Here is a 72089-nt window from a genome sequence, read left to right as displayed (position 1 = left end):
GAACTCTGAGAAATCTAATAAGTTCTGTCTGTTACCTCTGAATTCTGTTGCACTGTTACAATTCGAATTTGAAATGGGACGAGAATTTTAATTCTGACTGGCCCCCATTGGTGGGTATAAAACAGTGTTCTGTCTGGCCCCCATTGGTGGGTATAAAACCATGTTCTGTTCTGGCCCTCATTGGTGGGTATAAAACCATGTTTTGGCCTCACCCCTTAGAGGACTAACATATTGGGGACAATTTGACCATGGAAATGAGATGAGTAACAGTGTTCTGTCTGTTCTGATATGTTCTGTTCTGAATCGATCTGTTTCTGAATTGTTCTGAATCATATGATGAATTATGTCATTTATTCGATTTGCCTCTGTTCTGATAAGCTAAGAATATTAAGTTTTGAAAGTCTGTTCAAAGAACCTTTTAAAAAAAAACTAAGTGCTATATGTATCTTTGGAATCGATCGACCCCCACTTGTTGAGTGTTTCCCAAAACACTCACCTCTTACAAATTTCAGATAAAAATGAGGAGCAACCGGATGAGGAAGAGCAAGATTCTTTCTGGGGTTGGTGAACTGGGGATCAAGATCAGCATTCAAGATTTTGCTTTCCTTTCGTTTCCGCTATTTGAAACTCTGATGTATTTTATTTCATTGTCATTGTAATACAACACTTTATTTATGAAAAAGACTGGTTTGATTTGATACGAGGCTTTATTGTTTTCAATTTAATTGTTAAACAATGCCGGATGTCACCGACACTTCGGACACGAGGCGTGACAGTTCTCCAATCTATGTTCTTCTTGAATGTTTAGCTCACGAAAATGCATGATCCTAAGTATTTTCTTGGATCCAATCGACAGAGGTGTAATTGCTAGAGTAAGTTCTGGTGCATGACTGGTAGAGGAGGGATCTGCTTGATCAATCATCTAGATTTTCTTAGTCTTACTGGTTGGCTCAACTGACTGTGACGAACCGTTTCTTAAAATATTAATATTTTAATATTTGTTAAAATTATAATATTTTCTTATTAAATAATTTGTTGAGGATATAACTCGTAAAATAAATCACAGTCACCACTCATACTAAAAATAAAATGAATATTAAACCTCCATCATTTGAAAACCACAACCAAAAATCCAAGTAAAAACATCCACCATAATTTGAAAAATCCAACATAATATAAAAAGTCTCAACTTACTAGTCACCAAATACTATGGCATAAAATTAGATAAAATATTTTAAAAATGTGCATAATAAAAAACTTGTGAACTACAAGGTCATCGGGTTTCCACTGTCACTAGCTCGAGCCTACTCACTAGTCACCGCCTCTCGTCTCCTCAACTACATCATCTTCATCGATCAAGTCTAGTAAACCTAATGACTCAGTATGCATAAACCATGAATAACAAGTAATACATAATAAAAATTCATGCAGTTTAAACATATCTCGTACATAGCATAATATAAGCATAAAAATACGTATAACGCGACTTTAATGCATAAACAATTTCATAAAATCATATTTGTGTGCTCATCATCATAATCATAATCGTAAATCATTTTGCGTAGAGTTCTGTTCAATGCAAATGTTTCATAATATAAATTGTTTGATCAAACTAAACCACAGTACTGGGCCGAAAAGGATTACTACAGCCCTTGGACTAGATGTACACTCCCTAACATAACATAATTCCTCTGAAGAGGTTGGAGAGGTCCCCGGACATGGTCTCCGACTTCCAAACCCGTAACTTAATTTGGCCACAAGACAAATCACGTACCTCAAAAATAATTATTTTGCACGTCATACATACTTACGAACATCATGAACCTCGTTGGATCGTCCTCAGACATACAGCCGTAACATACTAAAATTTATATCCAAAACAGCCCCTAAGTTGCATTCGGACGCATACGACTCTAAATTAAATATAACCACTTAGGACGTACCAATCGAGTTCGTACTTGACCCTAAAATACATCCTAACCTACTTCCCAAGGCCCTAAACCAGTTCCGATCCATAACCAAACCTCGTACCATGCACAACAAACCATGAAGACACAAGCTGACCAAAGAGTGATACTATGACACTTATATGTTCCGTACAAATGCATATCGATTCTAACTCGAACCAAGCCCTAGACTCAATCCTTAGATATAACTTAAGACTCTAGTCCAGCCCGAACCAAGCCCTAGTCACGCCCCGCCATATGCGCGCATGGCGCGTTTCCAACTCCAGTCGTTATTCCAACCAACCAGCGCCTTAATTGACCAGTACCAGGCTTTCCCCAGGACCCTAAGATCCTAGGCCCTAGACACAAGCCCTGGTCAGCCTTCACCACCAATCCGATATCAAACCCGTGCACATCTCCCTTATATGTTATACGCTTGTTTTAGTTTCCGTTGCACCAGCGGCATATCAGCCCGTCTCGGACCACCTAACGACATCTGAACACATCCTAAAAATAACCATAGGTAGCAACAAACCATAGGTACTGCCAACGAAGGCAACTTAATTGTTATCTTTCCAGTTAAATAAGTGAGGCCGGACTGGAGATGGAGTATTGAGATAGTTAATAAAGACTTATTTAAGAAGTGGTAATTTAGCATGCTATTAAATATATTTTATAAAGTTGTCATGCATGCAAGTTATTAAATTTCTTTGGTATTTTATTTAATTGTTTTTAAAGCATTAAATGTATGTTTATTTCATTAATTTATGTTTAATTATTTTTATGCATTTTAGGCATAATTAATGCATGATAGGATTTAATCCATGAAATTCATGCATTAGAATTTCTAGATTCATTTCACGTTCAAACGAGGATCGGAGACCGGAAAATTTTCAGGAAAATTATTTTATTATACGATTTATTTTTATAAATTAAGTTAAGGTATTTTTAAGGGTATTTCTCAAAAATGACATTTTATTTGGGTATTTTTACTCGCAATACTTTATTTTTAACGGTACGCAAATTTAATCAAATCAGGAGAAATTTTGAGGTTTCGGCTAATATTTTCAAAAGCTTTCCAACACGAAATATTTTTCGGGAGTGTGTTTGAATTCAATGGGCCTACTTTTAAGTTTATTAGGCTTAATACTCTTTTTAAACTTTAAATTTAAAAATTTTGGCCCATTAATTAATTGTTTACTATATAATTAACACTTAAACTCCAAATACCCTAAACCTAATATTCTAAGCAGCCGACACACCCCTCCCTCAAACATCCTCCCCTCGGTTTCTTCACCAGCAGCTGAAAGCATAGGTTGTTGGCTTGTGTTTGCAAAGAAAACATCTCCCGGCGCTCTTCTCCTTATTCTCCTCGAGTCTTTACATCTTAAGGCACGCCTCGTATCTCTGTTTTGGCATCATTCATGTTCAATATTACTGTTGTGTATGCATTTGTGTATGATATCTCTCGATCCAATCCAGTAGCGTGAAGATGTCTCATGTTTGTTCAAATTCGTGCATGTTTTCTCATCCCACTCACGCTTTGTTTAAACTATTGCAAGGGGGCTGCTGCGTGTGGTGTGGAAGGGCTGTTACACCGAGAGTAGGAGGGCTTGCAAGCTAGATCGGGGTGCGGTGAGTTGGGCGAGAGAGGAGCGTAATCCTTGAAGTCATGGCACTGGGTGAAGGAGATCGCGTGATGGGTTGGGACCAGCGGTGCAAGGGCATACCGAGGCTTGAGCCAGGCTGTGAAGGGCCCGAGTAAAAGCTGATGGTGGCTCGATCCCTGCTGGGACCGTCCCTGCACTTGATCGAGCGGACTTAGGAGAGGAGCCGCGTTTTGAGTGGTTTTGGGTTAAGCTGCGGTTTTGTTTTGGTTTCGGTAGTTTAGATGGAGTCATTAAGTGCCTAATGGTGTGTAATAAAGCTAGGTCCATGTGGTGGGTTTAGAGAGGACCGACGGTGAGGAAATGGGGGACATGTGTTGTATTGAGATAATGACATAGGGTGGAGCCATGTATAGGATGAATGATATTGCAAGTGGGAGTGGCCGAGATTTTTTTCACTTGTTGGACCATCAGCCGTAGGTTTAATGGCATGGGGATAAGATTTTAGAATCATTATAATGTTTTTAAAATATGATAAAAAGTTAAGGAAAAATTCGGGTAAGTTTTGATTCGATTCGGGTTAAAATCGGGACCCCGGTCCAAGTTTTAAAACAAATCGATTAAGTTTTGTTTTGGGCTCTAATTTATGTCTAGCGATGCTTTTATTAATGTTTTTGGAATATTTTAAGGAGTTTGGTAAGCTTCGGGTAAATTTTAGAGGTCCAGGGGTGAAACGATAATGTTTTTTGGTTTTCAGGGGCAAAATGGTCATTTTGCACACGAGACGAGATTTTGGTCCTAGCAGCGCCCTGAGCACAAATCATAATATTTTTAAATGTCCATGCATCACGTTTACGATTTTTACGCTATTATAATAACTATGGTGCATGCTTAATTTAAAGGAATTAAGTGAGAAATTGAAGAGCACTCCGTCTCCGCCGCGCCGCGTCGTTATTTCGTTTGTTTTCTGTCAAAACAAACCAAGGCATGTTTATATCTTCTTTCACTCTTCAATCAAGTCATATAGGTATTTTTAAATATCGCAAGTACATGATTTTAATGCAAGAAGATCGAAATTGTTCCTATTTAATGATGTTATCTAATTATATTACGTGCAAAAATATTCATTTTGAGATTTATGCGATATTGCTTGTGGTCACTTTACTATCTTGATTAAATCCGGTCGCCAGTTACCGGTCCGGTCGTGACAGAAAACAAACGAAATAACGACGCGGCGCGGCGGAGACGGAGTGTTCTTCACTTTCTTACTTTTTCTCTCTCTTAATTCCTTTAAACCAAACATGCATGATAATTATTATAATAGTGTAAAAATCGTAAACGTGATGCATGAACATTTAAAAATATCATGATTTGTGCTCAGGGCGATGCTAGGACTAAAATCTCACCCCGGGTGCAAAATGACCATTTTGCCCTTGGAAACCCAAAAATTATCGTTTCAACCCTGGACCTCTAAAATTGACCCGAAGCTTACCAGACTCATTAAAATAATCCAAAATATTTTTAAAAATATTCCTAGACGTAATCTCAAGCCAAAATCGCAGCTTATCTAATTCGTTTTAAACTTAGACCGATGTCCCGTTTTTTTTTTTTTTTCCGAATCGACTCGAAACTTTACCCAAATTTTTCCGAACTTGCACCATAACTTAAACAACTCATCCTAAAACATTTACTACTTAAATTATGTCCTTAAGCCCAAAGTCTTTAGGCCACCACCTATTTTCTAAATTAAGCATCTTGGCCACCTCCCCCAACAGGACACGTACACCATCATTCACCCCTTTAAATCTTTGTGATGGCCCTTCTCCACCGAAAACATCCCTCAACCAATCAAATCTCGGCAACTCTAAGCTCACCTGGACTAAATAACTCACGCCTACACTTCCATGCAAGACTACACGACAGCCTCAACGCAAATCCCTCAAACCACTCTACTCGAGCCTCCCCTCTTTCTTGCATGCGGACGTCTCTTCAGGTGGTTCCAGCGGTGGCTGGACTCCTCAGGGCCGTGACTCAGACCCACAGGGTCTTGTCCATGCCCTGGTTCAACCAACACACCGCCCGTTCCACCCCTTATCCGAACACAGCCCCATCCGAGCCCCACAATGCAACAGCCCTTCGATCCCTCACCCTACAGCATCGACGATGAATTTCACTCCTCAAACCACATCTTGACACTAACATCAGTCCCTTACCAACACTGAAATCGCAGCCCATTGCACAAGAAATCATAGAATCGTGAATTAACATTAAAGAATGCATACATGTACAAAAACCGAAAAGGGTCTTTCATAGAATTTCTTAGATCGCGGTTCCTTATGCACGAATGAAAACATCAGTATGTAACCCGTGTGTGATATAGAAAAATGGAATAAAGCGTGCCTTAGATGTTTGAATAGCAAGAACGATGCGAGGGAGACCCGGGTGAAGTTTTCTTTGCAAAACAAACCAACAACTTAAGCTTTCGGCTGCTAGGTCTGAAACCGAGGGTGAGAGGTTCTGAATGGGGGTGTCGGCTATGCAAAATAATTAGGTTTAGGTTTAGATGATAATTAGGCAATATTTAAATAGCTAACAACCAACTAATGGGCCTAATTTTGATAATTAAAAGTTTAAAAATGATTCTAAGCCCAACAAGATAAAAATAGGCCCATTAAGTCTAAACTCACTCCCGAAAAATATTTCGAGTTGGAAAGATTTTGAAAATAATAGCCGAACCATTAAAAAGTCCCCCGATGCGATAAAATTAGCGTACCGTTTAAAAATTAAAATCATGCGGGTAAAAATATCCAAAAATTCTCATTTTTGAAAAGTACGCTTAAAAAAATTTTATCTTAATTTATAAAAATAGATCGTGTGATAAAAATAATTTTTCTGAAAATTCTCCGGTCTCCGATCCTCGTTCGAACGTGAAATGCACCTAGAAATCTTAATGCGTGAACTTTTAAAACTTCATGAATTAAATTCTACAATGCATGAATTATGCATAAAATGCATAAAAATAATTAAACATAAATTAATGAAATAAACATGCTAAATTACAACTTCTTAAATGAATCTTTATTAACTTATCTCAATACTCCATCTCCAGTCCGGCCTCACTTATTTAACTGAAAAGATAACAATCAAACTACTGTGTAAAATAAATAAATTTAAAGAAAAGAATTTAAATGCTCATACAATAAAAATCATTTTAATTTTAAATCCTAGAATTATGCATGGCTTATACGCAGTCTAATTTACGGGTTCTACAAATCAAAACTCGAAGAAAACGCAGAAGTTCATGCGTATTTCGTATCGAAACGAATTTTAATAATGTTCTAGCATACATATAATCAAACCAATGTATTTTAATGCATATTTTATATTGAAATATAGTATATAACATGATTGATGCGAAAAAAGAAAGATTTATATATGCCTTTGTATTAAAATGCACGATATATCGACAAACGAACATGGAGAAGAACTTATGCCGAATGGAGATAGTTTGATGCGTTAAATGACTTGAAAATTGGATAAATTTATCAAGAATTTTAGATGATGATGGGCTAAGCTTGCTGATGGAAGAAAATTGAAAAAATTCCAAGTCCTAAACATTGAAATTCTCAGACAACTAGTGTGTGAGAATAATGTGTGATTGTGTGTTTGTATGTCAGTGGCGTGAGTTGTGTTGGGATTAGAGCTAGGACTCTTTTATATATTTCTTAGAATATTATTAGGTGTTTACGTTAATTAATAAATTTTTTAAATTACTAATTAAGCCCTCCAACTTTTAAAATTAAGAGTCCTAAAATTTCTAAATTCTACTCATAATTAAATACCACGTAATTTAATTAATTAAATCATAAAATAATTATTAAAATATTTTATTTTGAGTGGAAGTATTTAAATTCCTTATTTTAGAATTTTGCTAATTAAAATGTTTAACATACTCTTATTTCACTCGATAAATTAAATTTAGCATTTAAATGCTAAAATTCGTAAATCCTTTAAGTTCTTATTTTCTTGTGATAAACCAAGAATTGTGATAAAGTGTCAAATCACTCATGGCATTTATTTTAATCCATATAAAGCTTTATTTAATTAAAACACATAATCAGGTAAGGTATGATCTCAGGTAAGGTATGATTGATAAAGCATGGAGTTTGTTATACATAAACTTCTTTTTGAAGTAGAAAATTCAGGAAAGAACTTTTTACATCCATCTGAAACACTTCAAAAATTTTATAAGTAGTATAAGCAAGAAAAATTCTAATTGTTTCTAGCCTAGCTACTTGTGTAAAGTTTTCATCAAAATGTATGTCTTCTTCTTACCTAAATCCTTGTGCAGCTAGTATTTCTTTATTCCTAATTACAATTCTATCTTTGATTTTTATTTCTATAAACCCACCAAGTTCCTATGACTGACTGATGAGTGGGCCAAGAAAATAAGTGTCATACTTTAATTCTATCGAACTGATTTAATTCTTCATACATAGATTCTATCCAACTGATATCTAAGATATCTTCATCTATATTACTAGGTCCTAATTGGAAAATAAAAGAAGAATGCAAAAAATCATTAAGAATTTGTTGTCTAGTTTTGAAGGGTTCCGAAGGGTTACCGATCACTAGTGAGGGTGGATGAGTCTTACTCAATTTGTATCATGGTCCAAGAGAAATGTTGTTATCAATGTTCGGAGTAGGATCAATTTGGCTCTCTTCAGTCGGGTTCCCATCATCTTGGTTCTCATCAGCTTGGATATCAAGAGTCTGGTTCACATCAGTTTGGTTTAGATCATTCTGGTTTGCATCAAGGTAGTTCTGTTGTTCCTCATTAACTTGTATAGCTAATTGATCTGACATTTTTGTTTCAAGTGACTGATTATTTCTTTTGTTCATATTGATCTCATCTTCGTTGTCATCTTCCAAATCAATATCTCTCATCTGATTAATCAAATAAGTAAGATTAGTTTGATCTTCAATTAGTTCGATTTCATCAAATATGACATGAACAGTTTTTCCGCAACATTTATAGTATTTTATAAACACAAAAAAAAATAACTAACAAAATAATAATAAAGAAATATACCTACATGATACTTGGCAACAAAACCACACAAATGATTTTTACCATTATTATGAATATAGCATTTACACTGAAATACATGAAAATAAGAAAGGTTAGGCTTACTCTCATTCCATATTTCATATGGATTTTTACCAGCCTTCTTGTTAATCGTCATTATATTCTGTGTACATGCAGTATTGATTGTTTCTACCCAAAATCTTTGAGAGACATCAGAATCACCAAGCATTGTCTAAGCAGTTTCCTTCAAGGTTATGTTTCTTCATTCAGAAATTCTATTTTGCTGAGATGTCCTTGATGTGGAATAGTCATATTGAATTCTCTGTTCTGATATTGATCAAGAGATTTTTTTAATGAATTTAGTACCATGATCACTTCTGATCTTGATTACTAAAACCGATTTTTCATTTTGAACACATCTAAGAAATTTGATCAGGTTGGTACATATATGAAATTTACTATTTAAGAATATAAACCAATTAAATCTATAAAAATCATCAGCAATAACAAGATTATATTTCATTCCCCCTAAGATCATTACAATTATAGGTCCAAAAAAAATCCATAAGCAATAGTTCTAAGAATCTAGATGTTAGTCTCCTACTTTTATTTTTTTTAAACTAGATCTGACATGTTTGCGTAATGTATATGTTGAACGTACATGATTCTGACAAATTCTATACTAAGCAATCCATCATCTAGATTAAATTTACACAAATTATTAATTGATCTGAATTAAGATGATTCAAGTGCTTATGTCATAATAATTGTTTATCATGATTTACTCCTACGAAACAGGGTGACGAGACTCGATGATTACTATTCCAATCAAGTTTATATGCATTACCATTTCTAATTTTTGTCAGCAGCTACAACATCTTTAATCAAGCATTTACCCTTATTAAATTCAACTAAATAATCATTAACACAAAGTTGACTGATGTTGATCAAGTCATATATAAATTCTCAACAAGTAGTACATCATTAATAACAACATTTACGTGGATAATCTTACATTTACCCACGGTTTTACCCTTTGAATTGTCACTGAAAGTGATCTTAGTTCCTTTGCATTTGATTATATCAGTTAACAGTTGGGATTGACCAGTCGTGTGTCTCGAACAGCCACTATCCAAGTGCCATATAAAAATTTCAGCCCTTCTTACTTCTGTGCATACAAGCACAGAGAAAATCAACTGGTACCTAATCTTATTTGGGTCCAAATGGGATTAGTCCCTTAGGAACCCACGCTTGGATCACTAACTGGCCAGACATCATGTTTGTTCTGAAAGAGTTGTGCAAAAACATGTGTGCGATTCTCTGTGTATACTTGAAAAAAAAAATGTTATCTCGCCTTACTGGCATCATGGCTTGCCTATGTCTCTTTTAAACAGGCTTAATGATATGGTATCAGTAGGGCTTACCCTTCATAGGTTTGGGCCTTACCAAACTGAATCTATGACCCGGCCAATTGGGCTTGGCATTGGAAATCTCTGGTGTATACACTATATCAAGTTTTTGAACTTCGTTCATTTGTTCCACATGATTTTCAACTTTAGAAGTCGGATGTTCATATATCGCACTGGACTTAACAAAGTGAATAAATTTCCCTTTACACATGTTCAGTTTAGCATTAGTCTCAGAAATTCTTTCATTGCTACTGAATCCGATACCTATCATGTATCCTGATGACTTTTGTAGCTCCTACATTTTCTCGATGCTGATTGACGACTTGTTCTGAATTTTGATAAGCTCGGATAAATTCTTGTTCTCATAAATCAAGTGCTGATACTTAACTTGTAATCTCTCATTCTCATTCCTTAGCTTTGCAACTTTTTCCTTAGACTTGACACTTCATTAGACTGTTCATAGTGAGGCCCAACATCTTTTTTTAGGTAATGTTGATTGCTTAACCTTGACTTCCTCAAATGATTGAGACAATCTCTTATACTCATTAACCATGTAATGAAGTTCAGTGAAGAGGTCATCTCGTGTAAAATCATTTGAGCTAAAATCATATTCATCTTCATTGATCGATTCCAGCTTGGCATCTGCCACGAGGCACTGCACCTCTTATTAATCTCTACTGTTACTGGAACACTTTCTTGTATGAATCAGAGTTAGAATCCACTCACTTGGCCTTACTTTCCTTAGCCACCTGGACCTTCTGATTTTTTCCTTCTTGAAATACTTCTTATCATCCTTGTCTCTCTTATTCTTATCTTGAGATCTTTTATCCTTATCAGTTTTCTTTCTTTCATCTTTATTAGATTTGGGATAGTCGGCTATGAAGTGGCCAACTTTTTCACAAATAAAACATGTGTTTCATTCATCGGTATACTATCTCTTATAATGAGTCATTCGGCTAAAACTTTGAAAATTGACTTGGTACTTCATCAGAAACTTGCCAAATTTCTTCATGATTAATTATATAGCATCATTAATCAACTGCTCGGTTGACTTCTCTTTCACTACTTATTATTTTGTAGATGTAGCACATGCCTTGGTCAGTTTGGAGGTAGATTCACCATCTGTTATTTATTCCACTTCAAATCCATAGGCTTTGAGATATGTGACCAGATCATTTAATTAAAACATGTTTAGATCTTTGAATTATCTCATTGTGATCGTTTTGACATTCCATTCTCTTGAAAGCAGAGACGGATCGACGCTAGGGCTATACTGGGCTGTAGCCCAGCCCAATTTTTTTTATTTAGCGACGGTTTTAGCGACGGTTTTTTGATAACCGTCGCTACTTTTGCGACGGTTGTAGTAAACCGTCGCCGATGTGGATCGACGACGGTTTTATCAAAAGCCGTCGCAAATATTCGCGACGGTTATTGCTAAAACCGTCGCTAAATTATTAAAAAATAAAAAAAGATGGATCGGTGGTTTTAATTAGCGACGGTTTATTCAATAGAACATCATTACCACTTTGATGTTTTTAATGCAGCAATAGATTTCATTTTGATGGAGTTAAATACTCGGTTCAATGAGTCATCGGTGAAACTTCTTTCTCTTAGTATAGCTTTAGATCCTAAAAATTCATTTGACTCATTTAACAGTGATGATATTTGCAAGCTTGCGAAGAAGTTTTATCCTGGAGATTTCACAGATCAAGAAATTGTTGTTTTGAAGTATGCATTGATACATTTATAAACTCGATGTGATGCAGAATTTAAAGGTTTCTACACTTGTTGAGTTGTGTCAGCAATTGACCGAGAGTGGACGGTCAAATGTTTATGTTATGTTGACTAGATTGATTCATCTTGTTTTGACATTATCTGTGTCTACTGCCACTATTGAACGGGCTTTTTCAGCAATGAAGCATGTGAAGATGGCACTTCGCAATAAAATGGAGGATGACTTTCTTGCCGATTGTTTGACACTCTATATTGAACGAGATTTAGCTAAACATATTGATGTAAATTCTATTATTGATGAATTTTATGTTTTAAAATCCCGTAAGGCACAACTTCGTTGAACGATATAATGTATTTTTTTTTAATAATATATAATTTATCATATTGAGTTCAAGCCCACCCCAACTCTTATTCCTGGATCCGTCCCTGCTTGAAAGTGCACCCATTACTTTCAAGGCTATCTCTCGATTGCCATACTATTTTCCCAGAGCAGCTATTTTGATTCTGATGTTGCTAAATCTCTCATCAAAGTCTGATATAGAGTCAACGACCTTTATTTTAATGATGTCAAACTTCAGTATTGCAACAAATAATTTGTTTACTTTAGCTTGGTCATTGCCTCTCATAGTTGGATTAGTTATCCCAGATATCTTTGGCAGTAAAGCACATCTTTATTTTACTAAATGTTTTTTTATCAAGCTTCTTATATAGATGTCCTTAAAAAAATTATCCAAATTTGTTTTTTTTCTTGTGTTCACCTGTATATTCCATTCGTGGCTTCTCGGTCATCTGTAGTGCACCATCTGTAATGGAAATCACTATGCTGGCTTTCAAGATTTTCATCAGTTCGCCTGTTATTACATACCACATGTCATCATCTTGTACAATTTAATGAGCATGCATCCTTATCTTTCAATCGTCAAAATATTTTTTGAAAAACATCGGAATTTAATGAAGAAGGCTATTTTATGTATATTGTTAAGAGATAAGAAATAACTCGTTCTGATACCAATTGTTAGAATTAGGTGATTGCTTTAGAGATGGGTGAATAAACAATCTCAATAAATTTGCAAATTAATTTTGTTGGGTTACCAACACTAAATTGTGATTCTCGTGAATTGTTTATATATAAACAGTAGTTGTGTATTGCGTGGAAAAAGGCTTGCTAAAACGATTTGAACACCAAAAATGGTTAAGTTAAATGATAGTCAGGATAATAAACTGAAACTGTAGAAAGTAAAATAGTTAGGTTATCAACATTCTCTATAAATCACTCGGAAGGATTCCACTAAGATTTTGGTAATTACAAACAATTTTTAACAACCCACTTCAGCAGGACTTATCTCTAACGTACTGAAACTCTTAAAAATCTCACAATTTAAACAAAATGAATATAAGACTCTTACTATCAATTACAAATATTTCTCAAGGAAATACGATAGCACAAATTGATCCTCAATGATTATATAGAATAAATTAAGCATTTGCTAAAAAAATAGTTCGATCAATTAGCTTTTCAAAAACTTGATACTCATAATAATGTGCGCGTAATTAAGAATTGTAGGAGAGATTGAAGGTCCATCCAACCTATCTATTTTTAGGATTCAATTCTAATGGTCGTCCTTTGAATTTGATCGTCATTTCAAAACAGATAGGTCGTTGTGTCAAGTCATCGTCCTTTCTGACAAATATTACTATTCGATAGTGCGAATGGATTCTGAAATTTTAATAGACTAAAAAGTTGTTATGAAGATTTTATCTGAAATGTCAGTTGTTTGTGATATGATCTTCAAAATAATGCTCCGGAATATTCAGAGAATATCTGCAAAAAAGTATGCATGGTTTAGTAAGATGAATTGGTCAGTGATTCTTGAATCAGTGGGCCTTGACCAGTTATTTTTCCACAGTTGCGCCTTGAGATCGTTAGGCTTAGAATATCAGTTATGATTATGATCGGGAAATAAATTACTCATGATTCTTCAGTTTCTCTCATGAATCAGTTCGATTAAGATCTATAAAAAAATTCTCTTTAAATCAATAGTTTTGTTAATTCATCAAAACTTAATTGATCAAACATACAATGTAGTATTATGCAAAGAGTACAAAGTATTCCCAGTTCCTTGACAAAGAAGATGATTCTATCAAAAAAGGTCAAATTCGTCCAAGATTCGACAATCATTAGAGAGACATATATTTAAGATGCATTCATAAATGATTCAACCATATGTTAAATATGAAATGCAGTACAACATTTATGGTTGCTAGAAACATGTATTATTATTTCTACTTCGTACTTATTATTTTTTTATTCTTTTTTCCTAATCATTAATGCTAGATGTTTTTTTTCCCCTTTGACCATTAATATTTATGTACTAGTGCTTAATTAAAAAATTAATTTCACTTTACTTTTTTGTTTGAAATTTTTGTATTATTAAATTCTATTATTTAAAATAAAATTTAAATTTTAAATTTTAATAAAATTTTATTAAAAAATTGGACTGTTTTACACTTTTTTTGTGTGTGATATAATCAACCAAATTGCTGATCTTTTTTCATGATTTTGTCTGAAACAAAGTTTTTTACTCACGCTGTATCGCGCTAGAGAACACGGTTTATTTTCACCTTCATTTTGGAAGAAAGATTTTCAAAAATAAAGAGAAAGCTTTTCGTATATATATATATATATATATATATATATATATATATATACAGGGACGGATCCAGGAATAAGAGTTGGGGTGGGCTTGAACTCAATATGATAAATTATATATTATTAAAAAAAAAGTACATTATATCGTTCATCGAAGTTGTGCATTACGTGATTTTAAAACATAAAATTCATCAATAATAGAATTTACATCAATATGTTTAGCTAAATCTCGTTCAATATAGAGTGTCAAACAATCGGCAAGAAAGTCATCCTCCATTTTATTGCGAAGTGCCGTCTTCACATGCTTCATTGCTGAAAAAGCCCGTTCAATAGTGGCAGTAGACACAGATAATGTCAAAACAAGATGAATCAATCTAGTCAACATAACATAAACACTTGACCGTCCACTCTCGGTCAATTGCTGACACAACTCAACAAGTGTAGAAACCTTTAAATTCTGCATCACATCGAGTTTATAAATGTATCAATGCATACTTCAAAACAACAATTTCTTGATCTGTGAAATCTCCAGGATAAAACTTCTTCGCAAGCTTGCAAATATCATCACTGTTAAATGAGTCAAATGAATTTTTAGGATCTAAAGCTATACTAAGAGAAAGAAGTTTCACCGATGACTCATTGAACCGAGTATTTAACTCCATCAAAATAAAATCTATTGCTGCATTAAAAACATCAAAGTGGTAATGATGTTCTATTGAATAAACCGTCGCTAATTAAAACCACCGATCCACCTTTTTTTTTATTTTTTAATAATTTAGCGACGATTTTAGCAATAACCGTCGCTAATATTTGCGACGGCTTTTGATAAAACTGTCGCCGATCCAATCGGCGACGGTGTACTAACACCGTCGCAACAGTAGCGACGGTTATAAAAAAACCGTCGCTAAAACCGTCGCTAAATAAAAAAAATTGGGCTGGGCTGCAGCCTAGTATAGCCCTATCGTAAATCCGTCTCTGTATATATATATATATATATATATATATATATATATATATATATATATATATATATATATATATATATATATATATATATATATATGTATGTAAATATATGTAAATGAATCAAATCGAGTTGAATATGTCTAAAATTTGAAAGCTCAAATTCGGTTCGAATTAGTTTTATTCAAATTCGAGTTCGATTCGAAATTTGAAAATTTTAAAACTTTTGACTCGAATTTGGTTTGAATTAAAGCTCGAATTCGATTTGAAATATTCGAAGATGTTTGCGAACTATTTGAATTATTTCGTGAAAATAAATATTTGAATGTCTCGAAATATATTTATTTAATATATGATTATATTATACTAATAAAATATTAAAGTTCGCGAGCAGCTCGCAATTTATTGAACAGAATAATTTGAGTTCGACTTCAGCTCGAAAAAGTTCGAACATATTTGAGTTCAGCTCAAATTCAATAAACTCGAATACGAATAAAAAAAATTTTGAACCGACTCAAAAAGCTTGAGAATTGAGTCAGCTCGTTTACAATCTTGGGCCAAATCAACCAAAAAGAGAATAAGAAAATCTCCAAGGCTGTCTACACCATTTTGATGCAGCGAATCTTAGCCCCATTCTTCTGTGTCAAATTTGGTGCAGAGGTCTTTTTTTAAATAAAAAAAAAATTTAAAATTTTTTTATTTATATTTATTATAAATATTTGTATTTAAAATTATAAATATTATTTAAATGATAGTATAATATTTATTTTATTATTTTAATAATTAGATATTTAATCATAAAAATTAAAAAATATTAATTGTTGATTTTTAAAATATTTATTTATTTATGTTAATTATTAATAATTAAGAATTAATTTGATTTAATGATTTTTAATTAATATAATTTAATAGAAATGCAAAAAATTAATATAACAATATAATTTATAAATAAATTGAAAAAGATAATTGAAATAAACTTGAAAGACATAATTAAAATATAAATGCAAATATGAAGACAATAATCGAAAGGAAAATACATTTAGAAGATAAACAAACTAGATAATCAATAATCAAATATTTGAAGTTGTATATGTATTATGTTTAAATTTGTATTCATATTTTTCAATTTAAATAATTTTCGTATATTAATTCATATTATATATAATTTATTTTATATTATATAATTTAATTATAAAATTAAATATTATTATTTAAATTTATTAATAATAATACATTAGTCATAATTAAAAATATATTAAATATAAAATATAATAATTAATATATTAAATAAAAGAAATATTTTGAGAATATTCTTTTAGTGAAAAATTTGAAGTAAATTGGGTAGAGATTGATGTTGCATTTGGTGCAGAAAAATCGCACCATTTTAGTAAAAAAAAATTACACAAAAATAGATTTTGTGATTGAGATGACCTAATGAATAATGACAAAAACTTGTGTGAGACGGTCTCATGGATCGTATTTTGAGAGATGGTCTCTTATTTGGGTCATTCATGAAAAAATATTACTTTTTATGCTAAGAGTATTACTTTTTATTGTGAATATCGGGAGTGTTGACTCGTCTCACAGATATAGATTCGTGAGACGGTTTCACAAAAACCTACTCATAAATAATATTTCAAGCTAAATTAAAAGAACAAGGAAAAAGAATAAATAATTAACAATAGAGATAATGGTACACGTGTCAATCAATTGGGCTGAGGGAGTTGCATAAACTCCTAACTTGGCCATAATTAGGTTTGGTTTGTTTTGGTTTGATTTGGTGACTAATTTTAGTGAATTAATAATGAGATATAGGAGGGAAAAACATTTATTGACACTTGATAAAAGTTGAATAAAAAAATTATTTGATCGTGAACTAGAATGATTAAAAGTAAAAATCATATTAGAATTGTTCATTATTTGGATATAATCGAATATATGAGTGAAATAAAAATTTAGTTTTTATGGATCGTTTTTTCAGTTCAATTTTGGTATATTTTGAAAATGTCTGTATTTCGATTCAGTTTTTGTGAATAAAAATTGAAATAATCGTACCGACCACAGTTTTGGTTAAACTATAGTTTAGTCCCTAATTTTTCAGTTTTAATAGATTTTACCATTAACCCTGCGCACAACCATCCATTTGTTGCACGAATTCTCGAAGTTCTTACATTAATGTTTGTTTTGTCGATGTTATTTGATATTATGTTATATTTAATTACCCATTTTAGATTGTGTTTGATTTTCCCTTAAACCCAGTAGCTTTACGGTGATTTGAAGTTCGGACAACAAAAATATATATTCTTTAGTCTTGCCTATTTCAAAGTTTTCTGCTACTAAAGTCTAGTAGCAGAAATGGTGCATTTTGATGAAAAATATTGCATTTTTATTGAATTTAAGATTTTTTTTTAATCGCATCTTATTCTATTCATCAAACTGAACCGTATTACCCGATTCATTATAGGAAGTAAACTTAAACAGTTCGAATTACATATTTCATACATCGATTCGAGGTTGAACAAAATAAAACAAAATCGAACACCGCTAAATCATATATTTAAGTACTTGTGTAAGTTATAAAATTTTATAATTTTTAAAATAATATAAACTTTTAAGTTTATATTTATATTTATTTATATTAAGATTTGCAATAAATAAATTTTCAATATAGATCATCAATAATATATACAAACTAACAATAAAATACATATATACGAGAAAAATCATATTAAATTAACAAAATTTATCCTGCGGTTTTTACATTAATTTAATTGATTTGGATCCGATCGATTTGATTTATCTTTTACCAAAACTTAAATCAAATTAAATTTTACGAATTTATTGATTTTAAAAACAATCTAAACTGTGATTACCTGAAAAATCATCTAAACCATACGATTTAATTTGATTTTCAGTTCGGCTCCGTTCGGGTTCGGTTTAATTTTTGAACGACCCGACCTACTAAAAACTAGGCCCTCCAATTAATAACTCAAACTCAAAGCACAGCAACTTACATGCTAGAAGTCCAATGGAGTAGAACATTCATGTTGGCTAAAAGCTACGGCCCCAAACACATACTTATATGACATTAATTGTCTAATTTAGGAGTCAGCCGAAAGTCTAGACGGCAAGGCAACCCCAAAAAATATGTTCCCAACTCTCAATAGCATAAATGAGCAGTACTTTTTTTTCCCTATCAAAGTACCAAACATTGGTTAAAAGGAGGTAAACCCAGTAGGCAAAGGATTACAGTTACATCACACCTACAGATCTATCTTTTTTCAATGAGAAAGTCTCATCAAATGCGAGCCACAGAATACATTTAAATGTTTGAGCAAAGAAACCTGGCACATATTACTGGGTCAAAATCGCGACATCCACGTAATCACCTATCTGCATTGGTATGCAACAAGTCAAAATCAATTTGTGAAAACCCCATTGTTATGTCGCTGCACAAGGAAACGACTATTTACCTGGAAACTGAGATCACCGAAGGCTTTGCTTCCACTGTCGGGCCGTCTTCCATTAGGATAAGAAAAGGTTCTTCCTACCTTCAAAAATTGAAAAGAAACACAGATTGACAAACTTTTATGCTTCTAATTAAAAACATTGTAAAATTTATCAAATAAAAACACGTGGTGAATTGATATTTCAATGGGTTTACATATTCAAGTTTAGCCATCTTACAACCATGATGAACAATCAGTATGGGGAGATGAAGATTCCATGATAACTAACAGGACGATAGAATTGAGATTGAAGATGTCAATATGCAAAATTGAAAACAAAATAGTGGGAAAATGATAAAGTCTGCGAACTAGGCACATGGAAAAATTAACCTCTCTAACCACAAAACGGCCACATTTATCAGGATAGACAAAAGCAAAAGACAGAATAGCATCTCTTCTTCTTGCTTCCGGAGCTACTTCTTTCACCTGAAAAGCAAACAAGATCGTTAACTACAAACTAAAATACATTGAAAGAGTTTTTTTTTCCCAAAAAATGGGATACAAAAATCAAAAAAAAGAAAACCAAAGGTGCTACTTGAGTTTTTTTATTTTTTATTTTTGAAAGTAAACACTACTAGCTTTTGCCTGCAAATCCAACTGATGTATAGCACAAAACAAAGCAAAAAACTGCACTCCAACACTGCCAGTCAGTTTGACACGGCCACTGAAAACCTCTCTGAATGAGAAGAATTATGCAACTACAATCAAGAATTCACATCCCAGCAACCACCACGACTTCCAAATTTATCAAACAAGAATACAACCAACATAAGGATAACGTATCGAACAACTTTGAAAATGTAGACTAAAGCTTGTTTAGAAAAATAGTTAGTGACGGAAGGGCTAGTCGATATTTATCATGCTAATAAATAAAATAAATTAGAATCCAAAGATGCTACCAAAAGAACTTATACATTTAAAAGCGATAAAAACTTTTTCGGCAACTTATCTATATAAGCAAGCTTTCATATTAAAATAAACTGAAACTAGAGGAGATCAACAATTTTTATTCTACACCACACATGGCAAACAAAGAAAACAAATGCAGAAACACTAACATGCATCAAAAACTTTTTTTTTAAAAAAGTATTTCGATGTGCAAGAACACACATAAAACTTTGAGACGCTGAAAGGGAAACCAAAAGTAACTTCGGCGAAAAATCTCAGATCCCTAACCAGATCAGTTAATTCACGCAAAGTTGCATCCATCCATGTATAAATCTAAACCTCATCCTTTGGTTCCTTGCCTCTCACAGCAAAATCTCCATCAGTATGATGGTCTCCAACCTGAAAATTGTTCAAAAGAAATAAAACCATAGGGTATAGGAAATTCTGTTTCATATAAATTGAGTTACTCTTGTTTACGAATGGTGAGTATACCTTGGTGAAAACACGAAGCAACAACGGACAAGTCTGTACATACACAAGACAACCAAAAATTCAATTAAATTAAAGCGATAATGCCACGCAAAAGTAAATTTTATGTCCCCTCTGGCTAAATAACACTGATTACTTCTCAAGAAAAAGTATCACACAATTTCAAGTAATAACAATTAAAATAGTTATCAAACACGCCAACAAATCTAAACATTCGGATTTTTCCTGGACAAAAAGGCCAAGATTACTAATGAAAAATAAAGCCATAATGCAAGAATAACCATCTCACCCCTATTCATTTTCTTGCTAAACTCTTAATGATCAAATATTCAATTTTCAGTTAATTGATTCATATAGAACAACATTATAAGTACGTTTAGCATTATGTGAAAAACCAGTGTTCTAAATGGCGGTCGAGGCGGCCGCCTAGGCGGTGCCTAGGCGGTAGGCGGCCCTCGACCGCACCGCCTATGCATGAGGCGGGTGTCGAGGCGGGTTGAGGCGGGTTGAGGGGTGCGAGGCGGGTCGAGGAGGGTCGAGGCGGCGAGTAGGCGGGTCGAGGCGGCGAACAGGCGGTCGAGGCGGGCGAGGCGGCGAGCAGGCGGGCGAGGCAGTAGTCAACAATTTTAAAAACCTAGTCAACAATTTTTAAAACTAAGTCAACAATTTTAAAAACCAAGTCAAAGTCAACTAATTTTAAATATTAGGACTATTTAAAGGTCTTACTTTGAGAATGGTAGTGGAGGCCTCGGGAGCGGATGAAGTGCTACATCCAAAGAGGAGTTCAAGGAACATCCCCATTAGAGAACTTAATGAATATTTAGAAACATCGGAGGAGGAGAATGAAGAAAATGTTGATTGAGTCCGATGATGGAAGGATAATGGAGGTAGTAGATGGTGTATATGTAGATGATTTAGAAGATTAGTTATGTTTAATCTACTACTTGTTCTAATGATGGATAATTGATTGAAACTTTGAAAATTTAAACTTAGTTTTTTGGTAAAAAAAAAATATTACTTCGTTAGCATAATAACATTAATATAATGATGAATCTTTATTAATTGCACATTATCTAGATGATATTATATTTTGTGCTTAAACATTATTTAATGGCACATTTTACATAAAAATGATAATATTGCATGATTATCTATAAAAAATTACTTTAAAAAATCCAACCGCCTAGGCGGCCGAGGCGGTAGGCGGTCACCGACCGCCCCGCCACCGCCTCCCGCCATTTACAACCTTGTGAAAAACCATTGATATTTTTCTGAACCCTTCCTTCTCTCAATCCTAACTTAAACAGAGCTTCCAAAAACAGCACAAAATTGGAAGGATACACAAACTAGAACGCAACCTCGTTCTCTAACCACCAGACTTTCCCACAGTACCTCTAAAACCCTAGATAAATATATCATAAAAAATAAATAGGAGGACAGAAAGAGACCTTCTCGCGATCCACAGGTTCGAACCGTGGGGCAGAAGGCTTGAGGGAAGTAGGCGTCGGAGGGCCCCTACCCGGCGGAGGGCCAGGCCTTCCAAGTCTGCTTTGGACTTCTGCCATCTTTCACCTTGGTGTGCAAAGTTGAGTACGTTTTGATTGTCTGCATCGAATACGGTTTACATTTCAGCCACATATGGGCTTTAAGAGCAATTTTGTTTTCCCGAAATTGCACCAAACCTTGGATAAGCCCACAATTTATTTAACATCATTGGGGTTTTAAGAACCCATTGTTAAGAGTTTTTTGCCCAAATTGTACTAAACCTTTGAATAAGCCCATACTTTTCAACTCCTTTATCCATAATGCCCTGAACCATGGGCTGTGGTTAAAAATTACGAAATTCCAAGACACCGAACCATGAGCGTGACATCGGCATTGTTTTCAAATAAAATTTAAAAACAACAAGCTTTATATTACAGAATTTAAACAAAAATTAATATATTATTTCATGACACAACAAAAATCAAATAATACCAACACTTCTAAATGTATCCTTTTTCATCAGCCAAATATTAAGTATGATCTTTCTCTTCGAGTTCCTTTCCATTCTTATATGAGAGAGGAAGCAAGGGGGTGAGTGTTTGGAAAAACACTAAACCAAGTGAGGGCCAATCATACACATGAATATGAAAATATAAATATAATATGAGTTCAATAGTGACAACACATCATTGAATGTGTCGTGACATGAGTCAAGATATGAAAACAGAATTCGAAACAATGCTTCAAGAAGTATCATAAATGAGCATAAACTTATACAAAAAAAATGTTATTCATCTCTTTATTCATGATATACTGATCAGTCCATAATTGTTATTCCTCTAAGAAGCAAAACCATATATCAGTTATTATAATCTATTGCATACTAGCTCAATTGGTATCAGGACTCTTGATATCAATGTACTTATCCTATAGGTCATGGGATCGAGTCATGGGGAGGCGAAAGAAACCCCTTGGTAGAGAGGGGGAGATCCTATGAGGAACCCGTACGACACCTATGGAAAGCTCGTGAGGGAAAAGGCCCTTTTGAGGGAGCCCAAGATCGAGATAACCTTGGGTTGATCGGGGCAGTGGGCCGTATGGGCGGTCCACTGGGCCTGTAATGGGTCGTTACAATAAAAGTTATATCATGTTTCGAAAATTTCCTTACCACTTTTAATTCAAATCCTAACAGTACATTTTCAAGATTTAATAGAATAACAGAGGAATCATGGGGAACAAACAAATACAAAATCAAAGGATATGAAACGAGTAGTATACAGTCGAGTTTTCAAAATCAAGAACATCATTATTTTAAAATATATATATAAGTCCACTTACCTGGTATTAGATCCTAAGAAAATGGTGTAGAAATACTCCTCATTGAAATGCTACGAACTTGGGAAAAAATCTTCTCAAACTTGGCGAAGTTTTGCTCAAGTTGTAATCGAACTTTGATTGAGATTTTGAGGAGGGAATCTGCTCGATTTGTGACAGAATAATACAGCCTTCTTGCTGCGAAAACAGCTGCCGGAAAAAGGCTTCGAAATGGAATGGAACTTGGCTGTCGTAGAGCTTCTTTCAAAATGATATTGAACCTTAACAATTTGACTGAAACTTGAGCTCGAAAACTGGAAAGGGAATGCGCAGAAGGGCTTTTGATGCTTGCTTCATAATGTTGTTGAAAGTTAGACAATGCACAGCACCGTCTTACCCGAGTTTGGACATAATTTTCGCGGAACTGACGGTACTCTTGCTCAAATATGTTGTTATCGAGAAGCTCGAAAATAATGAGAGAAATGCTTTGTGTTTGGTATGATTTCTTTCAGCTTTCAGATGATATTTATATGCTAGAATGAGGAGGAATTCTAAAGGGTTTTTCAGCTTACAATAATCATCGTCTTAGTGGCTTTAAACACACATTATTTGAATTTTATATTCTTGACCAAAGTGCTATTCAAATTTCAGATTTTAAGGATTATTAGGGGTTGTTAATAGTGGCTCAATTAGTTGTTAATTGAGATTCAAATTTTGAAATTCAACTCGATGGGCTGCTATGAAACATTATTGGATTGGCACTACAACAAAAAAGACATTATGCAGCAGAGCATTGATGGCGCACATTAAAAGCATGACGCCAATGGAAGTATCTATGGCGCGCCCATCCATGTGCACTGTTAATATTATTATAGCTCATACCAACAATATCGTTTGTCACTGAATTGTTGTTTTCTAATTCTATAACAAACTTTAGACATATTTTCACGCTTCATATTTTATAGCTACATTTTATTGTCGAGGAGTGGGAAAAGAAAACAATATTTCAAGTTAGGTAAGTTGTGGCGCTATAGAAAGTCCAAGCGCAGATACTTGTACGAGAAGTTATTATTTGCCAAACGAGTTCATGATATTTAGTCTTTTAAAGCCCGAATTTATGGACCAAAATTAGTGGGACGTTTTTGTAAAGAAGACATTGTCATCTGCCTTTCAAGTAAGTATTTTATTCACTATTATGGACCAATTCAAGTAAGTAGCATCATAATTTAAATTTTTCCTATTTTTTTATAAGTTTGTGTTTTTGCTTTTAACTTATAATTTCTTATTCTTTTATCCAACATTGTGCTATTTTAATATTTTTTAATTTGTCATTATATTCTCTTCATGATAGGTTATATTGTTGATATATGTAGAGTTTTATGTAACATATATTGTCTGTTGATGGTTATGGACATTTTGGATGCCTCTTATGTGTTTTTGTGGCTATTAAATAGAATTAGAAGTTTGATAAATGGGAGTCATGATGAGAAAAGTGGAAAATAGAGTTGATGAATGTGGACAACATAATCCAATTGGTTTGATGTATGAGAAAAACAAAAGCCCCAGTAATCAATATGAATTCTGAGGAACCTATCACACCCATAGCTACTCTTATAGGATGTTTGATTAAATTTTTATGTCTTTGATTGATATTTTGGTGATATATTTTGATTCTCGGGAAAAGAGTGCAAAATTTAGAGAAATGGAGGTAAAACAAGACCACAATCACACAATGAGCCAGAGAGATTATGCTCGTTTGGCCCACGTGGTAGTAAATTTTATTATTTATAAAATTCTATGAATAGTTTTTTTAAAAAACATTTTATTATTTAAGTTATGCATCTTTTAAATTTCTTTTCTAATGATTTTTTTTATATATTCTATATGTTTCTTTCTTAAGGAAGAAAAAAGTCCCGCAGATACACCAATTACAAGATCAAAAGTTTGGATTGAGGCTCACAAGGAAAAAAATGGGTAGCCTAGTAGTCAAGATGATGGAGAGAAAATGATAATAAAACTATGTTCTCTTTGTTATTTGGAGAAGGTTAGAAAATTTTTTTTTTATTTAAAAATTACCTCTTCGTTATATTTTGTAGAAATAAATAGAAGAATGTCCACCCGAATATCTAAAATACAACTAACACTGCCGATGATGCAATTAGCCTTATATTTGGCTAAGAAGCTCGAGGTAGAGTAGTTTTGCATAAATCGTCGCTATTTTAAAAATTAGAGACAACATAACATCAAATTTCGACGGTTTCAGCAAAACCGTCGCTAAATATAGCAACGGTTGTAAACAAAACTGTTCCAAATTTAAAATATGCGATGGTTTTGCAATAGCGACGGTTTAAGCTAAAACCCTCGCAAATTGTCTATTATCCGCGCTTCCGATCCATTTTCTTCCACACCACTTCATGACACTTAAAATTTTTCTCTATTATACGATTTTATCACTTCAGAACACTTAAAATTTTTCTCTCTTACACGATTTTAGTTTCGATTTAGGGTAAATTTTTTCGCTTTAATTTTGGTAACATTTTAAGTGTTAGTTAAGTTCATGAATATTGTTAGCATAGTCAAATTATAACTTTTTTAGATTTGTTAAATTATTAAAAGTAATTTTTTTATTTTACTTAAAATATTAGCAACGGAAATCGTGAAAAAAACCGTCGTTAAAATTAGCGACAAACTTTATGGCAACAACGGTTTTGAAAAACCGCCGCAAAATTGTAGCTACAACAATAGTGAAAAACCGTCATCGTTGTCGTATATCTTTTTTCTTGTAGTGAAATGAAAAATAACTCTTGGTACACATTTCCACTTGGGCCCACATGGGATTAGTCCTTTTGGAACCCAAAATTGGACCGGTCTAAATAACCGACCATGTGTTATGTTCCAAAGAAGTTGTGCATGTTCATGTGTGTGATGTCTTCTGTGTACATTAGATAAAAAATGTAGTTTGCACCCCACCCCCCCCCCCCCCCCCCAACTTCATTGATCTGCATGTATCTTTTCTGAACATGCTCGTTGTTAAAGTATCGGTTAGGCGTGCCTTTCATCGAGATATTCCTAGCTAAGCTGGGTGGGTTAGGCTTCATGTTTGGATTAGCATTGTAAATATCAAGCGCGTAACCAACACCAAACTTTTTTCATTTACTCAAATCTTCAACAGGCTTTGCAACTTGATGGATGAGTTCATTGTGTTCATATACCGAACTAGATCTCACAAACTGAATGTACTTCCCTTTGCACATGTTTAGCTTCGGTTGAGTACTAGACTCAGAAATGCTTTCATTGTTATTAAAAAAATACAAGTTTTGTCTCCAAATAAATTTTGAACTCTTGAATTTCAGTCAAGAAACTGGAGATTTATTCCAGGATAAAAATAGTTCAGTTAGCTTCATATTCTCTTATTTTAACTTCTAGTTTTCACCTATACCTTGTCATTCTCAATTTTAAGCTTGGCAGTCTCTGCTTTTAGACTCAACATTTCACAGAATGTTCCCGATCAGGTTCTATTTTGTTGTCTACCAGATCAGTTTGCTTAGCTTTAACTTTTGCGAATGAGAGAGAAAATCTTTGGTACTCATTTATCATATCATTAAGTCCAGTGACAAGATCATATCGTGTGAAATCAGTTGAGCTAAAATCAAATACATGTTCATTCGTAGATTCCAGCTCAACATCAAATGTGAAGACCCGAAATCGTGCAGCGAGAAAATCTATATATGTCATAGGAAATTTCAGCTCATTTCTTGGTACAACATTTTTAGTTCGATACAATCATAATCTTGAAAATTTGAATAATCATTGTCCCTTCATTATTGACCATTTATCACCATATGTAGGTACATCAATCTTGGAAGAGATTCATGTAACCAAAATCACTCTCCATTTGCACTTAAGGAAAACCAAAATCACTCATGAATCTCGGGTGTGTATCTTGAATCAAGAAGAGGCCACGTTCATTCGGGAGAGAAAAGTGCAATCATCACGTTGATTAAGCAATCAGCGACATTCTTGGAGTGATACGGGCTTACCTTTATAGTTGATTATTCAAGCCTATATAAGAAGCAAACTCCTTCCCCATAACCTCAAGAATTCAAAATTTAGCATTCGCAGCAACCTAGTCGAAGCTCTACCGCAACCTTGTTCGAACGAAGTTCTTTAAGCACGTCCTTCTAGCGTTTTAATCCAAACGAATCAAGTAAGTGGGCTTTTGCTATGTATTTCTTTGTAACTTAAACTTTGTATAAGTATTTCATGACTTGCGTCTATGTGTGTCAAATCATTTTCGGAAAATGCTATTATACATTTTATAAAATCTCGATCGATGTACGATATGTTCTTCTATTTCCGATGTTCTTTGATTCTGCTGAGTTCATTCAAAAATTCCGATAAGTGTTGTTTGATACATCTGATTCTGTGGTGCACTGTTATGATTCGAGTGAGATATGGAACGACGATTGTAAATTTATATGGCCCCCACCAGTGGGTATAAAACTGTGTTTCGGCCCTCATCAGTGGGTATAAAACTGTGTTTCGGCCCCCATCAGTTGGTATAAAACTGTGTTTCGGCCTCACCCCTTAGAGGACTAACATATTGGGGACAATTTGACCATGGAAAATGAGATGAGTAACAGTGTTTTCGTTTGTTCTGATTCGTTCTGTTCTGAATTGTCTAATAATCTCTGTTTCTCACTTTGATTCCGATTCTGATATGATATAAGACACTATGTTTTGAAAAATCAGTTTGCAATATGGGTTTTAAATTATATTTATATGTATTTGTGGTAATCGATCGGCCCCCACTTGTTGAGTATTTCCCAAACACTCACCCCTTACATTTCTCCCCAGATAAAAATGAAGATCAAGTAGACGAGGATGAAATAAGACATGCTTTGGAGTTGGTGAGGAAGTTTTGAGATATGAAGATTTCTCGCATATATTCTTCCTAAGTTTCGATTCAAGTCGTACACTGCTTCCGCACATTTTATTTCGTTTTGGAATTTATCACTGTAAGACAAGATTATTTTGAGTTATTTATGAAATAGACTGGTTTTGGTTTATACTGAACTACGAGGCTTGTTGTTTGACAATTATGTGATTGTTGAACAACGCCGGTGTCGACTAACCCCGGTCTCGGGGCGTGACATTTAAGTGGTATCAGAGCCGCCAGGTTCATAATCCGGCTGGGGATTTCGATAGACAAAATTTGACGAAGTGAAATTTTAGCAAAAAAAAAAAAAAACTTAGTCATTCATATCCACCCCAATCTTAGATTTGAAAATTGTGACTTCCCATAGGAAACTCAAGAATTCGATTTCATTAATTATTCTGAATTGATCTCGATGTATAATCTTGAAACAATACGTCAATTCTCGAATTTTTCATCTTTGAAACCTTTCTGAATCAAATCTCGAAAAAAAAGACTCTAAAATTTACCGTTGGTGTTTATTCACGACCTTATCATTTTGTAAGCCTTCCATTGTTTTCTAGGAAATGACTTCATACGCTCTCGTAACCATGCTCAGTTTTTGCCATTTTGGGAAATTCTCGTAGAACTTATAACTCCGCATAGGAAAAAAAAAATCGAAATCCAATTTTGCCAATTGTTCCTTGATCCTCGTGAATTATTTTTAATTCATATGAAAATATTCTGAATTTTCTTTTTGAATATTCCATTGATTCTACCCCGAAATTTCTATCCATATGCATATTAAAAAAAAAAGAAAATTTTGGGAAATAGTGTTTATGTGAATCGGACGATTGGAATTTCAACCTTCTAGGATATTATTATTGAGATTTAAGTTAATTTGACAGTATTGGATCGTAGTTTGACTTTTAAGAATTTTATATTAGTGCAGGTGTCTGAATACAAAATACTTAATGATTGACAGCTAGTGTTTACATCACATGGTCAAAAAAAAAATTTAGATATGATTTTTTGGATTTATATGAAATCGATTTTGAGACTAGTCTAAATATTAAATGGTCTATAGAAAATTTGATATTAGATTAATTTTGGGACTAGTATCTATGTTAAATAATCGATAGAAACTTTTAAATCCTGATTTTTCGGGTTTATGTTAGATTGACATTTAAGTGTGGGGGTGATACTCATGACTAAATTTTTAATAGAATTAACAAATTATATTTAGGATTTTAAGCAAATATATATACACATATAAATCTATGTTCTTGATTTGAAAATCATTCCAAATTCGATTTTAATGTTTTAAAAAAAAATTGGTCCTAAACGATTATTAAATTCTTGCTTGATAAAATTAATAATGATGAATCCACAGTATTCTTATTTTCAAAAATTGGGTCCTACAATTAACTTGTGATATAAGGCTTCTTATTTATTTAAATTTTGAAACATCCATTAAACCAAAATTTTGCACACAATTAAGTACCAATTAAAATGAATTAATGACCAAAATTTTTGTTACCATTCATCTCACCAAAAGTAGTTTATAAATGAAGTAAGTCACACACACACACAAAATTCACAATCCTCTCATATTCTCCCGTGGCACCATTCAAGCAATTATTGAACAAAACAAAAACTTCTCAATTTCGTGTTCGCAAATGACGATGCAAGCCAAGACTGTTAGGGAACTCGAGCTAGAAATCGAGCAACTTAGGGGTACCACTACGAGTTTACTTCATGACAAAGAGGAGTTGAAGAAAGCTAGGGATCGCCTTCAAGTAGAAGTGGGACAACTCACTTTCGACAAGAAATTTGCGGAAAAACAACTCAAAGATTACAAAGAAGAGTTGCAAGAGTCGCAAAAATATGGTCAACAAATGTTTGCCACCTCCGAAGCTTGGTGCAACCACTATCACGCTATGAAATGGTTTTGTGACCAACTTGAACAGGAGTTCAATGCCTATCGTCATGAAGTGGAAAACTATGTGCAACAACTTGAGCTCAACAACCAAAACTTGAGTGTAGAAATCGCCAACCAGCAAATTGCACTCGAGCATATGCAACAACCAAATGCACAAGGAGAAGACGATAACGAGGAGTTAGGAGACGGAAACATTATTGATTAGATTAAGCTCCCATAAGTACTTTGGAATAAGGACACTCTTGTCCATATTATTTCTTTTTACATCTCACTACTTGTGTTTTGAAGCCTATCGTATTCGTATTATAGAATTCATGTTTAAATTTTTCCTTGAATCAATTAAGCTCGAACCATGGATCATCCAATATGGATTTAATTTTCGAATTTATCAATCATATCTACATCGAGTTAACTCAAGTTTCGAGGACGAAACTTCTAATAAGGAGGGAGAGATGTGAAGACTCGAAATCGTGCAGCGAGAAAATCTATATATGTCATAGGAAATTTCAGATCATTTTTTGGTACAACATTTTTAGTTCCATACAATCATAATCTTGAAAATTTGAATAATCATTGTCCCTTCATTATTGACCATTTATCACCATATGGAGGTACACCAATCTTGGAAGAGATTCATGTAACCAAAATCACTCTCTATTTGCACTTAAGGAAAACCAAAATCACTCATGAATCTTGGGTGTGTATCTTGAATCAAGAAGAGGCCACGTTCATTCGGGAGAGAAAAGTGAAATCATCACGTTGATTAAGCAATCAACGACATTCTTGGAGTGATACGGGCTTACCTTTATAGTTGATTATTCAAGCCTATATAAGAAGCAAACTCCTTCCCCATAACCTCAAGAATTCAAAATTTAGCATTCGCAGCAACCTAGTCGAAGCTCTACCGCAACCTTGTTCGAACGAAGTTCTTTTAGCACGTCCTTCTAGCGTTTTAATCCAAACGAATCAAGTAAGTGGGCTTTTGCTATGTATTTCTTTGTAACTTAAACTTTGTATAAGTATATCATGACATGCGTCTATGTGTGTCAAATCATTTTCGGAAAATGCTATTATACATTTTATAAAATCTCGATCGATGTACGATATGTTCTTCTATTTCCGATGTTCTTTGATTCTGCTGAGTTCATTCAAAAATTCCGATAAGTGTTGTTTGATACATCTGATTCTGTGGTGCACTGTTATGATTCGAGTGAGATATGGAACGACGATTGTAAATTTATATGGCCCCCATCAGTGGGTATAAAACTGTGTTTCGGCCCTCATCAGTGGGTATAAAACTGTGTTTCGGCCCCCATCAGTGGGTATAAAACTGTGTTTCGGCCTCACCCCTTAGAGGACTAACATATTGGGGACAATTTGACCATGGAAAATGAGATAAGTAACAGTGTTTTCGTTTGTTCTGATTCGTTCTGTTCTGAATTGTCTGATAATCTCTGTTTCGCACTTCGATTCCGATTCTGATATGATATAAGACACTATGTTTTGAAAAATCAGTTTGCAATATGGGTTTTAAATTATATTTATATGTATTTGTGGTAATCGATCGGCCCCCACTTGCTGAGTGTTTCCCAAACACTCACCCCTTACATTTCTCCCCAGATAAGAATGAAGATCAAGTAGACGAGGATGAAATAAGACATGCTTTGGAGTTGGTGAGGAAGTTTTGAGATATGAAGATTTCTCGCATATATTCTTCCTAAGTTTCGATTCAAGTTGTACACTGCTTCCGCACATTTTATTTCGTTTTGGAATTTATCACTGTAAGACAAGATTATTTTGAGTTATTTATGAAATAGACTGGTTTTGGTTTATACTGAACTACGAGGCTTGTTGTTTGACGATTATGTGATTGTGGAACAACGCCGGTGTCGACTAACCCCGGTCTCGGGGCGTGACATCAATGGCCATCAAGCACTTCACTTCCTCATCATCACTCGAACTGCTTTAGCTTTCTGAGTCAGATAATTCATTCTCAAAATCAGCCCACTTTGACTTGCTTTCCTCGACCACCAACACCATATGTTTTTTTAATGAATGACTTCTTCTCATATAGATCTAGTTCTATCAAAGGACTTCATGCCCTTTTCAACTAATCTCTTGTCATTCTTCTTTTGGTTGCGTACAGTCAGCTATAAAATGTCAAATTTTATCACAGTCGAAACAAGCATTAGAATCATCAAATGATTCCCTTTTCTCATAATATCTTCATGAGAGCCTTGATAATTGTGTTGATTCTTCCTTAGAAACTTGACAAACTTCTTCACAAACAGTGACGTGGCATCACTGCTCAACTGCTCAGATGACTTTTCACTCAAATCTGATGGTTCCAATTTTGTTGCAGTTAATGCCTTGGTCAACTGAGTGGTAGACTGATCATCTCTTTAGTTTGAAACTCAAATTCATAAGATTTTAGATATGCAAACGGATTATGTAGTTCCAGTTTATAAATCTTTTGATTCACTCATTATCATTGTTATTGTCATTATCTTCACATCCCAATCCTTTGGCAATCCATGCATTAATTTCAAAATAACGTTTCGGTTATAGTACATTTTTCCAAGTGCACTCAGTTCAATGATAATGCTGCTTACTCGTTCATAAAATTCAGACATTGATTTTCCTTGCTTCATCTTGATGTTGTCAACTTATGTGTAGCAATAGAAAGTTTATTTTATTTTGTTTGTTCATTATACTTGTACAACTGAATCAGTTTTTTCCAACAAAAATTTGTTGTCTTGCACATTTTGATCTTGCTGAAAGTATTATGGTCATGAGTTTTATATAGTATGTCTGAAACGTCTATTACTTAAATAATACCATTTTTTTGTGTGTAAGCTCATTTGCAAAAATTATATCTTTATGCATGCATGCAATAGTATCTGAAAATATCACATTTTAAAATAAAAGTAATCAACTAACATATGAAAATACTGCAGTTTAAAAATAGGACAATTCGTCAACCCTCGACATAAGTTTTAAAATAAAACAAATATGAAACTTGTGAAGTTCCTGACAACCATCAACATAATAAAAAGAATGAGTACGAAAATATCTGTCCACTCGTAACTCAAAACATAATGTGCGAAAAAAACGGTCTTCGGGTTCGCGTGCGCACAACCAACTCTACCTACTCAGTTTTCGGCACCTCCAATATCCTAATCAATATTCTCACCTGCATCATTCACACCTAATGAGTATAAAGACTCAACACACATGTAACGTGGTAACGAGTACATGTAAATAACATGTAACCTTTAAAAGTACTGTAATCAACATACATTTCATGATCTTAAAAAAACGTAAACGTAAATGTAGGAAGACATAACGTGTCAAAACATGTCTCCGCATATCATCATATACAAGTTCATTTTCTTTAATTGAATTCAGTTCATTAGTTGTGACTTTCGTATCAACTCTATTCGATGGATCCATCTACGTATAAACGTGGTACCCGGCAGCGGTGACATCAACGACAATATTACCCATCCACTGAACCTTGGCCTTACATATCATCGTATACATATTCGTATTAGTCACAACCAACTCTCATCCTTCAAAACATGTCATCATATTCATCACTTATCAAAATCATGGATATACGTAATTTTCCTTAAAATCAAGCATGCATCGTATTTTTCATAATTACATAAAAGTTATATTCATGATAACATAAACATTTAAAACATGTCAAATCGTGTTTAGGGCGCTGCCAGGACTAAAAACTCAACCCCGATGAAAAATGACCATTTTGCCCCTGGAAACCCTAATTGACCGTCTTACCCCAGGACTTCAAAATTTCGACCCGAAGTCAACCAAAATCCTTAACACATCCCAAACATAATAATAAGCATTTCTTAGACGTAACCTCGAGCCTGTTCAAATATTTATACGATTCGTTTTAAAACTTGGACCGGGGTGTCCCGGTTTTAACCCGAATCAACCCGAACTTAACCAAATTTTTTCCAACTTAAACCGTGACTCGAGCCTACACAACCAGCCCCTAATCCCCTCGTTCCAAACCCCTTAGGACCTATGAACCATGCCTGAAAGTTGGTGGAAATTTCCAGCTCACAAACCACGAAACCTTAGTTGCGTCTATACCCCGATTTCTCGACTCTAATCCAAACCAACGAGGACCAGCCCCAAACTAGACCACCCTAGGACCATGACCAAGTCGTGGGCCCCTTCCTATACCGTCCTAACCACTCCTTTAGCCCCCATGCACACGGACGTGCACAACAACCCGATAGCCCCAAACATCGAACCAACCGAGCCACCCCTCAACCTAACTCCTTCGATCGGATTCTGGACCACGACCAGCTTCTCACGGCCCTCTCCCAGCCATCTCACGAACCCAAGAGGGTCATCTTCCTAGCTGGAATCAAACCAAGTATGGCTGCATACTCAAAACTCTCGATCTAGCCATATCCGAGCCAAACAACCACAAAGTACCGATCGGCCCTCAAAATTTCTCGACCCTCAGCCGACTCCAGCCCCTTGACTCCTATTTCCTTGAAATGAACAACCCCCTAGGACCCTCACTCGGCAGCCCCTTACACAAACACAAAGAAAACGTGAGTTATGAGTCAAGAAAATGCATATGTCATGTCAAACCTTTGCAAAAATGACACCACATGATACATCAAAGAAATCCTCATGCAAATACATATACATCAGCATATAAATGGTGTAAATGATGAGAAAAAGAGATACATGGCATGCCTTAACATTTTTGTGCTCGAAAACTCGAAGGTTCTTGCATATAACGCACACCGGAGAGGCGGGGATGAGTTTTTCTTTGAAATTTATGGAGGAAATGAGGTGGCTGCTAAAGAACAATTTCAAAAAGGATGCTGCAGCAAAGGGGAGGGGCGGCTATGTGATGGTGAGTAGGTTTAGGGTTGGTAACGATGTGTTTAAGCATAAATGGGTCTTAAATAAAAATTAAATGGATAAAAAGGGATTTGGGTCCATTAAGCAATAAAATAAATCCATCAAGACAAACAATACTCTCAAAAAATATTTCGTTTAGGTACATTTTTGAAAATTTTGTCCGAACACTCAAAAAGTCTCCTGACTTGCTAAAGTTTGCGTACCAGTAAAAAATATGACCCGACGAGTAAAAATACCCTACTAAGGCCCAAGTTTGAAAATAATATTTAAAAGCACCTCATATCAAATAATTAAAATTACTTATTCAATAAAAAAATTCTGATTATCCCCGGCCTCCGTTACTCGTTCGAGCGCGAAGTGTAACTTAAAGCCCTAATGCATGAAACTTTAACAAACAATGAAATAAACACCTAACCTTGCAATAATCATGCATTAAATGCATAAAAACCATTAAACACATATTTTAAATATAACCCTAGATTTCATACAGTCAGGTTACGCACTTCGAATTTCCTAGATCTTAAAATGTCTTTAGCCACATTATCGAGTTTGACATTCTTATTATTATCATTTGTCTATTCATCTATGGGCTTTTCAATTTTCTGAGATGTCCCATAAGTTGTAGCAACAACATTGTTTGTTTTCATAAGGGGGGTTAAATAAACCCTTCCTAAAATTTCTTTCTTCAAAAATAATTTAGTCTGGTTAGAAACTGAACATTTTATTCTCGATTTTCAATTTCAGTTGGCTAACAAAATATGTGCACAAAGAAGCTAAAAATTGATATATTAAACCCGTTCAAATAATGGTTTGACTATGTAAACTGAATGGTAAACTGAAATTAAAATGTATTCAATTTTTTTTCTAAATGTTCGGAGAGCTCAAGCTCCTATATCACACCTTATTCCTTTTTGGGAAGGCTCACAGTAAAAAGCTTTGATCTTTACAAGTAATTTGCAAAAACCCATTTCAATTTGAACTTAATACTGCCAAAATTGAAACTCCTAATCTATTCAACTGAATGAAGAAACAATATGCAAATTGTTCTTGAATACAATTAATACGAAGAATTTTCCTAGCATTTAATGATTCTTAATTATCATACACGACTTTGTAAAGTGTGCTTGAGTTTATTGTCCATTTTACTTGTAATCTTGAAAGCATGAATAAGATGTTTGTCTATGTAATCTCTTGCTTTGTAGGTTAGTAACATCTTCTCAAATGATCTGCATATCTATTTATACACTTCAAACTATAACGGTCACAAACTTCAAAAAAATTTGTTCCAAATAAGGATATATGTTGTTGAATTTTTATACAGGTCATCATTCTCTGACATCCGTACAAAATGTAGTGATAGATTTGTTTTTGTCAACAAAGTATGGGAAAAATTATCCAATAATCATTTTAGTCCTATGGTGTAAACTGACGTCTTAGAGAATAAATGCTGATATTTAAACTAATAACTTGATAAAAAGTGTTTTGATATAATTCTTTTTAGGTTTGAGTCAGTTTTTCTTGACAGTCCATGTGGTGACCCGAACCTAATCCATCCTTTAATCATTATTAGGATCATTTAATTAATTTGGGTCTAAATTTTTTTAAAATACAATGCGTAAACGTAGAGTACTTATTCGGATATAAACCTCAACATAAAGTACAAATCAGGTACAACATATGTTTATTCCAACTAGAGTTCAGCCACTACATCAAGTACTGAAAATAACTCTACTCTAAGTCCGGATCTCCACGCTAATATTGAATCTCTCATTCTCTTCGTGACCCTGATCCTGTCCCACCTGTTTTCATGCACACATACAAACAAGACAACAGCCGGATAACTCCGGTGAGAATATAATTTCCAGTATAAACAATGTAAACATGCAGTCATATAAAAGCATATATAAAAGCATGAAACACCTATCAATAACATGTATCAAAATCTGAAAACAAGAAATGATATAACACTGTAAATCACTCGTGACTCATCATCTCAGACTCGACTCATCTCTAATCTAGGGATCCCGGTTCCTGGATATTGTCACATATATCGAATCTCAGCGATAGGAATGAATCAATTCCTAAACGACACCGATATAAATCAAACATCCAGTGTCTTGGCAAATCAGCCGAAGACTTGGCGTATCAGCCAATGACTAGGCGAATCAGCCTATGACTCAATACACGCTCTGTCTATGAATCAATAGACCACACATATCAATTTCATAATTGCAAATATCAATGCAATAAAATAAAGTATGTGATTTAGGGAAACTCAAGTCAAATCGAAATCGAGTTGTGCAATCCCGAATCAACATTGATTTATACTTTCTTTTATATCAATCTGACTCTGTCGAAGTCTCGGATTCAATGCCTGTCAATACTCAATGTCCAGTTGGATCTTGTAACGAGAGGATCACTGTACTGAAGTCGGATTGAAAATCAAACGAACGGATCGAAATATAAAGGCGTAAGGATTTTTCACAACTTTCCTCGGCCCTTTTCTCTGAATTTCTTTCGTGCCAACTAAATGAAGGCTTGTTTATATATATATATACACACACACACACACACACGTTGCATGCCTAAGGACAAATGGCTCATCATTTGCATAACACGTCTCGCGCCTCTACCGGCGCATATCCGCGAGACCTACTGGTCTCCGCGATAAGCTTCTCGGTAGCTCGCGCATATGCGCGCCTCATCTCCGCGCATATGCGCGAGGTTCTCTGGAATTAACACTTTTTTCCTCGTACAGCTCGCGCATATGCGCACCCTCACTCTGCTCATATGTGCGAGATCTTCTGCCCATTTCGCGTATATGCGCGCATTCTGTCGCGCATGTGCGCGAATGGTACTGTCCTCGCACATTAAATCTCACATACAATCCCATTTTATGTCTCGGAACGATCTTTCATAATCATATCAAATCATATATCAATAATTACAGATTATCAGGATAAAAATCTCGGGCATTACAGTCCAGTTTAGGTAAACCAGTTTAGCTTGTGGTTATAGTTAGTTCTGTTCAGTTCGGATGACTAATTTTGTCTTGTTTAATTTAGCTGAGATCCGTTTTACCTTAAATAATTTTTTAACACCAAAACATAAATATTTCACAAAGAATATTATCAACTCAAACTGCAATCATCATCTTCTACAATACCAAATCAGAAATGAAGTGCAACAATATAACACATAAAATCCAGTTGCGCTGCAACCGGTCAGATATGAGCAAATCAAAGTGGATACACTGAGCTCAAGTCGTTTCAGTTAAATCATTATTGAACAGTATCCTACTAACTCCTAATTGATAGTTTTTCCTAAAATATCCAAAGCAAATCAATTTTTTCAAAAGCCACAAAGGTAATGCTGGAAAAAGCTAAGAGACATTAAATGACAAGTACGATGTTGAAAGTGATCAAGGCATTCTGTCGGAAGATAATACATATGATCGTCGAAAAGAAAGATCTAATAGTTAGATATTTTCAACTATAAATATGCAAAATCAAGAGAACTGAAACATATAAAAGCTTTCATTTTCAAGTATGCAACATTTCAAGATCTTTGAGCACATTAATCAATCATACTTCAAGCAGCTCAACTTGACACACACATATCAGAATCTATCAGATCTTCAATGATCATATTGTGTTACCCTACCAATTCAACTCGATCAAGCCGATCGCTCACTACAACAAAAACGCTAACGACAAAGGATAAAAATCTGTTGTCGTAGGTCATTTAAAAATGTTGTAATTTACACTGTTGTTGAAAGTTTGTTCAACAAAAACGGTTTGAAACCGTTGTCGTAGATATCATATTGCGACGATTTTTGAAAAACCGTCGCTAAATTAGCGATGGTTTATGATATACCGTCGCTAAAATTAGCGATGATTTTTTATAAGCCATCGCTAATTAACAATGGTATAACTTAAATCGTCGCTAATTAGCGAATGTGTAGAAAAACACCGTCGCTAATAAGCGACAGTTTAGACATAATTCGTCGCTAATTTTTTAAATTAAAAAATTACTTTTGTAATTTAATAAATCTAACAAAAAACTTAAAATCTTTCTAAGCTAATAAATATTCATGATCTTAACTAACACTTAGAAATTTACCAAGGATTGAAGCGAAAAAACTTACCCTAAATCGAACTAAAATCGTCTAAGAGAGAAAACTTTATCAAAGATTTGGAAGGTGTGGAGGAAAATAGACCGAAAATGCGAGTATTTATAGATAATTTGCGACGGTTTTTGGTAAAACCGTCGTTGTTTATTAAACAGTCGATATTTATTAAAATGTCACTATTAGCGACGGTTAAGCAAAGACCTTCGCTATTGGCGACGGTTTTTGTTTAAATCGTCGCTATTTTAAAAATTGCAAGGTTTTAATAAAATCTATTTGATGTGGGTTCTTGCAAAGTGTTGTAAAACCAAAGTCTTTTAATGAATTCATTCATAAGTGGAAGAATGGTGACGTAGGAGAGTATCCATCTTCAAACATCCATAAATATATGTTTTCTTTTCATTAAGCACTTTACATTACCTGTTTGCATAACTAGTCGTTTCTTGTTAGCATGTTGTTTGAATAAAATATATATCTTACCGTTAGTCAAGACGGACTGTTATCGCACTTGTTTAATTTCAGTGGTCCAGCAAAGCTAGCCATTCAAGAATTTGTCTCAACAACCTAAAAATTTTTAAAGACAACTCAAGTTTTGCAAAATATTTTAAAAGAAATTATTCGCCTCCTCTAAGCTTTAATATGATCCCAACTTATATTGTAAAAAAATTCTTTTATTTACTTATTTTGCCTTCAATCAACTCTTACCCATTAATTTTGAAGTAAATGCTTTATATTTTAGGGATGTCATATATATTACCTGCAATATATATGGTAAATATTATGCCAATTGATTATGATGAAATATCTCATTTATTATTTATTGTTGGCTTGAATTCAAAGTTTTATAGGTTAAAAGTTAGTGGTTGTGTGACAAATACACTACAAAGAGTCTCTTGAAAAAATTGAAAATATGTTGGAAATATTTTAAAATTTATGATAAATAATTTTTAAAATTAATAACACTAATATTTTTATGAAAATTTCTCAATCGTTATTCATGTAAAACAATGTTCCAACATTGAAGGAGAGAAAATTAGAACCTAAAAGAATATTAATGAGAATACATTGTAGTTTTATTTATTCGATCTTCGTGTAATATAAAATGTACATGAAGTTCAAAGTTTGATTATCAAAATATGTTCTTTGATCTTATGTATAATATTGCTTATATTGTTTATCTTCATTAACATTTATCTTAAACAATGTATACAACTTGTCTGAAGCGAAGAATAACCTCTTTAAAAAAATGAATGAATATCTAACATTAAAAGGTAATGGAGGCTTGTCGTTCTGAAATAAGTCAATGTCCTATAGGACCATATCTTATTTATCAAATAAATGTAAAATAAACTAGAAGCATGATCAACCAATTAATTCAATGAATCCGATTGAATGATGTTATTCCTGAAGAATAAAAAGTGTATTAAAAGAATAGATTTCAACAAGTTATTTGCTCTCTAATAAAATTTGAGATCAAAATGATATAACTATTGATAATTATTTCTCTCTCAATTTTTCTTTTATTATCATGGAAAATAATGAATATCAAGAACTACATTTGTAGAGATTGTGAATAATAAAATATTCGATAAATGAAATGTGAAAATATGAGCGAACTTTAGTGTCAAATTATAATTCAAAGTCGGTTATGAGAAAATATTTCCTTTTGTCATGGATATGTTAACTTGACAGTGATATATATAGACAAACAGTAGGATTGGAGGTGTCAAATGGAATTATATTTAACTTTTGAAACCATCTTTCCATAGAACAACGTGTCATTAATTAAGATAATCATGGTACATGTGACGTATTCAAATTTGTACTCTCGAAGAGTTTATTAAAATGATCAAAAATTTGAGAAATAAATTTGCGATGAAAGACTTGGAAAAGAAAAAATTCTTGTAAAGTTATGGATTTAACATTTCTTAGAAATAATATATGCTCATTAGTTATAGTACACAAAAAATGTACTAAAATACTTCTGTAAGTCACGTTATTTGATGGTTGTTTAACAATTTGATGGTCTGCATATCCTTTTCGCCAACTTGAAAATGAAGAAAATATATTTTTTTTGAAGTACAATATCTAAGCGCAATTTATGCATCGCCATATCTCACAACGTGTTATTTTGAGATTAAATATTTATATTAAAAGATTAGCAAGATTTGAAGATAACGTGATCGATCTTTTTACAAAGTCATCACCTACATCAAATTTTGATGAACCAGTGTACAAGATCAGAATGCGTTAATAATGTCAATTGATGCTTACAATAAGAGACACAGTCAAAGTTGTAATTTTTTTCCTTGTATATGATTTCTCACATTGAGATTTTAACGAATCGGTTGTTGTCCAAATAATCATATAAGATAGAGTGTTATAGATAATTTCTTGTTCTAGAATATTATTTTTATTTAGATTGATTTATGATCGAGATAAATGTGGTAAGATAATATTTTAAAGATTTGTGTTTTGTTATTTTTCCCTATAATTATAGTGATTGAGTTCAATAAAAATTATATATATATATATATATATATATATATATATATATATATATATATATATATATATATATATATATATAATTCTTATTATATATATTTATATGTCATGTGCCGAATTTCTTGTATGTGCCGAATCTTGTGTTCGTCAATTCTTGATGGACTGAATCTTAGGAAGAACAAGCAATTATATATTTATATGTCATGCCATCAAAAAAAATGGGCTGGGCTAGATTAAGACATTGGTGGATGGGCTGAAATTTTATCTTAAGTATAAAAAAAAAAAGTAGGCTGGGCTATAGCCCAGTATACCCCTAATATACATCCGTCTCTGAATGCAATGTCGGGGATTGTGGAGGCGATATTTGTTGTTTGGGGTATTAAAAAATGAGAGGATAAGCAAGAAGGAATCAAAAGAATATGGCTTTGTAGAGGCAAGTGTTGAACATTTTCTCCTTAAGAAGAATTTGCCCTCACAATGTGCTAGAGTTTTGTGGCAATCTTCTCCCAAGATACAACTACAACTCTTGAATAATGAGCACTCAAATATTCAAGTTCTATCACAAGAAAATGAAGAAACTCTCTCTTGTTGAAGAAGGAAGAAGAAGATGCAAAAAGATGAGTATGTTGTGTATGTTATTTTTTTTTTTTCAAAAATCAAGCATTTTATGTTTTTCATGCAAAAGACATGATCTTTCATTCATAGGGAGTGTCCCTTGGCCATTGTAACTGATCAAAATCATCAAACAATGCCAAGGAGATGAAAAAACATCAGAAAATTCGAAAAAAACCCGAAGGGACGCGTCTGTGCGCGCAGGGGCGCACGCCCGCTCGCACGCTGCTGAGAGCGCTCGGCAGGCGTGTGCATGTGCGCGCCAACCACTGGCAGGCGCGCGCACATGCGCGCAGGCGCACACGCATGTGCGTGCCTGCCACTGTCATGTGCACGCATGTTACTGCCATGCGCGCGCACTTGCGCGCAGACCCGCGCGCATGTGCGCGCCGGCTACTGTTCATGCCGAGTTTTTTTTTTTTCCGTCCCTTACACGTTCCGACTACTCGATTTATGTTCTTTCAACATATGATGAACTTTTTCGAGTTTTATTCAGAGCAACCGAACTTAATATTCGTTCATTAAGCTTCATTTTTCTTTTCGAATTTTTCCAAATCAAACACATTGAACTTTTTCGAGTTTTATTCAGAGCAACCGAACTTAATATTCGTTCATTAAGCTTCGTTTTTCTTTTCGAATTTTTCCAAATCAAACACATTGATTTACTTGCTTAATTTTCATTCATTAAACATCAAAATTCCAACAATCCCCCACATGAATGAAATTAATGCATGAATGCTCGTGATGCATAAGAGAGAGTATATACGAAAAATTATCACATCAGGAGAGGTAGCTTTTGGCTTTGAACCTGCCCTAGTGGAATACAATCGGATTTACTAGGCCACGAAGTGAACGTGATGTCTTGAACTTCTTGGAGGTTCATGTAAAACCAGACAACTGTACCCACATGATAACCTTTCTTCCATTTCCATTTTGTGTTATCGGTTGTGTCCCTTTTGGCCATGGAACACATCTTGGCTTCATACGTGTTTCATCGAGGCGGCCCGTCCTCACACGTACATAGGTGATCTCCTTGTAAAAGTATCCTACTTACCCCGCTTTTGCAAGCTACGGAATCATTAAAAGTACAATACTTAACCTCACTACCTTTGTAGGTAACTTCACTCATTGTCTTAGGAATGAGGAGTGATTCCACAAGTTTTCATAATTTAGTTGTCCCATTGAACCAAGATCTTGGGATCTCCAATCTACAAGGTTGGGTTGCCACTATGAAAACTTTATTTGGTAGGTTTTAAACCCATTCCTCTTGACAGACAGTACATTTGATCTCTATTTAATGCTTTTGTAACCGGATCCGCTAAGTTATCCTTTGATTTAATATAATCAACAGATATAACTCCATTAGAGATCAACTGTCGCACAGTATTATGTCTTCGACGAATGTGTCGAGACTTGCCGTTGTACATACTATTTTGTGCCCTTGCAATTGCCGACTGACTGTCGCAATGTATCATGATTGCTGGCACTGGACTTGTCCAACATGGAATGTCCTCTAGAAAGTTGCGAAGCCACTCAGCTTCTTCTGCAGCTTTATCTAGCGCTATGAACTCCGATTCCATAGTAGATCTAGCAATGCAAGTTTGTTTCGTTGACCTCCAAGAGAATGCTCCTACACCAATGCTAAATACATAGCCACTGGTGGATTTGGAGTCATTGGTGTCAGAAATCCAATTTGCATCACAGTATCCTTCAGGTACTGCTGGATACCTTGTGTAATGTAGTCCATATTCAGAGGTGTGCTTTAAATATCTAAGCACCCTTGTCAACGCCTTCCAATGTGCATCACTAGGATTACTTGTAAACCAACTTAACTTGTTAACCGCACAAGCGATGTCAGGTCTAGTACAATTAGTGATGTACATAAGGCTTCCAATAATTTTGGAGTATTCCAATTGGGAAACTGGTTCTCCACGATTCTTCGCCAAATGGACATTCACGTCTAAAGGCGTTTTTACTGGGGTAGAGTCATAAGCGTTAAACTTCTTTAACACTGTTTCTACATAATGAGATTGAGATAGGACTATTGCTTCTGGAGTTCTAAAGATTTTAATCCCTAGAATTACATCAGCAATACCCATATCTTTCATATCAAAATGTTTAGTCAACATTTTCTTTGTACCCTTAATCAACTCTTGGTTATTCCCCATTATTAGCATGTCATCCACATATAGACATACCATCACATAAGATTCTTGAGTGCCTTTAATGTAAACACATTTGTCACACTCATTAATCTTAAATCCATTTGACAATACCACTTTGTCAAATTTTTCGTGCCATTGCTTGGGCGCTTGTTTAAGTCCATATAGAGACTTAATTAAACGACAGACTTTTCTTTCTTGTCCTTTAACAACAAAGCCTTCAGGTTGATCCATGTATAATTCTTCTTCAAGTTCACCATTTAAGAATGCCGTTTTGACATCCATTTGATGTATCTCAAGGTTATGCAAAGCTGCAATAGCAATGAGCACACGAATGGATGTTATTCTTGAAACTGGTGAATATGTGTCGAAGAAATCATGACCTTCTTTTTGTCTATAGCCTTTGGCCACAAGCCTGGCTTTGTATTTTTCAATACTTCCATCAACTCTCATTTTCTTTTTCAATATCCATTTGCATCCCAATGGCTTGGTACCTGGTGGAAGATCCATTAGTTCCCAAGTATGGTTTTGCAAAATGGAATCCATTTCAGAGTTGATGACTTCTTTCCAATAAGGAGCGTCAGGGCTAGCAAGAGCATCTTGTATGTTATTTGGTTCATTCTCCAACATAAAATATGGAAATCTGGACCAAAGGACTTTGAGATTCTAGCCTTTTTGCTTCTTCTTGGCTCTCGCTCTTTTGAAGAGTCTTCCAATGGTATAGCATTTTCATTTAGAGTTGGATCAGGTGTAGGTACTTGACCTTCATGTTCCATCTCAAGTTTTCGCTTGCTAGAACCATTTTCTTTCCTTTCTTTACAAGGAAATATATTTTCAAAAAATACTGCATTTCTTGACTCAATTGTCATGCCCGTATTCATTTCTGCATTTTCAGATTTGTGCACTATAAACCTATAGGCACTACTATTATGTGCATATCCGATGAATATGCAGTCGACCGTCTTTGGTCCAATCCGCTCTTGTTTAGGCTTTGGTATTTCAACCTTAGCTAGACACCCCCACACTTTAAGGTACTTGTAGGAAGGTTTGTGACCTTTCCACAATTCATACGGTGACTTGTCATTTTTCTTGTGGCGTATCTTGTTCTGGATGTGATTAGCCGATAGTATTGCTTCCCCCCGCAAGTTTTGGGGTAGTCCTGAACTTATTAACATAGCATTCATCATATCTTTCAGAGTTCGATTCTTTCTTTTGGCAATGCCATTCGATTGTGGTGAATAAGGTGCAGTCGTTTCATGAATTATACCCACAGATGTGCAGAATTCATCAAACGGTGCTCCGTATTCACCCCCTCTATCGCTTCGAACTCTCTTTATTTGTTTGCCTAGTTGATTCTCAACTTCGATCTTATAACATTTGAATGCTTCAAGAGCTTCATCTTTTGACCTCAAAAGATATACGTAACAGTACCTTGTATTATCATCAATGAATGTCACGTAGTATCTTTTTCCTCCTCTAGTTTGTACAAACTTTAAATCACCAAGATCGGTGTGTATTAGTTCTAGAGGAGTTGTACATCTTTCAATCGAGTGGTAAGGCGCTTTGGTCATTTTTGCTTCAACACATATATCGCATTTGTGTGTTGGATCGACGTTGTGTTTAGGCAATAATTCAAGTTTCATTAAACGTTGCAAGGTATTAAAATTTACGTGTCCTAAACGAACATGCCATAAATGAGAACACTCAAACAAGTAAATAGAACTCTTGTCTTTATTACTTTCAACAATATTTTGGCGTATAGCCATTACATTCAACTTGAAAAGGTTCTCATCGAGATATCCTTTTCCAATAAAATGACCGTTCTTAGTCAATACAACCTTCTTAGACTCAAATACTAGTCTAAACCCGTGTTTGACCAACAAAGACCCCGACACGAGGTTCTTTCTTATGTCCGGTACATGAAGTACATCAACAAGGGTTACTTGCAAACCCGATGTCATCTTCAGTATCACATTTCCGGTGCCCACCACCTCAGATGTAGCGGAGTTCCCCATGTATAGTTTTCTCCCGGTCGATGGAGTGTATGTAGAGAACATCCCTTTGTCGGAGCATATGTGTCGAGTTGCTCCCGTATCAACCCACCACTCGTTGGGATTTTCCACCAAATTTGTTTCCAAAATAACTGCAGACAAATTAAGTTCAGAAAAATCAAATGGTACCGACCATTCTGAAAGCGGACCGGTTACGGTGGCCGGAAGCGCAACGGAAGTCAAAAATTTTTAATTTTCTACAAGAAATTTCGGCCACCATGGTTTTTGCACAATATTTACAAAACAACATCAAACATAGGATGTTTAGAGATTTACCTATCAATCTCAAGAGATTGATGAATGGCACCAACTAAAGTGTAAACACTTTAGCTCTTGTATGGATGAGTTGATCTACAAGCTACCTCCTTGAACACTCCTTGTTCAAAAATCAAGCCCACCACAAGCTATGTAAATCCCTTCTTGCTTTGCACTAGAAAAGCAAGAAGATTTTTTCAATGAGAGGACTTTTATTCTCCAACACTTGAAGAACAAAAGAGAGAAGAAAATTGGAGAGAATTTTGAAAGAGGTTTCGGCCAAGTGAGTGTAGAAATGAGGGAGTGAAGTCTAGACTTGGGTGTGGGAAAAGTGAAAAAGTTGATCCCCATGCCATGCATTATTTTATTAAAAAGTATTCAAAGTCTCTTCACCTCCCAAGCATGCAAACCCTAGCATGTCTCACATATATTATATGGTTTTTTAACACATTAAAAACCATGGACTAAATTTTAATTATCTCAAACACATTTGAGATTAATTAAATACTACTTGAATTTATTCAAGTACCACTAGTTAAATAATTATTTTAATTGAGCTCTACAAGACTCAATATTATTAATTCAACACTTGAATTATTTTTAATTATTTGGACTCTACTAGGTCCACTAGTGTTTAATTAATTCAACACTTGAATTAATTTAATTTAGTCCCCAATAATGTTTATGAAAATCACAATTTTCAACTACATTATTTACTTGGCCAAATTTTAATCTAGGAACACTTCCTTAAATTAAAATTTATATTTCTCTCATAGAAGTCATACTTCTATTTTTCTTTACGCTTATAAACACATTTATAAGCCGTTCAACACATTGAACTATTTTACTTCTCATCGGGATTTACAAAGCTAGTACTTGTGTAGCCCTCAATGGTTCATTGATACAACTAGCCGTGGGTTCACATCTCTATGTGATTCGGACTAAACATGTCCTTATTCGAGCATACCCCAAGTGCTCCATTCTTACTTATCAACTCCTTGATAGTAAGAACGTCAGAACTCAAGTCTGATAGTACCCAACCAATCACGTTAAACGCCTAGCAGCATCGCTTACGTGATTCCCTAGGTATCACATGATAGTGCCTGCAAGAACCATTCAATTATGGTTAGCGTACAGTACGGTCCCTTCAACTCATATATCCCGACTGATTCGACAACTATTGGTTTATCGAGAGTTGTCAATGAATCGATACTATGTGTCATGTTGTGGTTGCATCGATGGTGTAATCTATGAAACCCCTTTCATAATTACCACCATACTCTGATCAGAGATTTCAACCCACACATACATGAAAAAACACATAGGAAATCCATACCCGTAGGTAAGCGGTGAATCCCCGGCTACAATGCATCGACTCCTATATGTTTCGCCGTAACACCCAACCTTGCCACCTGATGACCCCATAAGAGTCGGTAAACAAGTCAAAGTGAAACGCTAGCACATAGAGTCTCAATGTTGTCCCGGGTCATAAGGACTAATGGGTTACAACCATAAACTAGGACTTTTCCACTCGATAAGTGAGAACCACTTGGAAAGTCCTTTATAGAGGGTTGTTCAGTGCACTCTACCAGGAGCACCTATCTGCATGCTCGGACATCACAATGTCCCCTACCAATGAAACATGGTACTCACATCGCAGATACTAGTCTCTAACTCGAGCGGCCTATATCCTTCTTAGTGGCGGCTGAATCGACTAGGAACCGTTTAGAATATACAGTATTACAAATATGAGTTTCATGATACTCATCATATGAGCATCTCATATTCTTTCTACTATATGTATATTCAAGGACTTTATCTATGCAACTCGCATGGGTATAAAGATAAAGATGCGCCAAATTAATAAATTCAAATATTATTAAAATAAAGATCGTTTAATACAAAGAGTTTCATCGTGAACAGTCGGCCAACACTTGGCTCGACGTGCACCTACTCTAACAATCTCCCACTTGCACTAGAGCCAACTACCCATATACTTAAGACCCATTGATTCGCGATGCTTCTCGAATGATGGTCCTGGTAAAGGCTTAGTTAGTGGATCAGCAACATTATCTGCGGAGCCGACTTTGTCGATCGACACTTCTCCTCGTTCCACGATCTCTCTGAGGATGTGGTACTTTCTCAATACGTGTTTGGACTTCTGATGAGACCTTGGCTCCTTCGCCTGAGCTATGGCTCCCGTGTTGTCGCACATCATCGGGATAGGAGCAACTCCATTTGGAATGACGCCCAACTCTTGGACGAAATTCCTAATCCAAACAGCCTCCTTTGCTGCAGCCGATGCAGCAATGTATTCTGCCTCAGTGGTGGAATCCGCAGTACTGTCTTGCTTGGAACTCTTCCAAGAGACAGCACCACCATTGAGCATGAATATGAATCCGGAGGTTGACTTCGAGTCATCAACATCGCTTTGCAAGCTAGAGTCGGTATAGCCTTCCAATTTTAGTTCTCCACCCCCATAGACCAAAAACAACTTATTGGTCCTTCTCAAATACTTGAGGATGTCTTTCACAGCTTTCCAGTGTGGAAGACCAGGGTTGGATTGATATATACGTGTAGATATCATCCCATACATGATACTACCAATAGCCGAAGCATACGGAATTCGTGTCATCACCACTATCTCTACATCAGTCTTGGGAGACATAGACTTGGATAGGGACACGCCATGACACATTGGTAGATGTCCTCTCTTGGACTCATCCATCGAGAACCGCTTCACGATGGTATCAATGTATGTGGACTGGGTGAGACCAAGCAATCTTCTTGATCTATCTCTATAGATCTGTATTCCCAATACAAAAGATGCTTCACCCAAGTCCTGCATTGAGAACTTACTTGCTAACCATATCTTTGTTGATTGCAACATTCCTACATCATTCCCAATGAGTAGAATGTCATCAACATAAAGAACAAGGAATGTCACAGCACTCCCACTGACCTTCTTATACACACAGGGTTCCTCAGGATTCTTAGTAAAACCAAACTCTTTGATTGTACTATCGAATCTGAGGTTCCAGCTCCTCGATGCCTGCTTAAGACCATAAATAGATCTTTGAAGTTTGCATACCATATGCTCACTTCCGATAGATGTAAACCCTTCAGGTTGAGACATGTAAATTTCTTCCTTAATATCCCCATTAAGGAAGGCTGTCTTCACATCCATCTGCCATATCTCATAGTCATACCATGCAGCTATGGCCAGCAATATCCTAATGGACTTGAACATCGCAACTGGAGAAAAGGTTTCCTCATAGTCAACACCTTGCCTTTGAGTATACCTTTTTGCTACCAATCGCGCTTTGAAGGTCAATACCTTCCCATCCGCCCCAAGTTTCCTCTTGTAAATCCATTTACACCCTATGGGAACAGTTCCCTCAGGTGGATCCACAAGATTCCACACTTGGTTCGAATGCATGGAATTCATCTCAGATTCCATTGCTTCAAGCCACTTGGATGAATCGACATCCGATAACGCTTCCTTGAAGGTCCTTGGATCACATCCAAGATTAGGCTCATCATGGCCCTCTTCAAGAAGCAGACCAAACCTCACAGGTGGTCTCGAGACCCTCTCGGATCTTCTAGGAGCTTGTATCTCCTCACTTAGCTCATTGGGTGTGGGTTCTACAACTGTGGGTGTCTCTCGAACCTCTTCGAGTTCTATCATCTCGCCTTTTCTATCCAATAGAAATTCCTTTTCCAAAAAGGTTGCGTTCCTAGAAACAAACACCTTTGTTTCTCGGGGATGATAGAAGTAATATCCAACTGAATTCCTTGGATATCCCACAAAGTAGCATAAAATGGATCGACTATCCAATTTATCTCCCACTGCCTGCTTCACATAAGCAGGACACCCCCATATTCTAAGATAAGAATACTTGGGAGGCTTACCCATCCATATCTCATATGGAGTCTTGTCAACTGCCTTTGTATGGACATTGTTCAACAACAGTGCCGCTGTTTCAAGCGCATATCCCCAAAAGGATGGCGGCAACTCCGTGAACCCCATCATAGACCGAACCATGTCCATCAAAGTCCGGTTACGACGCTCCGAAACACCATTCAACTGCGGTGTAGCGGGCGGAGTCCACTGCGAGAGAATCCCATTCTCTCTAAGATACTCTTGGAACTCGGCACTCAAGTACTCACCACCTCGATCCGATCGAAGTGTCTTGATGCTTCGTCCCAATTGTTTCTCTACTTCACTTCTGAATTCTTTGAACCTTTCAAAGGCTTCAGACTTGTATTTCATCAAATACACATACCCATACCTCGAAAAGTCATCGGTAAAGGTGATGAATTAGGAATGTCCATGCTTAGTGGTGATGCTAAGTGGACCGCACACGTCGGTATGGATCAAATCCAATAACCCTTTGGCTCGCTCCGCATGGCCCTTAAAGGGAATTTTGGTCATCTTTCCTTTTAGACAGGATTCACAAGTCGTGAGAGCATTAATATCAGACATATCAAACATGCCAACTCCCACTAGCTTGTTCATCCTTCTTAGGGAAATATGACCTAATCGAGCATGCCATAATTGTGCCGAATTAAGAGTATCTTGTTTGCGCTTATTTGTTGTTGTTATCGTTTGGACATTGTTAAGTGGAATATCTTTTAATTTTAAGGTATAGAGATTGTTTTCAAGTTCACCGGTACCAACTAAACATTCATTCTTGTAAATATTGCAAACACCTTTGCCAAATAAACAAGAATGGACGGTCGCCATGAGTTCCATCAATAATATGATCCGAAATCATGGGAGTTCCACGTAGTTCACATCACTATGTCAATGGATGTCACAGCTTTCCGGCACCCAGGGCCCCCTCAATAATATGAGCCGAGCCCCGAGTACGGGCAGCGTTCATCATGCATCCATTGTCGATGGAAGACAAGGAAATTATAAACAAATTTATAATTCCCCTTTTCGGACTTGATATTAATTTTGAATCTTATTCAAAATGAGGGTTTTTAATTTTGAAAGGTCTCATCATTAATTTTATTTTAAAAGCTCGCCATGTTTGATCGTATGTTTGCCGGATTCATGCAACTTTGTTATTATCATAATAATAACGCACATACTCATTATTTATAACATATAATGCATATATTATAAATAGAAAACAGTACAAGGATGATCAATTGCCCCAATACTAATGGCCCGTGTGAGCTAAACACGGGCCTAGGTCCAATCCTAGGGTAAATGCAAGGGATGCAATGCAACTACATTATTACATTAGCATCCAATATTACATGTCTTCGATCTTCATAATCACCAAGGCCACCATCTTCCAATCTTGATCTTCCACTATTCTAATATTTACAATTAAATATCCATGGGACATAGGGATACATCTCATGGGGTGGGAACGGGCCATAAACCAAGCTCACTTTAAATTGATAATTATTACAATCATTCAACACAAATATCCTAGCATACACCTAGCAAATTGGGTTTGGGCTTTTGATCATCCTTCATGCATAATATCACATATCATACACCATCAATTAATTATCACTATAATTAATTGATCCAATATTATATATCTTGATCCAATCACTAACCGCCACAATTATAAATTAAATTAACAAAGTATACAAACACCTTTGTCTACTTTCAAATTAATTTATTTATAATCGAATTTCTTGTAAATCACAATTTACTATAAATAATTAAAGTCCAACTTCAATTATTTATTTTATGAGAAAATATGTGCAACAATTGTAAATTTAAACTTAAGGGCCCAAAAACCATTTTTCACCAAAAATATTTTGGCCCATTTAAATTTCACAAATTATGTTGTCCATCCAATGGCCCAACATCTCAAGGCCCATGACACTAAGATTCTCCAAAACACTTTTGGAAACCCTAGCCGTCATCGCCGTCGCCGGAGCTCCGTCGCCGGATTCCGGCAACAACAAAAATATTTTTTTTTTTTTATTTAAAAAACTAGAATTTTCCGGGCAGCCCGAAGGCTGCCCCATATGCTGCCCGAAATTCTCGGGCAGCCCGAGACTTCACGGGCAGCAGCAAGCTGCCCGAAACATTTTTTTTTTTTTTTGTTGTAAAATTTCGGCCCTTGTAATTTTTTATGCACAAAAATTCTCAAGCGGTTAGAAATCGATCTCAACATAATATTATGCAAATATTACACAAAAACCGTAACCATAGCTCGGATACCACTTGAAAGCGGACCGGTTACGGTGGCCGGAAGCGCAACGGAAGTCAAAAATTTTTAATTTTCTACAAGAAATTTCGGCCACCATGGTTTTTGCACAATATTTACAAAACAACATCAAACATAGGATGTTTAGAGATTTACCTATCAATCTCAAGAGATTGATGAATGGCACCAACTAAAGTGTAAACACTTTAGCTCTTGTATGGATGAGTTGATCTACAAGCTACCTCCTTGAACACTCCTTGTTCAAAAATCAAGCCCACCACAAGCTATGTAAATCCCTTCTTGCTTTGCACTAGAAAAGCAAGAAGATTTTTTCAATGAGAGGACTTTTATTCTCCAACACTTGAAGAACAAAAGAGAGAAGAAAATTGGAGAGAATTTTGAAAGAGGTTTCGGCCAAGTGAGTGTAGAAATGAGGGAGTGAAGTCTAGACTTGGGTGTGGGAAAAGTGAAAAAGTTGATCCCCATGCCATGCATTATTTTATTAAAAAGTATTCAAAGTCTCTTCACCTCCCAAGCATGCAAATCCTAGCATGTCTCACATATATTATATGGTTTTTTAACACATTAAAAATCATGGACTAAATTTTAATTATCTCAAACACATTTGAGATTAATTAAATACTACTTGAATTTATTCAAGTCTGTAATAGCCGAGCCCGGTGTACGGTACGGTTTAAGCTTTATTGTGTTAATTGGGTTTATGATTAGTCGTTTATAGTTGTGTTTTGGGCTATAGTATTATTGGTTATTATTTATTTGAGGTATTAGTTGGTGTTGATTGTTCGTTTCAGCGTTTCGGATCGATTTTAGTTGAGTTTGTACTGTTCATTGCCGTGAGTAGAGTGCACCCGCGCTCTTAGATGAGTGCCCCCGCGGTGTACTATTCATCATTTTGCATTTTTAGGGCCGTGGCATGACCGCACCCGCGGCAGTGCAAGGACCGCACCCGCGGTGTGCACCGCACCCGCGGTAATTGTAGCACCGCACCCGCGGTGATCGTGCATGAGAATTATTTTGGTATGCCGAGAGCATGGCGCACCCGCGGTGCTTGTGTTGGCGCACCCGCGGTGTAAGTATGGGCGAGTTTTTAAGTCACTTTTTGGGAGTTGTTGGCCATACCTTATCCTATTCCTTCTCTTCTTTACCGATTTTCTCTCCATTGGCAAGGGTTTTCATCCATTTCTTTAGCTTCCTACCTTCGATTCTTGGAGTTATTTGGATTTCCGACTTGAGATCATCGTTCTCCGTGGTATAAGGAAGCTTAGGTAAGTTTTTGGTGCGATTCTAACGAGGTTTTGAGTTAAGGGTTATTTTGGATTTGATGTTTGAGTTGTTTAATGGATTATTTGGCTTGTACTTGTGGATCTAGAGTTGATATTGGTGTTATTTATGGATTATTGTTGTAGGTGGTGTACCAAGAGCTTATTTGAGGTGTTCTATTGGTAGTAAGTGGAATTTCATCCTTTTTGCTCACATGATATTATATGTATTGTGTTTTAAAGGTTTCAAAGTGTTATTCCCTTCCATTGATCCATTGCTATGTATTCATTTCATTGATTATCTATTGGAGGCATTGTATGTCTCACCATTGTTATAAAGGGAATACAAGAAATATTATGAGATTGCGAAACGACGGCCTTAAATGCTATTGAGAATTCAAATGTTTTATTGGATTGATTATCATAGCCATAGCATTGCATGCAATTAGATGATCATCGACCATAGGCTTTTATCCCCTCACAGTTATCGATTTATATCGATGGGATATTGGCAACCACAGTCACAGATACTATTGATATCAATCCAACCATAGAAAAGAGAAATACCATCGTTTTGCTATCTATTGCCATTGTTATTGCTACAGTTATTGCTACGTTATTCATGTTTCAGAGTCGATGGTATTTATGATTTAAAAGCCATGTTTTACAGTGTATACTATGTATCATTGCTATGTAAGAGTTCCACTTGCTGAGATTTATTCTCATTTCAGTTATTTTCATGTGATGCAGATAAGAGCGACGGACCGGGACGTTGACTGTGGATGGGGGTCATATGCATACGAAGATTGGAAGGATGATTATTTTGTACCACTTTGTAACATGATCACACTAATGATATTTTGTATTTTGTTATGTCATTGGAATGATCATGTTGTTATTTTGTAAACACTTTTATAAAATGTATTTTGAAACTCCTTCCATGTTTGAAAGAAAATTTTAAATTCCGCTGTATTTTAATTGTATCGGGTCAGGGTGTCACATTTAGTGGTATCAGAGCGGTGTTCTTCGGACCAATGCATATGACTTCGTCTACTTTCAACTGTCCGGGTATGTTTTCTTGCATCTATCCATTGTTATATTTATTGATTGGTGTCTTGTGAGCAATTGTAGAGTATGCCTCCTAAGCGTAAGGCGGCAGAGGGTGAGGATAGTTCTTCCTCGAGAGTTGTCGACGAGTTCGGCAAGTTGCTTAAGGAGCAGGCTAAGGTGCATAGCGATCAGATTCAGCAGTTGCTCCGATTGCAAGGAGCAGGTCAGGGTCGAGGCCAAGTGAGAGGTCAAGTTGCTCAGGCCGTTGGCACTGATGCCGTCTTTTCTACTTTCAAGAGAATGGATCCACCGGAATTCGCAGGTAGCACCGATCCTCTAGTTGCTGTCGAGTGGGTCAAGGCGCTTGAAGCTATCTTCGATCATCTCCAGTACGAGGATAAAGACAGGATTAGCTGTGCAGTGTTCATGTTGGTTAAGGCTGCCCGCATTTGGTGGAATGCTACGAAAGTTGGAGTTGATGTTGCGACACTGAAGTGGTCAGAGTTCACTGACTTGTTCTACGACAAGTATTTCCCCGACGCACTTCGAGCGAGGAAGGTTACGGAGTTCTTGGAACTTAGACAGGGGAGCTTGGATGTTGGCCAGTATATTCTGAAGTTTGAGGAAGGTTGCCTATTTGCTCCGTATATTGCTTCGAACGACAAGGACAAGGGCGCTCATTTCATTCGAGGCCTTAGAGCGGAGATTCGTCGTGATATCAACATGTCCAAAGCTGTTACTTTCAAGGAGATTGTATCCAAAGCTTTGTTGGCCGAGCAGGATGAGAAGGACATTGCCCGGGAGAGGCAAGAGAGACACCAGGCCATTGCTCAGAGAGGCCAGGGTTCTAATCAGAGGGGCAGGGATCGTTACAAGGGCAAGGGCAAGATGGAGTCGAGTCCTAGACCTCCGCCAGTTCCAGTTCCATTTGATCCTGAGAAGCCGCAGTGTCCAAAGTGTGGTAAGCATCATCGAGGAGAGTGCAGATTGGGCACTCATACTTGTTTTCGTTGTGGCGCGGCAGGCCACGTTGCCAGGAATTGCCCGAGGGGAGATAGCCAAGGGAAGGTGCAGGGTCGTATCTTTTCCATGACGAAGGAAGGTATTAATCGTGAATCTTCATTGATCCTTAGTACTATTTTGATTTCAGGCAGAGTAGCTACTACTTTGATTGATACTGGTGCTACTCATTCTTTTATGTCTGAATTATTTTTGAGATCTTTGGGTATAGTTCCTTCTATTCTTCCCCTTCATCTTAATGTTGTTTTGCCTTCGGGGGACGTGTTGTGCCCGACATCGATTGTCTTTGCGTGCCCTGTTCGTATTGAGGAGCGAGTTGTCTTCGCTGATTTGATTGTTATCCCTATGGTTGCTTTCGACGTTATTCTTGGCATGGATTGGCTTTCGACTTACAGTGCAGTTATCGATTGTGTTGCTAAGAAGGTGACTTTTGCAGATGATGGCCAGGGAGGAGCGCTCGCCAGTGCAGGTACTTCGCTGGTCCTTCCTTTTATTTCTTGTCTTGAGGCTGAGAGATTGTTGTGTAGAGGTTGCGATGGATTTCTTGCTTCTATTGTGGATGTTGATAGATTGATTAAGTTGAATGTAGATGATATTGATGTGGTGAGGGAGTTTGCTGATGTGTTTGAGGATGATGTTCCGGGTTTGCCGCCGGATAGGGATGTTGAGTTTGTGATCGATTTAGCTCCAGGTACGGTTCCTATCTCTAAGGCTCCGTACAGGATGGCCCCTACCGAGATGAAGGAGTTGAAGACTCAGTTGCAGGATCTTTTAGACAAAGGCTTTATTCGTCCGAGTTCTTCGCCTTGGGGAGCTCCGGTTCTGTTTGTCAAGAAGAAGGATGGTTCCTTGCGGCTGTGTATCGACTACAGGGAGCTCAACAAAGTGACTGTCAAGAACAAGTATCCGTTGCCTCGGATAGATGATTTGTTTGATCAGCTCCATGGTGCCACTGTGTTCTCGAAGATTGATCTTCGGTCTGGCTACTATCAGTTGAAGGTTAGGGAGTCTGATATCCCTAAGACAGCTTTCCGGACCAGGTATGGTCACTATGAGTTTCTTGTGATGTCTTTTGGTTTGACCAATGCCCCTTCAGTCTTCATGGACCTGATGAACCGTGTGTTCAAGCCTTATCTGGATAGCTTCGTCATTGTCTTCATTGACGATATCTTGATCTATTCCAAGACCAGAGAGCTTCATGCCGAGCATCTCAGAGTTGTTCTTCAGTTGTTGCGAGAGAAGAGATTGTTTGCCAAGCTGAAGAAGTGTGAGTTTTGGCTGGATCAGATTTCTTTTCTAGGCCATGTTGTTTCGAGAGATGGCATTGCTGTTGATCCATTGAAGATAGAGGCGATTCAGAGTTGGCCTATTCCTACCACTGTTTCAGAGGTTCGCAGTTTCCTTGGTTTGGCAGGTTACTATCGTCGTTTCATTTCAGGTTTCTCCAAGATTGCCCTGCCATTGTCCAATCTGACGAGGAAGACTGTGAAGTTCGAGTGGTCTATTGATTGCCAGAGTGCATTTCAGGAGTTGAAGGACAGATTGACGACAGCTCCTGTTCTTTCTTTGCCCAGTGGTTCAGAGGACTTTGTTGTCTATACCGATGCGTCGAAGAGAGGCCTTGGTGCAGTGTTGATGCAGCGAGGTAAGGTCATTGCCTATGCGTCTCGCCAGTTGAAGGATTATGAGAAGAATTATCCGACGCATGATTTGGAGCTCGCAGCTGTGGTTTTCGCCCTGAAGATTTGGAGACATTATCTGTATGGCGAAAAGTGTGAGATCTTTACAGACCACAAGAGTTTGAAGTATTTGTTCTCGCAGAAAGAGCTCAACATGAGGCAGAGGAGGTGGTTAGAACTGGTCAAGGATTATGATGTGACCATCAGCTATCACCCAGGGAAGGCGAATGTGGTGGCTGATGCTTTGAGCCGCAAATCGAGTGCTTCTTTGAGTTCTTTGATTCAGAGACCATTGTTGATGGATTTGCAGAGAGAGGAGATTGATCTAGTGATTCCAGGTACCATTGCTCGCTTTTCAGCGTTGGTCATTCGATCTACTTTGACGGACAGGATCCGTAGAGAGCAGTCGACTGATGTTCAGTTGACAGAGTTGAGAGCTAGAGCTGAGGCTAGAGGGAATTCAGAGTTTAGTCTGAATGGTGATGGTTTGGTGACTTTCAGAGGCCGTATTTGTGTTCCTTCTGGCGACGATATTCGTAGAGACGTCTTGACAGAGGCTCATACCGCACCTTATTCGATTCATCCAGGCAGTACGAAGATGTATCAGGATCTTCGTCGACTTTACTGGTGGCCAGGTATGAAGAAAGATATTGCTTTGTTCATTTCTCAGTGCCTTACTTGTCAGCAGGTTAAGATTGAGCATCAGAGACCTGCTGGGACATTGCTATCTTTGCCGATTCCTCAGTGGAAGTGGGAGCACATCACCATGGATTTCGTGACTGGTCTGCCCAGAGTTCAGAGGGGTTATAATTCCATTTGGGTCATTGTTGATAGATTGACCAAGTCGGCTCATTTTCTCCCAGTCAAGACGACGTATTCGATGTCTCAGTATGCCGAGGACTACATTGCCGAGATTGTTAGACTTCATGGTGTGCCCGTGTCGATTGTGTCTGATCGTGACCCTAGATTTACCTCCGAGTTTTGGAAGAGTCTTCACAGAGCTTTGGGTTCTCGATTAGCTTTCAGTACAGCTTATCATCCTCAGAGCGACGGTCAGTCAGAGAGAGTCATTCAGATTCTGGAGGATATGCTCAGAGCTTGTACTATTGACTATTCTGGTAGTTGGGATTCTAAGCTGCCACTTGTGGAGTTCACATACAACAATAGCTACCAGGCGACGATTGGCATGGCACCGTATGAGGCACTTTATGGCAGGAAGTGCAGATCCCCTTTGTTTTGGGATGAGGTTGGAGAGAGGAAGATGTTGGGTCCCGAGTTGGTCCAGCAGACTGCCGATGTTGTTGCAGTTATCAGAGAGAGGATGAAGACTGCTCAGTCGAGGCAGAAGAGTTATGCAGATGTTCGTCGCAGACCTTTGAAGTTCGAGGTTGGCGATCATGTTTTTCTGAAGATAGCACCTCTCAAGGGTGTGATGCGATTTGGCAAGAAGGGCAAGTTGAGCCCTAGATTCATTGGTCCATTCGAGATATTGGACAGAGTTGGTGACCGAGCCTACAGATTAGCCCTACCGCCCGATCTTGACAGAGTCCATAATGTGTTTCACGTATCGATGCTCAGGAAGTATGTTGCAGATCCTTCCCATGTTCTTCGCTATGAGCCATTGGACTTGACGCCGAATTTGACTTACCAAGAGATTCCGGTCCAGATTTTGGATCGCACTGTCAGAGTATTGAGGAACAAAGAGATCGGCATCGTTAAAGTCCTTTGGAGGAACCATTTGATCGAGGAGGCTACGTGGGAACCAGAGACTGAGATGAGAGAGAGGTATCCTGAGTTGTTCGTGCCGTGACGTCAATTTCGAGGACGAAATTCCTCTAAGGAGGGGAGATTGTAATAGCCGAGCCCGGTGTACGGTACGGTTTAAGCTTTATTGTGTTAATTGGGTTTATGATTAGTCGTTTATAGTTGTGTTTTGGGCTATAGTATTATTGGTTATTATTTATTTGAGGTATTAGTTGGTGTTGATTGTTCGTTTCAGCGTTTCGGATCGATTTTAGTTGAGTTTGTACTGTTCATTGCCGTGAGTAGAGTGCACCCGCGCTCTTAGATGAGTGCCCCCGCGGTGTACTATTCATCATTTTGCATTTTTAGGGCCGTGGCATGACCGCACCCGCGGCAGTGCAAGGACCGCACCCGCGGTGTGCACCGCACCCGCGGTAATTGTAGCACCGCACCCGCGGTGATCGTGCATGAGAATTATTTTGGTATGCCGAGAGCATGGCGCACCCGCGGTGCTTGTGTTGGCGCACCCGCGGTGTAAGTATGGGCGAGTTTTTAAGTCACTTTTTGGGAGTTGTTGGCCATACCTTATCCTATTCCTTCTCTTCTTTACCGATTTTCTCTCCATTGGCAAGGGTTTTCATCCATTTCTTTAGCTTCCTACCTTCGATTCTTGGAGTTATTTGGATTTCCGACTTGAGATCATCGTTCTCCGTGGTATAAGGAAGCTTAGGTAAGTTTTTGGTGCGATTCTAACGAGGTTTTGAGTTAAGGGTTATTTTGGATTTGATGTTTGAGTTGTTTAATGGATTATTTGGCTTGTACTTGTGGATCTAGAGTTGATATTGGTGTTATTTATGGATTATTGTTGTAGGTGGTGTACCAAGAGCTTATTTGAGGTGTTCTATTGGTAGTAAGTGGAATTTCATCCTTTTTGCTCACATGATATTATATGTATTGTGTTTTAAAGGTTTCAAAGTGTTATTCCCTTCCATTGATCCATTGCTATGTATTCATTTCATTGATTATCTATTGGAGGCATTGTATGTCTCACCATTGTTATAAAGGGAATACAAGAAATATTATGAGATTGCGAAACGACGGCCTTAAATGCTATTGAGAATTCAAATGTTTTATTGGATTGATTATCATAGCCATAGCATTGCATGCAATTAGATGATCATCGACCATAGGCTTTTATCCCCTCACAGTTATCGATTTATATCGATGGGATATTGGCAACCACAGTCACAGATACTATTGATATCAATCCAACCATAGAAAAGAGAAATACCATCGTTTTGCTATCTATTGCCATTGTTATTGCTACAGTTATTGCTACGTTATTCATGTTTCAGAGTCGATGGTATTTATGATTTAAAAGCCATGTTTTACAGTGTATACTATGTATCATTGCTATGTAAGAGTTCCACTTGCTGAGATTTATTCTCATTTCAGTTATTTTCATGTGATGCAGATAAGAGCGACGGACCGGGACGTTGACTGTGGATGGGGGTCATATGCATACGAAGATTGGAAGGATGATTATTTTGTACCACTTTGTAACATGATCACACTAATGATATTTTGTATTTTGTTATGTCATTGGAATGATCATGTTGTTATTTTGTAAACACTTTTATAAAATGTATTTTGAAACTCCTTCCATGTTTGAAAGAAAATTTTAAATTCCGCTGTATTTTAATTGTATCGGGTCAGGGTGTCACAAAGTCCCACTAGTTAAATAATTATTTTAATTGAGCTCTACAAGACTCAATATTATTAATTCAACACTTGAATTATTTTTAATTATTTGGACTCTACTAGGTCCACTAGTGTTTAATTAATTCAACACTTGAATTAATTTAATTTAGTCCCCAATAATGTTTATGAAAATCACAATTTTCAACTACATTATTTACTTGGCCAAATTTTAATCTAGGAACACTTCCTTAAATTAAAATTTATATTTCTCTCATAGAAGTCATACTTCTATTTTTCTTTACGCTTATAAACACATTTATAAGCCGTTCAATACATTGAACTATTTTACTTCTCATCGGGATTTACAAAGCTAGTACTTGTGTGGCCCTCAATGGTTCATTGATACAACTAGCCGTGGGTTCACATCTCTATGTGATTCGGACTAAACATGTCCTTATTCGAGCATACCCCAAGTGCTCCATTCTTACTTATCAACTCCTTGATAGTAAGAACGTCAGAACTCAAGTCTGATAGTACCCAACCAATCACGTTAAACGCCTAGCAGCATCGCTTACGTGATTCCCTAGGTATCACATGATAGTGCCTGCAAGAACCATTCAATTATGGTTAGCGTACAGTACGGTCCCTTCAACTCATATATCCCGACCGATTCGACAACTATTGGTTTATCGAGAGTTGTCAATGAATCGATACTATGTGTCATGTTGTGGTTGCATCGATGGTGTAATCTATGAAACCCCTTTCATAATTACCACCATACTCTGATCAGAGATTTCAACCCACACATACATGAAAAAACACATAGGATATCCATACCCGTAGGTAAGTGAATCCCCGGCTACAATGCATCGACTCCTATATGTTTCGCCGTAACACCCAACTTTGCCACCTGATGACCCCATAAGAGTCGGTAAACAAGTCAAAGTGAAACGCTAGCACATAGAGTCTCAATGTTGTCCCGGGTCATAAGGACTAATGGTGTACAACCATAAACTAGGACTTTTCCACTCGATAAGTGAGAACCACTTGGAATGTCCTTTATAGAGGGTTGTTCAGTGCACTCTACCAGGAGCACCTATCTGCATACTCGGACATCACAATGTCCCCTACCAATGAAACATGGTACTCACATCGCAGATACTAGTCTCTAACTCGAGCGGCCTATATCCTTCTTAGTGGCGGCTGAATCGACTAGGAACCGCTTAGAATATACAGTATTACAAATATGAGTTTCATGATACTCATCATATGAGCATCTCATATTCTTTCTACTATATGTATATTCAAGGACTTTATCTATGCAACTCGCATGGGTATAAAGATAAAGATGCGCCAAATTAATAAATTCAAATATTATTAAAATAAAGATCGTTTAATACAAAGAGTTTCATCGTGAACAGTCGGCCAACACTTGGCTCGACGTGCACCTACTCTAACACTTTATTGAACTACGTTGGCTTGAGGATTTCCTTTCTTTGGCTTCCTACAATCCTTCGCCATGTGATTCGGTTTTCCGCAGTTATAACAAGTGCCTTTGAACTTCTTCTTGTTTGGTGGTTGTTGGCCTTGTTGTGGTTGCTTCTCAAAATTCCTTTTCTTCCCTTGTACACTTGATTCAACAATGTTCACCCTTGGTGCCATCTTGCTTGACTTGGCCTCGGTGTTCTTGTTGTCCTCTTCTATCCTCAATCTCACAATGAGATCCTCCAATCTCATCTCCTTCCTTTTATGCTTCAAATAGTTCTTGAAATTCTTCCACAATGGAGGGAGTTTCTCGATCAACGCAACAACTTGGAAGGACTCACTTAAACTCATTCCTTCCGCATGAATCTCGTTTTCAGCAACGGTGGGAGGATCCTCCTTCAAGAACCTTGATAAACTCAAGGTTGTGAGATAGAATAGCATCTTTTGTTGCCATCTTTTGAAGTCCGCACCAGAAAATTTCTCCGGTTGCTCTCCTTGTGCAATGGTAGCATGTGGTGTTGTAGATGTTGATGCCATTGAAGTTCTTCTTGCGAATAATCAAAATACTAAATTCTTCTTAAGTTTGTTGTTTGGGGTATTCAAAAATGAGAGGATAAGCAAGAAGAAATCAAAAGAATATGGCTTTGTAGAGGCAAGTGTTGAACATTTTCTCCTTAAGAAGAATTTGCCCTCACAATGTGCTAGAGTTTTGTGGCAATCTTCTCCCGATACAACTACAACTCTTGAATAATGAGCACTCAAATATTCAAGTTCTATCACAAGAAAATGAAGAAACTCTCTCTTGTTGAAGAAGGAAGAAGAAGATGCAAAAAGATGAGTATGTTGTGTATGTTATTTTTTTTTTCAAAACTCAAGCATTTTATGTTTTTCATGCAAAAGACATGATCTTTCATTCATAGGGAGTGTCCCTTGGCCATTGTAACTGATCAAAATCATCAAACAATGCCAAGGAAATGAAAAAACATCAGAAAATTCGAAAAAACCCGAAGGGACGCGTCTGTGCGCGCAGGGGCGCACGCCCGTGCGCTGCTCGGCAGCGCTCGGCAGCCCCTGCCGAGCGCGTTCGGCAGCGCCTGCCGAGAGCTCTCGGCAGCGCCTACCGAGAGCGCTCGGCAGGCGCGCGCACATGCGCGCCAGCCACTGGCAGGCGCGCGCAGGCGCACGCGCATGTGCGCGCCTGCCACTGTCATGTGCGCGCATGTGCACGCATGTTACTGCCATGCGCGCGCACTTGCGCGCAGACCCGCGCGCATGTGCGCGCCGGCTACTGTTCATGCCGAGTTTTTTTTTTTTTTTCCCGTCCCTTACACGTTCCGACTACTCGATTTATGTTCTTTCAACATATGATGAACTTTTTCGAGTTTTATTCAGAGCAACCGAACTTAATATTCGTTCATTAAGCTTCGTTTTTCTTTTCGAATTTTTCCAAATCAAACACATTGATTTACTTGCTTAATTTTCATTCATTAAGCATCAAAATTCCAACAATATTGGCATCCGACAACTTAATTAACATCCCCGCTTTGGCCAACGAAGAAGAACAAAGAAAATGAATAAGAGCGTCAAAGAAGGCAAGATCATGGCGAAAAACAAACCACCACACAAGGAAAAGGTCTTCTATGTTTACCCTCTAATCAAGTCACATTATTTGTCAAAACTTAAGAGATTTTAGGGAACAAATTTGGGTTTTCATGATTGTGTTGTTAATAGACCAAAAGGCAGCATAACTATTATACCATCTAAATTCCTGATTTCTTTTAATTATTATTTTGAAAATGGCAGTGAAAATACTATAAAAAGGAGGGAATCATCCTTGAAAGGTTGGACATATCTAGGAAGGAAGGTATTAGTTCCAGCTCTATTCTGGAAATTTTTGAAATTCTTTTATACATGAAAACACACACACACACACACACATATGTATATATATATATATATATATATATATATATATATATATATATATATATATTCATGAAAACATAATTTCGTTGGCTTTTGAAATTCTAATAAGAACCCTTCAAGAATTGGAGATCTTTGGTCTAACTAATCCAATGACTTGATTTTTGGGCAGATATTAGAGAGGCAAATGTCCAAATAATGACACTCTCAATTGTTTGTCCTGGTAGCTAGACCGAATGGCCACACCCATTTATTTCCAGCCCCAAGGATTGTCTCTTTACCCTAAAGGAAGGAACAAAGTACAGATTGAAGTTCTCATTTAGAGTCTCTGACAAAGTGGCCGGTGTCTGGAAGCTGGTGTTAGAGGTAAAATCATCCTTGGCTCTATTTTCTTTCTCCCTTAAATTAATTCTACGTAAATTTCATATAATTAACAGCTATTATGATTATATACACCATATATTTATGTCAAATATGAAAATAGAGATTTCATTTTCGATTCAATCAGTGTATTTAATATATTAAGTATTTTGCTTTACTAAAGCTATCGTTACATGTTGTTGACACTTTATTATTATTATGAGATAGATTGTGTGTGTGTGACTGTTGGGAGAACAGAAATATATTAGACCAAGATCATATCTGAAACTATATTGTATTTTTTTGCGTCATCTAATAAAATTATTATTACAGTTGACAGATCTACGGTACTATTGGGTAATTTAAACCCCACGAAAAACCCTATGGATATCGACTCGAGGAAGATACTTTACCCTGGGGAATTTTGGTGAGAGGTGTTTATACTGCTAGAGCTAAGGTAAATTCAACTGCATCAAGCATAAGATGTAATATTTACACATCTATTAAAAAATAAACATTAAAATCCACAACTTGAAGGACTTGCTTGTTACATTGCAAATAAGAAAATAGTTTTAGACCCAAATAATAAGGATAAAAAAAATTTCCAATAGAGACATAACTGATTACTTTAAATATAAAGCAATGATGTTCCAAAGAAAGGGTTCTTTTATAACATTTTTTTATAGCTGCTATCTTAAAAAAATATTAAACAGGTAGATAAGAAATTATATCAATTGATTTCAGCAAATTAATCAACAAGACAAGTGAAGCAACTTACATGTTAAATTGGCCTTCATGTCTATTTATTTGTTCTTGGATTTTGAGGTAAAAAAGAGTCACCAGGCCACTTGATAGATAAGAATATATTTGGTTTTTCTGATGTCAAGTTTGTAAAATACCAAAGTACCATTAACTTTAAAAGTCTTTAATTTTAATTTAAGTTCTCAATCATTCAAATATTAATTCAATACAGTTTAAAATATGTTTAAAAAAACATTGTACAAACACACACCGTGTATTATACGAGCCGCTGGTATACATGAAAAATTATCAATATACAATAATAGAAGGATGCTACTGGAGGGAAATGACCATTTTTACTAATTACTTGTACTATTTCTTTTCAGGTTACCGATGATGATGGGAAATGTTATATGGATATTCAGTACCATTTTGACATTAAAAAGAATTGGCCTTCAAGCCCATGAAAGACTGTCCGAGTAAGATGTTATGGCTTCAAGTAAGAGATTTTGTATAATGTTTTGTCTTGTATAGAAATAGGACTCAAGACCATGCATGATACACAAAGTTTGAGATATTCTTTTTTACAAAATTCCGCTTATCACACTTATACAAAAGCATATTATCTAGACAACATTGAAAAAAAACAAAAAAAATAAACTTTATTTGAAAAAATTTAAAACATGACAAAGTCTAAGATCCCAATTTATCACATATTCAATCTTTGCCACATTCTTTTGTTTTCCAGTGGTGAAAGCAAATTAAGCAATTAAGCTCTAGGTGGAGGCACACTCAAAGTGTGATTACTACTCACTCATAAAATAAAAGTCTTCCCAGTCCTCCCCACAAACAAAATTGATGGCCAATGTGCTTAATATCTAATTAAAGAAGAAAAATATTTTATTAATAATAAGATCAACTTCCAAATTATGAACCAATACAAGGAAAACAAAGCAAGCAGTTTCAAGAAAAAAGATCACATAAATGCAACAAACCCAATATGTCTTCTTATCACCAAACCAATGGTTGTGGAATATATCCATCTATCTTCTAGACTGTGTTTGGTAAGGATTGAAACTGGTAGTAATCGCCAAACACAAATATTTTTTAGTTAGATCTCCAGTACCTTGCCATTTCGAAGCCATTCCTTTTGTAGAAATAGTCTTCCATAGTCTTGTCGATTTCGGCTTGTGAATTCATCACAAAAGGACCATGTTGAGCTACCGGCTCATTGAGCGGCTGCCCACCGACCAAAATAAACCTCAATGGCATCGAAGATTTGTTCCATACGCTAAGGCCTTCACCAGGACCCAAGACGAGGATATGGTGTGCGGATGTAGGATGAGAATCCGGGGTGCAAAAGACTCCTTCACCTTTGAGTATGTAGACGAAGGCATTCCATGACTTGGGGATAACTTGATGGTATTGAGCATTTGGTTCCACGGTGAAGTCGAGAAACATTGTTGGGGTTCGTGTATATACCCGAGACTGAACACCCATTGATTCCCCGGCAATAATTTTTACAACAACTCCATCTTTCTCCACCCTTGGGATTTCCTTATCGAGTAATTCTTGATACCGTGGTTCAATCCTGAGAATAAGGAGGAGGATTGTCGTAAGATTATATAAAGAGTTCTTGTTTAGTTCTTTAGGACATTTCCTATCTATTATAATAGCATTCCTTCTACAGAAATATGTGCCAATGCATTAAGGTACACTTTATGCAGATAGCCTTCTTGCTTATCTCTCTGCACACTAGCTGAACTTTCTAAATATGTCCTAGATATCGATTATCTTCCAGAATGATTCAACGAACATTTAATGAGTCGCGCTATGCAGATCAGTGTTTGTGTAGTTTTTGTAATTCTACTGCCCCGGACCAACTGATGCAACCAAATCCAACATCATACTCAAGAAGTGTACTACTGCAAATTCGAAACCATCGACTCAATGCATTGTTCAACTATCAAACTTCGAAGTTTGCTTACATTTAGTAGTCTCCATGTACATCCAAAGAAAGACGAGAACTCACATTTTATCCTTGGAAGCGAGATTGATCCACAGCTGCAGACCAGTGTTAGGTCCATCCCCTGCAGGCATTTCCGAATGAACGATGCCTCTCCCGGCTGTCATCCACTGCATGATTCCATTCAAGAAGATTTTAAAATACACAATGAATAGGGGAAACAATTAGAACTAGATTGATACATTTTTCTTAGATAGCGAACATAAGAATTCGTTATCCATTACCTGAATATCCCCCTCATGAATTGTACCCTTGTGTCCAGCAAAATCTTGATGAGTGACACCTCCCTGTGCGTGCAGAAGACAAATTTGAGTTCGATATTCGCATTTAGAACAAGTAGACTATTGACATATGGTTTCTAGACAAGCCGAGTTACCTGCAACACGTATGTAACGGTCTCGAAACCTGTAATGCGAAACGTGGTAAGCTTGAGATTTATCATTTATACACAATTTCGAAAGGGTAAAAAAACTGAGACATATTGAAATGTTTCAAATTACCACGGTGTGGATGATCAGGAAATCCAGCAGGGGGTGAAACTGTGGAATCAAATTTACAGAAATTAGTGGAAAAAACAGATTCTTGATAAGGAAATGAAATAGAAGTCCAAAGCTATCCATGAATTCGGATTTGACTTGGGACTAATCTCTGTTTAAATAATTTTCATATCCATACATCACATGACTACATTTCACAAGATCCGAATCGAAAAAAGATGTTCAAATTCGAGTTGAAATCAATGAATCCAAACGCCGACGAAATCAATCAAGATTGTTAAATGGTGCAATGAATAAACTTAGTCAACGCAAGGAAAACAACAGCATATCATAAAATATTACTTGAAAATTCATCCAGCATGAGGAATGGATCCAGATGCTTCAATTCTTGCCTGAAAATTATACCAACCAAACCAATATCTTTAAGCCATTGAGAATCCAACATCCCATCAAATAACATATCAGAAACATTTTGAAAACAACATCAAACACAATCCAACAGGGATTTTCCACTTAGAAAACTCTAGTCTCAGTAAATAACAGAAACTCATGCAAATCAAGAAAAAGATGGAACACAGATACCTTCCAATGCTTCTAGTAGAAACGGCGCCGGCACCCTCACTCTGTGACTTGGCCAACAATTTCTTGGAAACCAATCTCGGCTGCTCAAATCCCAAGTTTTCTTCCGAAGACGACATGATATTTGTCAAGAACAAGAAAATACTTTCAAGTTCTTCCTGGGAATCGTGGGCTACTTAAGATTCAACTGCACAAGTTTATATAAAAGAAATCACAGCAAAACTCTCCTTGATTTATGTGTTTTGGCCTTGACCATAAATGGAAGCGTGATCTCTATATATAGAGAGTTTGTATAACGTGTCGGGCATTGATTTTTAGTTGAATCGAACGTGTTCTAATGTGTACGCACACTTTTATAGATTTTCTTATGTTTTATTTTCCCAAAAAAAAAATGGACAAATGGGACCTAATTAATCCCTATTTTTTTTTATGAAATAAGATATAATCTAACAAACTTTTTTAATAAAATCTTTGATAGGAAAAATATTATTCTACAATAGTTAGTTTTTAGACAAAAACTTGTATGAGACGGTCTCACGGTCGTATTTTGTGAGGCGGATCTTTTATAAAATATGACTCTTTAGGCAAGAACTTGTATGACGGTCTCACGAGTCGTATTTGTGAGACGGATTTCTTATTTGGATCACCCATGAAAAAGTATTATTTTTTATGCTGAGAGTATTACTTTTTATTGTGAATATGGATAGGGTTGACCCGTCTCACGGATTATGACCCGTGAGACGGTCTCACATAAGACTCACTCTACTTTTTATGCTAAGAGTTACTATTTATTTGAATATCGGTGGGGTTGACCCATCTCACAGATAATGATTCGTGAGAACGTCTCACAAAAATATATTCTAATTTTTATACTTAAATTTACAGTTTATATTGAAATTAAAAAGTATAATATCATCACATACAAGTATTTAAGCCCACTTTGTTTATGGAATTTGTGATTGTGAATGTTATTTTTTTTCAGAAGTTTAATTAATAAAATACAAGTTTTTGCATATGTAATACAAAGACATATTTGGCCATAGTATTAAACTTTCCATATTTATTTAACTACTATATTTTTATTTTGAGCACTTTTAATCAAGAAGAAAACTCCTTCAGTGTTTCTAGAATAATCAAATGATGGTGTTATCATGATGTCAGGATGATGGAGCTTCCAAATTAATTATTCCATTGTGATCAATACTTTTGTTGATTTTTTTATTTATATACTTTTCTTTAAAAATTTGTCCCATATGTCTGAGCGTGACTTTATTGTATCTAATATTAGCACACCATAGTACCTACATATTGTTTGTACTTGTAAGTATTATTATTATTATATATTTTAAAATATTTTTTTTTAATTTTGATATTTTAAAATTTTTAATTTTAATGAAGTTTATTTTATTTTTGTCTGTGGTTCTTAATATTCTTTTCTGTTATTTTGTAATCATACTCCTGTAATATCGAGTTTTAGATAAGATAATTTTTGGTTCGTTAATATGAAAATGGGATTTGAAATCATATGAAGTAGGAAACTCGTTTTAAGATTTAAGTTTCCAAATACATAATATATTATTAAGTAGTTCGATTATATTTGAAACTAAAAAAAATCGAAATATTCGGTGTATCGAAAAGTTCGGTATGATATGATAACAATATCAAATTTTTTGGTATGATATTAAATTTGAAAATTTTCAATATATACCAAAACATTATATATAAATTTAAATATATATATATATAATATGTAATGATATTAAATTTGAATATTTTCAATATATACCAAAACATTATATATAAATTTAAATATATATAATACTTTTAAATAATAAAATTATAAATTAAAACAATATAAGATTTTTTCAGTATAAAATGATGTATACCGATATTGAAAGCGGACCGGTTACGGTGGCCGGAAGCGCAACGGAAGTCAAAAATTTTAATTTTCTACAAGAAATTTTCGGCCACCCTAGGTTTAGTGTAACATTTACAAAACAACACCAAAACATACATAGGGTGTTAAAAATGATTACCTATCAACCTCTTGAGGTTGATGTTTGGCACCAACTTTGTTGTGAACAACAAAGCTCTTCTTAAGGAAGAAAAATCTACAAGCTCCTCCTCCTTTGCTTCAAAATCAAGCCCACCACTAGTTAGGTAAACCCCCTCAAGTTTTGCACTAGAAAAACTTCAGGATTTTTCAAAGAGAAGATTTTATTCTCCAAGAAAATGAAGAACAAAATGGAAGAAAAATTGGGAGAGAAAAATCCCTTAGATTTCGGCCAAGGAGAGATGGGAGAGTGAGTAGTGAAGTCTAGTCTTGGGTGTGGGAAAAGTTGGGAGAAAAGTTGCATGCCTTTGCAATTTTTTTTAATAAAAAGTAATCAAGACTCTTCACCTCTCAAGCATGCAAACCCTAGCATGTCTCACATATATTATATGGTTTTTAACACATTAAAAAACCATGGACTAAATTTTAATTATCTCAAACACATTTGAGATTAATTAAATACTACTTGAATTTATTCAAGTCCCACTAGTTAAATAATTATTTTAATTGAGCTCTACAAGGCTCAATATTATTTAATTAATTCAACACTTGAATTAATTTAATTATTTAGACTCTACTAGGTCCACTAGTGTTTAATTAATTCAACACTTGAATTAATTTAATTTAGTCCTCAATAATGTTTATGAAAATCACAATTTTCAACTACATTATTTACTTGGCCAAATTTTAATCTTAGGAACACTTCCATAAATTAAAATTTATATTTCTCTCTTAGAAGTCATACTTCTATTTTTCTTTACGCTTATAAACACATTTATAAGCCGTTCAACACATTGAACTATTTTACTTCTCATCGGGATTTACAAAGCTAGTACTTGTGTGGCCCTCAATGGTTCATTGATACAACTAGCCGTGGGTTCACATCTCCATGTGATTCGGACTAAACATGTCCTTATTCGAGCATACCCCAATTGCTCCATTCTTACTTATCAACTCCTTGATAGTAAGAACGTCAGAACTCAAGTCTGATATTACCCAACCAATCACGTTAAACGCCTAGCAGCATCGCTTACGTGATTCCCTAGGTATCACATGATCGTGCCTGCAAGAACCATTCAATTATGGTTAGCGTACAGTACGGTCCCTTCAACTCATATATCCCGACCGATTCGACAACTATTGGTTTATCGAGAGTTGTCAATGAATCGATACTATGTGTCATGTTGTGGTTGCAT

The 72089-nt window shown here is 35.9% G+C and overlaps 1 protein-coding gene, 1 long non-coding RNA gene and 1 pseudogene across 2 annotated transcripts; 1 reads left to right on the top strand and 2 right to left on the bottom strand.

Moving 5' to 3' along the window:
- Positions 1-8058: 8058 nt before the first annotated feature.
- On the top strand, positions 8059-12167 carry LOC140828413 (uncharacterized). Its single transcript, XR_012117186.1, has 3 exons — positions 8059-8371; positions 8820-8893; positions 11963-12167. It is a non-coding gene; the product is annotated as an uncharacterized lncRNA (long non-coding RNA).
- A 6212-nt stretch (positions 12168-18379) lies between these two features.
- LOC140827317 (histone deacetylase complex subunit SAP18-like) lies at positions 18380-21925 on the bottom strand (annotated as a pseudogene).
- A 44692-nt stretch (positions 21926-66617) lies between these two features.
- Positions 66618-69139, bottom strand: LOC140827315 (pirin-like protein). Its single transcript, XM_073189966.1, has 7 exons — positions 68844-69139; positions 68604-68653; positions 68265-68303; positions 68141-68169; positions 67989-68051; positions 67771-67874; positions 66618-67329 (listed from the first exon to the last, which is right to left on the bottom strand). Exons 1-7 carry the CDS (start codon positions 68957-68959, stop codon positions 66846-66848), a joined length of 885 nt encoding a protein of 294 aa, XP_073046067.1. The 5' UTR covers positions 68960-69139; the 3' UTR covers positions 66618-66845.
- Positions 69140-72089: the final 2950 nt, after the last annotated feature.

The sequence above is a fragment of the Primulina eburnea genome, chromosome 3, assembly GCF_022965805.1.
Source record: "Primulina eburnea isolate SZY01 chromosome 3, ASM2296580v1, whole genome shotgun sequence".
Taxonomy (NCBI): Eukaryota; Viridiplantae; Streptophyta; class Magnoliopsida; order Lamiales; family Gesneriaceae; genus Primulina; species Primulina eburnea.
The sequence above is the reverse complement of the archived record's forward strand: the minus strand, read 5'-3'. Positions and strand labels throughout refer to the sequence as shown.

Coding starts and splice junctions, on each gene's coding strand:
- LOC140827315 (XM_073189966.1), bottom strand. CDS start 68,959: ATGTCGTCTTCGGAAGAAAACTTGGGATTTGAGCAGCCGAGATTGGTT. Junction 68,304..68,603: donor CATGCTGGATGAATTTTCAA/GTAATATTTTAT, acceptor TTGATTCCACAG/TTTCACCCCCTGCTGGATTT. Junction 68,170..68,264: donor TCCTGATCATCCACACCGTG/GTAATTTGAAAC, acceptor TTCGCATTACAG/GTTTCGAGACCGTTACATAC.